Genomic DNA, 72089 nt, shown 5'->3' with positions numbered 1-72089 from the left:
CGTAACGATCACCACCGCTGGGCCAGCGGTGATGAACGTTACGCCATCCTAATGTGAAATACCCCCCGCCATCTTACGATGGCGGGGGTATCGTGGTGGACGCAAAGTCTGTCCACCGCTTTTCCGCCGGTCGGAAATGATTATGATTGCTGGCTGGGCGGGGCTGGGCCACTAATATGGTGGCGGTGCCTAGCAGGCACCTCCCGCCATTTTATGATGTGGCTTGCGGACAGGACTTTCCATGGTGGCGATGCCGCCACGAAAAGGCTGGTGGGGATTGGCTTTGGGGGAGTACACTTGGGGAGTACCCGGGGGGTACACTTGGGGAGTACCCATGCCGATATAATTCAAACTCGTTTCCCTTAAATGTGTGAAAGATTGAACTTGGTGGTGGTGGTGGTAGAGTGGGTGGCTTTCTGTTCTGTTTGCCCTCCATCCTGATCACCAGAGCTGGGTAATCATCCTTAATGTAGGTAAGGTGTCTGAGGTATCAGGAAAGACAACAGCATTAAAACGAGAAAGAAAGGGCAGATGGGTTGGTTGAGCATGGCCTTCTGTTTAGAGATTAAAAGGATTTCCGAAATGGGCCAGGTTTCATGTGAAATCAAGATCTGATTCAAGGCAAATCTGAAAATTCTAAACTGTAATCTTAATCGCCCCAATAAATATTGGCGTTTCATAAATGAGTTACGACAATTTAAGGTAACAGCTATTTGTCTGGATGAGGTCCACATTGCCTTTAAAGATAGTGCCAATCCACAAAGGCAAGAAATAGTACATAAAAGAGTACTGCTGTAGTACTATTTATCCAATACAAACGGCTTACATGAAACAGATACTCAGGGGCCTATGGGACGACCAACCTTCAGTCTGCGGTCCCAACCGCCTCATTGTGATGCGACCAAACACTGTTCGGTCGCTTTCTGACATTTCCCTATGGGAGCATGTGTTACGGCCATAAACTGGCCATAGTACATGCTCCCATAGGGAAATGGGAGGTGGTATTAATCTCTGCACCCAGTGACAGGCACCACTAGGTGCCAGCCACAAGGTGCAAGGCTTAACAAGGGGGCACCATAGGTGCCCCCATGGCCCCTAACCAGTGGCCCCAAGGGAAAGGGGGCCCTGCTAGGGGCCCCAAACAGGCTTAACAAAAGGGTTTCCATGTCAGAAAAGCCGACATGTAAACCCTGTCGGAAACAGTGCATCGTAATCCAGACGGCATAAACGGTTGTCCATTTGAATTACACACTGGTTCTGACTGGCCGATGGGCAAAGGGCCTGTCGGAAGATAGGCGGGATGACCGGCCAGTTTCAATTCCGACCGGCTGAATCAAAATCAGCCAGTCAGAATTGAAACCGGTGATGTCGGTAGTAAGGACTCCGATCTCAGGTCGGAGGCCTTACAGCCAACATCGTAATAGGCCGCTCAGTGTTCAATCTCCTCCTCTATCTCTCCATTTAATATATATTTTTGGTAATGTTGCATTTGTAAATATATATATTTGTATTTGACATGCCCAATCTCCTTGAGAGACAATACTTTCCTTGCTCATTGGAACAAATGTAACCTCAACCCCAATAGATGGTGGGGGGTTGAATTTCATCTGCTGCGTGAGGACATAAGTAGCCTACCAGAATATTTAAGGAAACGATTTGTGAGTAGCTGTTGTTGATCACATTTGTCCATAATATGCTGTGCTTATAAAAATTATGCTGACACTGAATTGGGGTTTCCATGGCTCTCTCTCCTCCCCTATTTGAAGATTTCTATGCAGACTCTAATGTGGCTGATTTTTTTCCCAATCCTATATTGAGCAAATCAACTCAAAAGTATTGGAGCGCTTTACATGACCACTAGTTACATTACACAAGGTCACATTAATATTTATTTTCTTAGGCACGGGTAGATTAAGGGCCATATTTCATATTGATCAAAAATTAATGCAACATAAAGCAGCAAGCCACTTTGCTGCCCTGCATGACAGGACAGGAATGCAGCATATTTACCATTATACAGCACATTCCTGTACGTTCCTAGCAATGGCGCACCTTTGGCTGCCTAACACCAGCTCAGGAGCCCCCTACGTCATGTTATAAGGATGCCTGTGTTTCAGCCAGGATTGCTTTTGTGCAGAAAGAGAAACCTTCCTGCACAAAACCAATCCTCAGAGGCATTTTCCACTTTCTAAGGCCGTGATTACGAGTTGGCCTGAAAATTTCTACCCGTGCGTAAATCCCTGTTTATGTATGGGTTGTAATTACAGATTGGTTATATTTAATGCATCCGATAGTTAATGGATGCATTAAATACCTCAGCTGTTAGATTTTGTCAGGTTAAACCTGCTGATATTTAACAGGGGAAATTGTATGGTATTTACCATACCATGCAGATTTTGGTGCATCAAATACCCAAATCTATATGTTATTTCCCACAAACTTGTGATAGGTGTTATTTATTGCACACAATAAATAGCGTACCCCGTGGTATTATTATTTACTATTTGCAATAAATAACACGTAAACTCATTACAAACAGGAATCAAGGAGGTGAAATAAAAAGAATTCTCCTTGTGGCAGTTAAGGTGGTAAGGCGTACAATTCTAATGCATACCCGGGTCTACCAATGTCAGTGAATCTGAGAATGGGTCAGATTCCATGAATGGGTGCATGGGGACACCCACGCTCCACTCATGGCACACTTCACTGCCGCAGAGTAATGCAAAGTAGCGATTTGCTCTGCTTCGAGTTACTCTAGATCTATCAAGACATTCAGCAACATGCAAGGCATCCTTGCATGGCTTCCTGAATCTTATTTTAGTTTTGCGTCTCCTTGCGTGGCACAAAGACAATGGAAAACCCTGATAAATATGCCCTTAAGTGATTTGCCCAGAATCACAGGATGTTGAGCCGATGCCGAGAATCAAACCTGGTTCCCCAGTTTTAAAGTCGTCAGCTCTGACCGTTACACCACATCCTATGCTTTCTTAAGTTTGACCAGGCTATAAAAAAAGTATTACCAGCATCATTTTCAGAATTCATTGCGTTTGATTGAAATAAGTACTGCCATAGCTTACTTCCTACTAACTCTCGGTGTAGATATAAGAAAGCTGTACACATTTTATAACTTTCAGTCTGCGATTGTAGATGGACATTAGGTTTGCTGCATTGCTAAAATGTAGTACGATTACAACAAAATGCCATCCATGATCCATTAGAAATGGCTATGAGATTTCAAATTTCGTGGGGATGAAAATTGGTACAGGTACACATGTCAATACTCCAGGCTCACTTATTTGGAAGAACTGCAAGAGCTCCTGTTATGGTTGGGAGCATATTTTCCAAGTTAAAATTAAGCATCTGGAAACATTTATGTTTTTTCAGTAATACTTCTGCACAATCACGGAGCATAATGATAACACTGTCATGTTACTTGCAGCGCTAAACAGACCCAGCAATCCTCAAAGGGTCACGAGCCCTTTCAGTGGCTTCAGATGTACTGTAGCAGCAATATAGTTTGTATGAACATAGAAAACTATTAGGGGAGGCTCATTCCCTTCACATGCTTGAGTATTATGCTGTCACTTAGGGCTTATGCATACCCCCTGGGTATGTCGAGCCTGCAGCACGCATGCGCTGCACGCTTTGCGAGGCATGCAGTAATCAGTACGGAGTGGAAGCTCCGTGAAAGCTCCACCCACTCGCCGCCCATCATGTTAATTGGCGTGTGTCTTTGTCGTTCCTAAATGCTGCTTTGCCATTTGTTTTAGGCTTGTTGGTCCCTCCTCATGACGGCCATGTCATCATTTGTATCCTTCAATGGCTACTGGCCCCTTTACTTTATGAGTCTGTGCCTTCTCGCTCGGAGCGTAGAAACAAGCTGCATTTAAATGGGCAGGAAGGCAAGAAGGCGTAGGCGGCCTCCGGTGATGAAGAAAGATGCCCCCGTTACTTCCCTCAAACGTACTGCTTGCTCCTGATTGTTGTGAAGAGTGCTAAGAGAAACAGCCTGCTTCCCTCGTTCTCTCAAAACTGTTACCGGCCTGTAGTAATGGAGAATGTTGGCCCGAACATTGTCTGACGAGACCCGTTTCGTGTGGTAGCAGACTGCTGTAGCCCTCCCTCTCCCAGGTTCCACACATGCGCGAGAGTCATCTATTCCTTTAGCTTCCTGTCAGCGACATCTCCCACTGTTGAGTGACGTCCCTGGGATGCCCTGTGTGATTGAGTTTAGATAAGTACCGTTCTTGCACATCACCCTCTGACAGCCGGTAATTTTCCTGCCTCCCTCCACGGCTACTACGAACCCTCCTACAGTGTTAGAAACTCCGAGCGCCCAGGAACATGCCATCAGCACACCGAGGAATGCCTCCCAACTCTGCCAGCCTAATGTCAATGTGCGAGGGACTCTCCTTTCTAGACCTTGGCCGCCATATCTAATTTTGTTTTGTAAACAAACTTTATTCGTTTTCCCTTGTCAGCATAATCACAAAGAGTCAAAATCAGTTCCCTACGAATCCCAGCCCAATACTTATTACAGGTCTATAATGCAGCATCTCATTAACCAAAATCTACACTATCTACTATACATATCAGCAGTCCACCCTTGCAATATTTGAGTGGAAGTGAAGAATCAAGCAGCAATAAAAGTCCTCACTTCCCTGAGCCATAATTGCGTCTGCTCCCTCTCCCTGACAGCGCGGGCATTCATCCGCCCTGTGTCAAAGTAGAGTTTGATCCTCGCCGCGGTGAGATGGGTTCTGCGTAAAATATAAAAGTGCACCAGTTGGAAGCGGGTGTTCCTGGTGCTCTTCCATGCTCTCTCCACTATCTCAGCCCAAGCCCTATCTGTTATCTCTTTCCCCATGTCTGTCTCCCATTTGCGCTTAAGGATAGGTAGGGGTGCTAACTTTTCTTGCGTCAACCGCTTATACAGGCATGTAACCGCTTTAAACCTTCCTGCAGCAATCACCATATATTGACAGCCCAAGGATGTGCTCAGTTCTGCCAATCCCTCCTTCCAATGTTCAGGGATAGTGGCAGTAAGTGCCGCATGGAGCAAGAAGTCCCCCCCTCTGAAGTCATAACGCTCCTGAAAATCCTGAAAAGGCAGCAGGTTACCATCTTCATACAAATCTCCTATGGTAGTCAGCCCCTTTTCACTCCAGGCTGCCAATTCCCGCCAGGAGCCCCCGTGGGGCAATGCCTCGCACATGGATAATGGTATATCAGGGACATATGGGACCGCGATGCTGGCCCGCTTGAGGCTCCGATTCTAGCACTGCCTCGCTGTTTTTAAATCCTCTGGGAGGGCACCAGCCTGGATTGGAAGGTCCAGGACAATGCGCAAGAGTAATCCCAATGCTTGTGCCCTTTCTTTCGCCTCTTCTGAGCCCCGTAGCTGTGCCGCTATTCATTGCGTAAGCCATTGCAGCTGAGCAGCTATATAATAGGTTTCAAAATTAGGGACTGCCCATCCCCCTTCTGATCTTGGGCGCGTCAAAACAGCCAAAGCCACCCTCCTCCTACCAGTGCCCCACAGGAAGCTTGTGACCATGGAAGTAAGCTGTTTAAAAATTCGCACCAGAATCCAGACCAGCAGGGTCCTAAAATAATATAATAGCCTGGGGAGGGCCACCATTTTAAGTAAAGCCACTCATCCAGCCACGAGAGCGGGAGTGTCCCCCAGAACTCGAAGCTGCTCGCGAGTCCTCTCACTGCTCCACTAATATTTCCGTCCAGCATATCCTCGCGCATATGATTAAATCTTAACCCCCAGGTACGGGAGGCACCTGTAATCCCACTGCACCTCTGCTGTATTCTGCGGCCCATCTTTATCTCCAATTGTAGGGAACAATCGTGACTTTGCCCAATTCACTCTGAGACAGGGTACCCCTCCTAGTTCGTGTAACAGCTACTTCGCCCCCAGGAGCACCTGCCCCGTGTCTTCCAAGAACATGAGCAAGTCATCAGCGTAGAGGACTATATGATGTACCTGCCTGTGTGCTTGTATTCCCCGATAGTATTGCCCTGTCCTGGCCTTCGCCGCTAAAGGTTCCATGGCCAATGCAAATAGGAGTGGGGACAACATGCATCCCTGCCTCATGCCCCGGCCTACATCCCAAGAGTCAGAATTCACTCCTCCCGTCCTAACCCATGGTGTGGAACAACGGTACAGCAAAGCCGTCCATTCTATAAACTTGTCCGCCAGCCCAAATGTAGCCATGACGTGGAACAGATAGCGCCATTCCAGGCCGTCAAACGCTTTTTCTATATCGACAGCAAACACTGTGGCTGTGTCTTAGATAGGAGTCTGCTTCTAGAATCTGCAGTAAGCGCCGAATATTTAAGGCTGTATTCTGAGCAGGGATAAACCCAGCCTGATCCTGATGTATAATGATCGACATGAAAGGTAGTAGGCAGCCGGCTAATATACGACTCAAGATTTTATAGTCGGTATTAAGCATGGAACGCGGGCGATATGCTGATCGGATCCATGCCGGCTTACCAGGTTTAAGAAGAGGTATAATCACTGCCTCCCTCGTCGATGCTGGGAGTTGGCCCAGGCGTTTCGCCTCGTTATAGAGCCCTACCAATCGTGGTGCCAGTATTTCAATGTAGGTTAAATAAAATTCTATCGAGAGGCTGTCCGTCCCTGGTATTTTATTCCGTGCCATTTGCTTAATAGCTGCCCGTACTTCCCCAATCTCAACATTTCTGCCTAACACTTCCGCCTGCTCGTCAACTAATTGTGGGAGTCGGAGATCATGTGTAAACCCAGCCAAGGTATCCTCCATCTGGGATGTCTTGCTCATATATAAGTCCGCATAGTAGTCGCAGAACAGCCCATTTATACCCTATTGCGTATACAAGCACCCTCCCGGTTGTCCCAGATCTCCAGTATCTTCAAGCCCCTGCGCGACAGGTTAGCCAACCAGGTCAGAAGAGCATCAGACCATTCTTCCTCTACGTGGGTGCGTGCAATATAAGTTTTGTGGTCAAAACATCGCAACCGCTCTACCTGGGCGGCCAGCGCCTCCCGTGCCATCTCTATCCCCCCTTGTCCGGCCTCCCAGGGTGATACCTCTTTGCGTCTCGAAGGCGCTTTTCTGCTGCACCCACTTCCGCTAGTAGCCCCCTGCGTACACACACCATCCCTGCAATGCTACAACCCCGAATCATCGTTTTAAAGGCGTCCCATTCCACTAATGATGTTGAGGCTGTGCCCTCATTATCCCTAAAGTATTGGGTTACGGGGGTACCCATCGTGGCACAAAACACTTGGTCCTCCAGTGCCTCTGGGAGCATTCGCCAAGTTGGTATCTTGGCTTGCACCCGTGACCATTGCATCTGGAGTAAAACTGGGTTGTGATCTGACAACTTCCTAGCAAGATACTCACTGCCCTGCACTCCTGCATGCACGTCCAGAGTGCACAGAAACACATATAAGCACACATGGAGGTCATGCAATGCAGAGAAAAATGAGTAATCGCGCTCCCCAGGATGTTGTGCCCTCCAAGTATCCACCAGCCCTCAACGGTTCTCCCAATTCCGAATTGCCTCCGCAATCTTATGGATGGGCGCACTGGGAAGTGGGGGGTGAGATCGGTCCAAGAGCACATCTGAGATACAATTAAAGTCCCCGTCATGCAATACTGGGCCAGTGAAATAGGGCGCTAGTTTCCCGGACAAGTGCGAGAGAAAGTCAGGTTGTTATGTATTGGGAGCATATATGCTCCCCAAGGTTATATCACGCCCGTCAAGTTTTCCAGGCATCACTACATACCTCCCCTCTGGGTCCTACATTGAAATGGTACCCCTGCCTGTACCCAAACCAATGCTTCCCCAGCAAATGCGGAATAGGCTGTATAGAACACCTGGCCGTGGTAGCGCTGATGCAATGCCACCCCTTCCTGCACCTGTTAATGAGCTTCCTGCAGTAGCGCTATGTGGATCATCCTAAGTACCAAGTACATGTGAATCTTCTGTCGGCGCCACATAGAGTGCATGCCCCATACATTCCATGATATACACTTCAAGTCATTGATGTTACCCATCCCAACAGTATCAGTAGTCCCGCAATAAAAACTACGCCAGTGACATATCTGGCCCTAAGAAACCCCAAACTTAAGAAACATCCCCAACCCCCCCTTCCCAGGACAGCTACTGTTGAATTAGTACCCATCCAAACCATAACAAAAAATGCACACTGATTCCTCTGTTAATTACAAAGGTTCTAGGGATCGCAGCTGGCTTGGAACTTAACCAACTATTGCCCATCAGCCCCACCACACGCAGGACAGATAGTCTGGGGAATTCTACAGGTATTAACATCGTAAATGTTCCACTAGTCCTCCTGCCCACAGGTATCGTACCATCCTTGTTCAAATAATGCCATCCACCGTCTGCAGCGTTACCTCTGGGATCCGGTCGCCACTACCATGGGCCGTGTCTGAGTCATTCCCCACTGAGTCTCTAGTGGAGCCCACTTCTTCTGACACTGAGGCCCGATTTTGTGCCAGTGCCGCCACAGCTTGTAACACCTCTGCCCGCTCCCGAGCCGTCTCAGAAAGTGTGGGCTTCTTTTGGGTCGTGTTTCGTAGATGACGTTTGGTCGCGCCAGTTGGTTTGTGGCTTGTCCCTGTGTCGCCCTGGAGTTCTCGCCTCGGGGTGTCTCTTTTCTGTACGTCTCGTGCGTGGTCCCATCCAGTATAATGCGCAAGTGGGCCAGAAACTTCAGGGAGTACTGGAGACCCTCGTCCCGCAGTGCTTATTTAACTGCCGCGTAGGAGGCCCGCCTCCTCTGCACTTCCAAAGTGTAGTCCAGAAACAGAGTAACCCTAGTGTTATCCACAGTGAAGGGGCCATCTGTTCTCGCTTTTTGTAGAAGTAAGTCCCTATCACGGAAATGGAGCAAGCGGACCACAACCGGTCTCGGAGGTCTCCCCAGCGCCAACGGCTTGGCTGGAACCCTATGAACTCTCTCAAGGGTGTAGAAGGCAGTGAGGCCCTCCGGAGCTATAACATTCCTGAACCACGCTTCCAGGAAGGTCACCATATCACCCCCTTCGGCCCCCTCCAGAAGCCCCACCACTCGGACGTTATTTCTCCAATTGCGCCCTTCTGTCTTCAGCCCTGCACCCTGTGTGTTAGGGCTCTTAACTGCTGCGTCACATCTTCCTGCGCCGGCTTTAGCTCTGCAATACTGAGTTCGTTTTTCTTGACCCTCTCAGAGAGCTTTTTGTGTTCATCCCTGAGCAGTCCATGCCCCACTGCAACATTGCACTCCGCCCTCTGTTTCACAGCAGACTCTCTGCGGTGGTGATCCAACCCAAGCTCCCCACGTGGCAGCGGTGCAAGTATATATGGCTATCCAACGGCTCGTCAACGTCAACTTCACTTTCTCAGGTCAGTTCAACTTTGAGGTGCCATGCCCGGCCTCCTCTCTTGCATCCCAACCTCCCATCCGTCAGGGCAGCTATCAAGGACCATCAGCTCCACTCTATCTGCCCCCCTGGTTCCTACCTGCATTAAGGGCGTTGGCGGTTTGCTCTGCCCACTGCAGTCACCTCCGATCAGAGGTCCTCAAGGCACTGGGTCTTGTACAGTCAGTTCGACTAGTGCTCCACAGCTCTCAATTGGGCCTCCTTACGTCGTTGCTCTTGGTGCGGCCGCCATCTTTCCAGCCCACCGTGCACGCCTCTACACCACAGTACTCGGGGTCCACCAAGGTCTGGGTTCCCCTTGAAAAGATGCCTCCCAGTGGCACAGCTTCTCTGCCAGCAACTTCCCCAAGTCTTGGCACCAAGCTGGACAGGAAGTCTCTGCAGCGCACACTGGTCACACTCATCCAATGCACTCTCCTGGGCAATGAGCAGCGTCTTTCCGGGCCCCTCCGGTCTCCCCTCCAGTCAAAACCGCCTGAGGCTGTCCTGCGTTGCGATCCCCACTGGCCGTTTCCGTCGGATCACCTCCTCAGCAATGGTCCGAGCTGCCCCTCGCACGGATCTACCAACCTTCCAGATCTGTCCACCAGCAAGGGGCCACTCGCCAGGGTCTTAGCAGCCCCACACCACCGATCAACCACTAGGCATCCGCTCTCCGCTCACCTCCAGGCTCAGTTGCAACCCCCTTTCCAGCAACATTTAGACGCTGCACTGCTCTCAGGCCACCGGGGGTGCGATAAACTCTGAACAACACTGCAGGGCGCCGGCCTTGTAGTATCCTCCGACGCGGGGTAGCGGAGCAGTCTACCCGCGTCGGAGGTGATGCGCGAGCGCTGACGCATGACATCAGGCGCTCTCTATAAATAAAGGGGCGTGACCCACAAACGGCAGTCGGGACCACGCTGGAACCACACCGAGTGTCCTGGTGTCTGAATGAGCACTGCAGCGCGTTAACCACGAGGCATATGGCCTAGGGGCTATCACACTGGCGACGAGGGGCAGAAACGACCCCATGCTGAGGTGCTGACAGGCCATTTCCTCATGCATAGTGACTGTGCCCTCAACCCTGGCTCCTTGCTGTCTCGCCTTGGTGGAGCTCACCTGCTATGTGCCCCAGGCAGGTTGCAAGACTCCCTACTCTGCTTTGTTCCCCTGGGATGTGCCTGCTGATGGGCGTTTGCCACACACAAGGCTGGCGGAGCCCGCGGAGGTGTGTACTCGGCACCCTGGTGGGCGGAGGTCCCTACGGCGAGGCCTAACACGGGCAGGCCACAGGAGAAGCCCTGACTGTTTCTCCCCTGTCCTCAGCCGGGCGGCTGCCACTGTGCCCAGGAGGTAAGCAGCGCACGTGCTGCGAAGTGTCTTTGCGGCTGCGCCAAGATGGCGTCGATTCCCGCCATTGAGCCGTTTGTGGTCGACGGAGCTTCCTCCTCCCTTGCCCCACGATGGAGAGACTGGACCGATCGCCTCCAGATCTACTTCGAAGGGGCGGGCATAGTCCGAGAAAGGCGCAGAGCCCTACTCCTCCACCTGGGAGGCAAAGACATCCATCGCATTTACAAGACGTTGGTGGAGGCTACACCTAAGACCTACATCACGCTTCTCAATGCCCTGAATGCGCACTTCGAGCTGATGGCGAACAGGGTCTACGAACGGTTCATATTTCGCCAGGCCAAGCAGGAAGCAGAAGAATCGCTTGACGCGTTCCATGGGTGCCTGAATGAACTGGCCAGCACGTGCGGTTTTCGAGACGAACAGGAGGAAATTCGAGGTCAGATTATACAAGGATGCTATTCGTCCAAACTCAGAGTCAACATTCTTCAAGAGGACGGCAAATCCCTTGCGGACATCCTCACTCTGGGCCGGTCAAAAGAACTGTCGCAAGCCAGGGCATCGCACATGGAGGCGGCGCTCCACCGCCCTGTCAAGACGGAGCAGGTCAACACGGTGGACACGACCAACGCGGTAAGGCCCAAATTGCATCAAAACGCAGGAAGAAAGCCGCAAGACAGGAGAAAAGGATGCGGATTCTGCGGAGGCACGCCCCATCGCCTGCAGGACTGCCCGGCAAGAGGGAAAAGATGCAGTGCATGCGGGTGGATGAACCATTTCGCGGCAGTCTGCCGGTCCACAAAGTCACGGAAGGAGGCAGCACAGACGGTGGCTGAAGAGCGAGACGGAGAGGATATGGATGATGACGCAGGTGAATACCCGGTCCACTACGTGTTCGCAGTAGACCAGCCACGACGGAAGAGACGACGACTTCCAAGGTGCAAAGTCAAGATCCACAACCAGGATGTGAGAGCCACCATAGACACGGGGGCATCGATCGAGCTCATGGCGGCCAATGTGTATGAGCAGCTGAATCCAAGCCCCCCACTAAGCGAAGCAAGAATCAGAGTATTCACGTATGGACAGAAGACACCAATCCCGCTCTTAGGGTGTTTCAAGACAGAGATGAGCCACAAAGACATCAGGATCCCCACCACAGTGTACGTGACCCCTGAGGGAAACGGGATGCTGATCAGTGGACAGTCAGCGGAAGAGCTGAGGCTGATATCATTCACCCTGGCGGTGCAAGAGGAAGAATTAGAGGCAATCCTGGAGGAGTTCGAAGACGTATTCAAGGGCATCGGATGCCTCAAAGGAAAAGAAGTATCCCTCCACATCGACCAGTCAGTCCAACCGGTGGTGCTGAGACACAGGCGCATTGCATTCCATTTGCGCAAGAAGGTGGAGGACGAGCTAGAGGCACTGGAGAAGCAGGGGATTATCGAGAAGGTCAGTGGACCCACCCCGTGGGTGTCCCCGATCGTAGTGGCGAGAAAACCGAAACAGCCGGGGCAGGTCCGCATCTGTGTGGATATGCGACTCCCCAATGCCGCGGTGAAAAGGGAGCGTCACCTAACCCCCACCATCGACGACATCCTGGGAGAACTGAACGGTGCAAGATGGTTTTCGAAGATGGATCTTCGATCCGGATATCACCAACTGCCGCTACACCTGGACTCTCGCTACATCACCACCTTCTCAACGCATGTTGGCCTCAGGCGGTACCGACGCCTCAATTTCAAAATCTCAAGCACCGCGGAGGTGTTCCAAAACCCTATCCGGCAGGTCCTCAGCGGGCTACCAGGGGTCTTGAACGTAAGCGACGATCTCTTGGTGTACGCCTCGTCGATAGAAGATCACCATCGGAGACTGCGAGGGGTCCTCCAGAGGATTAAAGAATCCGGACTGACCCTACACAGGGAGAAGTGCCAATTCTTAAAGAAGAAGATCAGTTTCTTTGGGTACACATTCTCCGACTAAGGAGTCGCCCCGGACCCGGACAAGGTCAAAGATGTACAGGACGCTCCGGCACCTTCCAACATCTCAGAAATAAGAAGTTTCCTGGGGATGGTGAACTTCTGCGGGCGGTTTGTCCCGGACTTGTCGAACCTCACGAAGCCCCTCAGGGAACTGACAAAATCCACCACCCCTTGGCAATGGGGACCAGAGCAGGAACTAGCCTGTAAGGATACCAAGGCGGCCTTGTCGGCCGACACCACCCTGTCATACTTTGATCCGGCCCGGTCCACCAATGTCGCAGTGGATGCCAGCCCATATGGGCTAGGGGCAGTGCTCGCGCAGCTGCAGGAAAATGGTGAATGGGCCCCGATAGCATATGCGAGCCGCTCCTTGACGGACACAGAACAGAGGTACTCGTAGATAGAGCGAGAAGCGATTGCCATCCATTGGGCTTGTCGACATTTTCACGTCTATGTGTACGGCAATCCGTTCACTGTGTCCACAGACCACAAACCCCTCATTCCCCTGTTTCAGGGATCAGCATCAAAGCCCCCGCCGCGGATCGAAAAGTGGATCCTTCAACTACAGGAGTACGACTACCGAGTGGAGTACAAGCCAGGCTCCTCGAATCCCGCGGACTATCTCTCGAGACATCCCAGAGTGGCCACTAAAGCGGAAGAAGAGGACGCTGAAGATACGGAAGAATATGTCCGGATGATATCAGAGAGATCCCGGCAATTGCCCATGAGCCTCAAAACGATCGTGGCAGCCACCCAGAGGGACGAATGCCTGCAACTGGCCCTGACGGCAGTCTAGATGAATGACTGGCTCCCCATCCAGTCCACCATGGCCAGACAAACGCTGCAAGCTAAGACCGTCCTGGAGTCACTAATGCGGGTCAAGGATGAACTCTCGGTTGACAACAGCGGATGTCTTCTTCGGGGCCCGCGACTGGTGATCCCATCCCGTCTGGCCCAGCAAGCGGTGGACCTGGCACACCGGGGCCACCAAGGCATGGTGAAGACAAAGAGTCGGCTGAGAGCCAAGGTATGGTTCCCGGGGATGGACCCTATGGTGGAGCAAACGGTCCGAACATGTTCGTGGTGCCAGGCGTCGGGTCAGCCGGATCACCCCACCCCGTCATCACTGAGGAAAACCCCCAACGACCATGGGAGCGGGTGAGTGCAGACTTCGGGCACCTCCCAGATGGACGCTATGCCCTGGTGATCATCGACGACTATACAAAGTACCCGGAGGTCGAGGTGGTGGGAAGCCAGACCGTCGCGGAGGTCATCACAAAGTTCGAGAAGACTATTGCCACGCACGGAATATTCGAAGTGGTAAAGACGGACAACGGACAACCTTCCAAGGGCAAGAGTTTGCGGACTATCTTAAGGAGTGGGGGATCCAACACCGGAAAGTGACCCCGCGCTGGCCTCAGGCCAATGGGGAAGCGGAGAGGTTCATGCGGACCCTCAACAAAGTGGTACGCATTGCGCACACTGATGGGTCGCCGCTCGAGAGGGCCATCTACAGCTTCCTGAGAGAATATCGGCTGACGCCTCATCTCACGACAGAGGCGGCTCCGGGACTGGCGAGCATGGGACGAGTAGTGCGAGACACCATCCCGCATCACCCAAGCTGGATCCCGCCTCAGATTGATGCTGGGAAGGTCCTAGCCAACAGGACCCAGTCCAATGAACAGGCTAGTGCCGACCGGGGAGCCCGGACGTCAGCCATTCAAGTAAGGGACAGAGTCTATCTCAAGGACAGGTATCCCGGGAGCAAATTCCGGGTCCCCTTTGAACACAAACCTTGGCCGAACTGGAACTCTGATCACCGCGAGGAGAGGGACCAAGGAGGTCACCCGGAACATATCGTTCTTCAAAAGGGTGCACCCCGGGACTCCAGACCCGCGTTTGTCGGAACGCCAGGGCGACCGGCCAAGTCAGCTGCCAGCGGAGGAAGGCCCAGAAGGGGATCAAGGGTCCAACCCCACCGAGGACCAGAATCAACCCGACCAGAGTGCAACCTCGCTGGCAGGAACACCAGGCGGAAGGTCGCCAAGCCCTCAGGTGAGGTCCCCAGGGATCGCAGCCTCGCAAGGAGTGGCCCCAACAACACCATCAGTGCAGGGACACTCCGCGCCATCCTCCCAGCTGGCTGATTTCCGGCGCCATCCTCCCAGCTGGCTGATTTCCTGGTGTGACGGACCTGGGACTGGAATTCTAGTGACTGGTAACAGACCTACAAGGTCAATGTTTATTGTTTGTTTTGATAAAGGTTAGAAGAAATGTAGTATCCTCCGACGCGGGGTAGCGGTGCAGTCTACCCGCGTCGGAGGTGATGCGCAAGCGCTGACGCATGACGTCAGGCGCTCTCTATAAATAAAGGGGCGTGACCCGCAAACGGCAGTCGGGACCACGCCGGAACCACACCGAGTGTCCTGGTGTCTGAATGAGCGCTTCAGCGCGTAAACCATGAGGCATATGGCCTAGGGGCCATCACAGGCCTCACCACATCCGCCCCCTCAATGCAAGTGCACACTCCGGCGGGCCCCCACCACCATCAAGCAGAAGTCCACGTTGCTGCCGGCTCAGGGACTCCAGGCGCAGTTATCGTCGTCTCCTCAATGGTGTTGCCCGCTGCCGATCTGCCGGTCGCAACCTCTCTTGGCTATTCGCTGTGACGGCGTACTGCATGTAGCAGCGGAGCCCCGGTCCAGACTTGGAAGGCTGTTTCCGTTTTCAGTAAGGGGCCCAGCTCTTCTTCTTGCTCTCCACCGCTGCTGCCGCCATTTTGAGGTCTCCCGATCTCCTGGGACGGCTCCTCCAATGCAGTCAAGAGATGGCAGCAGCTGCAATCTAAATATTGCCAGGGGTGCCCCTCGTATGTCCAGCTCCTGGAGGGTCACCGATGGCGTTCTGAGCAGCCCTGGATGTCTAATAAGGCAGAATAAATGCGAGAATGATGCAGAGTTGTGTGGTCACACGTCCACCATCGGCTCTGGCCAAGCTGCGCCCCCCCGCGCCATATCGTCATAGGCTCTTAAAGTGACGTGTGGCGAGGGCAATGGTGCTCGGCAGCATGCCATAGGCCGCGGAAGCCTCGCTGGGTTTTTCACAATGGCACTGACTCTCCAGATCACTCCTAAAACAGAAACCATTTGAGTTAAAGCTTTTCATGCACAGCTGTGAGCAGAGCCTGGACAGCTTGCAGAGTGAAAATCCGAAACACTTGGAAGCAGCAGCGTCATCGTCTCACTCGCACCCCCTCACCTGCCACTTCTCTTCCAAAGAGTACAACAGGTCCCTGATAAGAACATGTGGTTCAGTGCCAACCTTAAGGCTCATAAAGACAGGAGCAGTGAAGAAGCAGTTGATGTTGACACTTGTGCAGTATGGTGATCTTCTTGCAGCTCTGCGTAATTCACACCTATTCGGTTCACAGTTTGACATGGAATCCTGCAGGCGCCACTTAAGGTTACTAGGGAATGGTGAGAACAAATTTATTCACTTAAAAGGAGCGCCAAAAACTGCCGCTCCAACTGACATGACAACTGACATAGAGCACTAATAACCTTTTGACAGCTAGTGGAAGAAAATCCACCCCCCGTCGTCCCCGCCCCTGGAAAACCTACAGTATACAATTGCTACAAATGATAACATTTCAAAGTTAGAACATTCTACCTCTATGGGAAGAACTTGTTAGGTCAGATAAAGTATTTGCAATGCAATAGGTTTTTGAAACATAAATAAAAGGCATTGTCATTTACAATGCCAGTAGCTAAACCTCACGTAAATGTGAGACCTATTGCATTGCAAATGCTTGCTTTTAAACTTACAGTGGATGTTGTTGGCGTTCCACTCTCCTTTTGGGGTCGTTTACGCATTTATTTTGCCCTCTCATCCTGTCATCCCTTTTATCCTCCTTTGTCAAATGATTTTTTCAAAACAATTGTTATTTCCTTTAATTTTCAAGTTTTTTACCTGTTGTCGCTTTCTTTTATAGCATGAAATTCTATGACCTATACAGCAGACGCCAGAAGGTCCAATATACTCTCGCAACAGGTACAATTTTGGACCAATACATATATCTTTTTCAAATCACATCATAGATGTTGCAAACTCCATGTACCCACTCTATTTTTCACTGAGTTCCTTGGGTCATATTTAGTAAATCTTCTCTTCACGTGGCATCTAATGAGTATCATCTCACTCCTTGGTGACACTTATCTAAAATCACTGATATCTGTCTTTGTAATACTTACAAACTCAATTATCCATCGACCTGCTATCGTTTGGACACTTTACGCTCTATCATTCAAATCAATACAATCTATTACTGAGCACCCATGGTGATGGTTACCATACTATCAGTTCACTTGTGTTCCTATACAAAATATGTACTTTCGTACAATTATCATTTGTTAATATCCTTTTTCAGCCTTGATAAAGTCTTCGGAGGAAACACACCTATTTGTTCATATGCAAAGAAGATGTATCTCAACTGAACTGCTACATGATTGTGCAGAAAAAAAATCTCTATGTTTCAATTCAACATATGAAGACTACTTTATTAAGCTACGCAATTCCTAAAATAGACTGTTTGTGTGTGCTGCGGCTTTTTCTATTGAATTTTGTCAATCAGGTTTCCTATTGATTTGGCTACTGTACCCCAGGTAGCGGGGTTCTATACCAAGCAAGCACCACCAAAGAAACAAAAATAGTTTTCTATGTTTGTGCAGACTATATTGCTGCTACAGTACCTTTGCTAACATATATGTACGGGGTTTGTTGGCATAGCCACTTTTGTTTTGCTTTGTTTATGATATTATACTTTATGCCTCTCACCACTACACTAGATTAGTATAGGTTCCAGATTTATTTAAGTGGAAAAGACACATTAGACATCATGGTCAACTTTGATGATAATAGGGACGCATTGTTAGAAGACTGGTTCCACAGAACCAACAGTACCATACACACAACTTTAGTTGATGAACAATGACGGTATCAAGACAAAATTTGAGAAATTGGAAAAACTGAAAAAGCAAGAACTATCTAGCTGGTGGAATTACACCATCCTTCAAAAGCATATAGAGAACAGACAAATGTATAGGGGTCTACGGGTAGTGATCTTCCCATCCTTTCAGGATCTTGATCCAGATCTCCTCAACGAGTGGGTACAACTACTGATGAACTCATCCTGCGGGATGATGGATATTTTGATCAGGGATGCAATTCTAAAAAGAGACAAAATACTCAGAGAAATCAATGATCTGGAGAAGGAAATCAGGGATGCTAACATGCCTGAGGTTGCTGAAAGAAACTATAAAATACAGAAAGAGGTCTTACACAAATATCAATTGTATATCAAAGAAAAGAAAAAACGTGAACTACGCAGAGATGACAATGACTATAAAAATGGCAGGGTATTTACCTATGAGCGAAACTTTGACAACATCAGACCAAACACTATTGAGAACAGCAACGAGAGTAGAGATAAAAATCATCTGGGAGCTACTACTATATCAAGTGAGTCTGACACATCAAGTGCCTCAAACATCTCCAGCCATGTATCATCGAGCTCTGCGGACTCACAAACCACCGCTTCTCTAAAACAAGTCTGCTTTTTTATTAGAACTAGAAAGGTACTGCAGGGGAAACCAGGAGACCTTTCAGAGGGCAGATACATACACAAAGAAACTGAGAAGGGGACCAAACAGATATAGGAGAAAAACAAAAAGAGAGGGAAGGAGTGACCACGAGATCCTACTCAAGGAATCAGAAAAAATGACTTCTGGATTAGAGACATGGGATACATTTACTGTATGTAATGATGTGACAGTTGTTACCTTATCCGATTACAGTCTTGACAAACATCAAATACATTTACTAAGCAAAGTTCTTGGCTTTGTTCTGACTTCATTGCCATACTTCACAGACATACACATCAATCTCTTCAAATGTATTCACAAGTTAAAACTACACAAGTTCTTTATTAAAAAATGGTTTCCTCCAACTCCGATAATGTCAGATACTAATAACTGTGATATGACTATCAGGGACCTGAGAGACATACAGTTACTACTGTCCCTTGATGATACAACAATACCACCCCTCCATGCTCACAGATCTTGGAAGATTTAGGCATCAATCGGAATTTGGATACAGATAGTGGTTTAAAAATAAAATCCACGTTTAAGCCTTGCATTCCCTCTGACAACCTCATTGATATTTTCTATAGAGAAACAACCAAAAAACTATTTAGATTGGAGGACAAACATACTATGGGAAACAAACATGTTAAACACAATATCAGTAAGGAAGAGCAACAAGCAATCATCACACTGTCACGGACATGTGAGATCACGATTAAGGAGGCCGATAAAGAAGGAAACGTTGTGTACATGAATGCATGCATTTATATCACAGAAATCGACCAACAGCTAGCAGATGAAACGGCATATCAGAAAATGTCAGAGCCACCAACCTACTCATAGAACAAATGTTAAAGTATCGGAGAGAACAGTGCTTGTTAACAGTTATGGAATTCAAATATCTGTTTAATCCTACAACTAGAATCCCCAGCATTTACATTCTCCAGAAGATACACAAACAAGACAGTTTCCCACCTGGTTGACCAGTAATATCAGGTATAGGTTCTCCTACTGAGAAATTGTAGGAAATCATTGACCTATACTTACAACGCTTTGTGCAAAATTTGCCTTCATACATAAGAGACACAAAGGATCTTTTAAGCAAATTGTCAGACTTCGAGTGGACAGAAAGGAACTTTTTGGTTTCTTTAGATGCATGCTCCTTATACACCTCCTTATATACGCATTCCAAAGAGGAAGGAACTCACAGCAATACAAATTTTTCTCAACACAGAGATGCCACCTTTGCTGAACATTCAGGTGCCGATTACGATCCGGTAAAAATATTCCCCGTACGACTCGTATCCGGTCTTTTTACCGTACGAATCGTACAAGTGCCGTACAAACTGGCAATCACGATTCGCATGGGAAAAAGTCCATACGAATCGCATTGGGAATTGTCCCCCACACGTCCTCGGGTCGGAAAATGTGTCCGACACCTCCTCGGACGATTTACCGTACGAATGTGAAAAGTGAAGTCCGACCGAGGAATTACGATCCAACCCGTGCGTCCGACCGTACAACCGTATGGTAAAAACACCGTCCGCACCGAACTCCTATAGCAACCATGGAGATGTCCAAACAGGTGCCCGGTACGCGCCGTATACCCCCCCCCAGCCCCCGCATGTACGCGCCGTACCCCCCCAGCCCCCGCATGTACGCGCCGTACCCCCCCAGCCCCCGTACGTTCGAGTCGACCCCCCCCAGCCCCCGCATGTACGCGCCGAACCCCCGTGTATGTACACCCGAGTACGTGTCGAACCCCCCCGTGTATGTACACCCGAGTACGTGTCGAACTGTACGTGTCGAACCCCCCCGTGTATGTACACCCGAGTACGTGTCGAACCCCCCGTGTATGTACACCCGAGTATGTGTCGAACCCCCCGTGTATGTACACCCGAGTACGAGTCGAACTGTACGTGTCGAACCCCCCGTGTATGTACACCCGAGTACGAGTCGTACTGTACGTGTCGAACCCCCCGTGTATGTACACCCGAGTACGTGTCGAACCCCCCGTGTATGTACACCCGAGTACGAGTCGAACTGTACGTGTCGAACCCCCCGTGTATGTACACCCGAGTACGAGTCGAACTGTACGTGTCGAACCCCCCGTGTATGTACACCCGAGTATGAGTCGAACTGTACGTGTTGAACCCCCCCGTGTATGTACACCCGAGTACGTGTCGAACCCCCCGTGTATGTACACCCGAGTACGAGTCGAACTGTACGTGTCGAACCCCCGTGTATGTACACCCGAGTACGAGTCGAACTGTACGTGTCGAACCCCCCGTGTATGTACACCCGAGTACGTGTCGAACCCCCGTGTATGTACACCCGAGTACGTGTCGAACCCCCGTCTATGTACACCCCAGTAAGTTCGAGTCGAACCCCCACCCCTGTACGTGTCGTACCACCGTCTATGTACACCCCAGTACGTTCGAGTCGAACCCCCACCCCTGTACGTGTCGTACCACCGTCTATGTACACCCCAGTACGTTCGAGTCCAACCCCCACCCCAGTACGTGTCGTACCAACGTCCATGTACACCCCAGTACGTTCGAGTCGAACCCCCACCCCTGTATGTGTCCGACCCCCATGTATGTACACCCCAGTACGTTCGAGTCGAACCCCCACCCCTGTACGTGTCGTACCACCGTCTATGTACACCCCAGTACGTTCGAGTCGAACCCCCACCCCTGTACGTGTCGTACCACCGTCTATGTACACCCCAGTACGTTCGAGTCCAACCCCCACCCCAGTACGTGTCGTAACAACGTCCATGTACACCCCAGTACGTTCGAGTCGAACCCCCACCCCTGTAAGTGTCGTACCACCGTCTATGTACACCCCAGTACGTTCGAGTCCAACCCCCACCCCAGTACGTGTTGTAACAACGTCCATGTACACCCCAGTACGTTCGAGTCGTACCCCCAACACAACCTCCTAAGTACGGAGCGCACCCCAGGCCCCAACATCACAACCTCATGTACGAGTCGTACCAAGCCACACACAAGGACAGCACCGTACAACCAAATGGCCCATGTACACACCGTACACACGCTCAAAACGCACGTACACAACCAGGACAAAACAAAACTACACAAGAATACACTATTCGAATGGCACAAAGCCACTAAACATGGCCAACAAACACTAAAAAAACACATCCACTGACCTGCAACTGCCAAAAACAAACAGAGGCCCAAAACACCACCACTCCTTATAACACACCCACCCAAACTTCAAACACAGCCACACCCACCCATGGACCAATAAAAAGGGCCCACACACACAAACCATGAGCCTTTGCAACAGACTCACTGCTGCCAGACACCACAGAACCATACTACAAGCCTCACCACACCTTACACTTGCAAACCTCCACACAACCACCTCCACAAACACCCCCTCATCACATTCACACACACACACACCTGCACAACCACACCCACACACCCACAACCATCCACACACCCCCCCCTCATCCACACCAACACCCCTCACCATGCCCACTAACAAGAATCCAAAGTTCAGTAACCGAGAGTTGGAGGTCCTTGTTGATGAAATCCTCAGAGTCGAGCCACACCTCTTTGGAACATTGGTCAGACAGACCAGCATTGCAGCAAAAACAGCCATGTGGCAGACCATCGTCGATGCTGTGAATGCTGTTGCGGACACCAGAAGAACCAGGCAGGAATGCCAAGCCAGGTGGTACGATCTGCGGAGGAGGGTCCGAGCCAAGATGCTGGAGGAACACAACCAGGCCAACGCCACCGGAGGAGGGCCCTCCCGCAGACCCGTACAATACCAGCCCTGGGAGGAGAGGGTGATGGCCATACAGCCGGTGGAGGCAGTCGAAGGATTAGGAGGACTCCGAGACCCGGGTGAGTACACGAACAACGCACCTCACATGGGGGGGACCTCATCCACAACCAAAATCACTAACAGGCACGCAACCACCCCAACCGATCACATGACTCAACCACACTCCATGAACACGCACATGCCACTGCTGCCACCATGCCCCATGCACCCAGCTGGACAATGTCAAGTCACAGGCCACAGAAGACACCAACACATGACACGATAACCCGGATGGCGGGAGTGTGGGCCCCAAAAATCACATAGTGCAACTCAGAAGCAGACAACAATGCCCTCTGCCCATATGGCCTAGGTCACAGCCAGACAAACAGTGTGTCCCCACACAGGAAAGACTCGCCAGCAAATGGCGGACGCCTTGCATCAACACATGGGGGTGAAGGCACTTTTTGCACATGACAGCAGCTAATGAACAGCCAACACTGTGAAAGAGTGGCAGCACACACAACCACAGCAGCAGCGCACACACAGACACCACACCCAATGGGTGCCTGGAGATCAGAAACAAACTCACAGCAACAAGCCAAGGGCCATTCAAAGGACTGGAAAAAGTGTGTGTCTAGGAAGCTGGGCTGAGGTGACAGAGGGTGACACACAGTGGGAGGGAGAGGGGGACAGAGAGCGGGAGGGAGAGGGGGACAGAGAGGGAGGGAGAGGGGGACAGAGAGGGAGGGAGACACAGGGACACGGACAGAGGGAGGAGGCTGACACACAGAGGGAGGGAGAGGGGGACAGAGAGGGAGGGAGAGGGGGACAGAGAGGGAGGGAGAGGGGGACAGAGAGGGAGGTAGAGGGGGACAGAGAGGGAGGGAGACACAGGGACACGGACAGAGGGAGGAGGCTGACACACAGAGGGAGGGAGAGGGGGACAGAGAGGGAGGGAGAGGGGGGCAGAGAGGGAGGGAGACACAGGGACACGGACAGAGGGAGGAGGCTGACACACAGAGGGAGGGAGAGGGGGACAGAGAGGGAGGGAGAGGGGGACAGAGAGGGAGGGAGAGGGGGACAGAGAGGGAGGGAGAGGGGGACAGAGAGGGAGGGAGACACAGGGAGAGCAAATCAGCCGCGTGGTGTGTGGGAATGTCTGCTCGTCAGCAGGTAGACTGCGTGCATGTAGCCAAGGGTGGCCAGTGCCAGAACCCCCCCTCTTCACCATGGCAAAACACAGGGCCATGTCACAACCTGTTCACGAGCACAACGACAGCTACCTGCATTATATAAGTGTGTGGATCCACTCCATGTGCACATGTACAGTGCCAGACGGAAGGCGCCAATGCATGGCTCGCCACACCTGCCCACTCCACTGCTGACTGCAGTCACACTTGACGCAGCACGTAAGACTGTGCCACACATATTTAAAGGGGCCAAAGTGGTGTCCAAGGGACACACCCATGCACAAGTGCACTGTGAGTGGAATGCAAGACAGATCCTAATTCCAAGAGGAAAAGTGCCAACTTTGACACTGATGAAACATGGATGTTGCATGGACCAAAATTAACATTGTCTCTCTCACACACAGGTCAACGTCGTGGTTCACCCCCCAACACTGGGGGGGAAGACTCACAGGACCCGGATCTGCGGGAGCCCGATCCCACCGGCAGCGACCACTCTCACCACTCTGTGGACGACCCCGACCGACCTGGCCCCTCTGGTGTCCAACCACCTGCAGCACCTGCGTCAGGTACAACTGTGCCAACCACCACCCCCACTCCTGCCACATCCCAGGAGACACCCAGGATCCCTGCCCCAACACCACAATGCAGCCAGGCTGGCCAGGAGGGACACGGTGTCCCGGGCACCCAGGAGGAGGCAGGCGACAACGCCAATGCCACCCCTCAGGGGTCCTGGAGACCCGATGTACCCACAAGGGCAGGCCAGGTGCAAGTGGGCAGGGGTGGTGGGAGTGGAGGACGGCGGAGGCGCGAGCCTGACCAGTTGGCTGGGGAACCGGTATTTGTCCATGTCCGAAACATCATGGACACATACCGGCAGGACACCACGGGTATGGCCCAGGTTGTGTCCACCCTCAATGAGATCAAGGGGACCCTCGATGAGATAAAGACCCAGCAGGCCCAGCAACATGCGGAGCAACATGCCTGTCTACTGCGACACCAACGGAGGATGGAGGACAGACAGGCTGAGCAAGTGACGGCGTTCCAGGGGATTCACGATACACTCCGTCGGATGGCCGACAACATGGCCGACCCTCCCTGTGCCAGAAGGCGGAGAACATCACCACCCACAGGGAGGGATCAGGAGGAGGAGGAGGAAACATCCGATGGAGCATCCCAGACGTCGTCACGGCCTGCTGCTGAGGGTCCCCGCAGGAGGCCGGGTCGTCCACGGAAAGGACCGTGAGGGTCGGCGCTACATCACCATCTCCCAGGACACCTGGCCTGGCACCTGGCCCACTGGAGCAACAGCATCACAGCATCAAGAGACATTCTCTGCCACATGGCCCTGCTGGTCACTGGCTGACCAATGTTGACAAAGACTGTGGCATGGACTCTGAGGATTTCAAATGGCAAGGACACCAACTCCCCTACTGAACTTTGGATTCCAAAATCCCGGAAAGCCCCTCACTTTGTCCCCCCCCCCCAATAATAAATCACACTATGAAGAGTAGATGCCTGCTGGTTGCATTATTACCTAACATGTGTCTTGTAAAGTCTAAACATGCCTGAGTCATCTTTTGTCTTCAACCATCCACACCCTGGGGCCTGAGTCTGGCACAGGACACACGGGTCACAGTGTATTAGTCAAGACAGACATGGAGCACCATACACACCCGTGATGGGCCCAACCAGCTGAGGGGGTGGCCGCACAACCGTGCTGACAGACACATTGAGTACAGCAACAGTCATGCGCAGAGGTCAGGGATCCAGTCCAGGGTCCGGGGGGGCACCCAGGTATGTGTAGACAGGTGGCAGAACCATGTCCTGCAAGCTTGAGTCCGGTGGATGCAGAGAATGGGGGCCTGGCCAACGTTGGATGCATGGGGATGGCACATGTCACAATACCCACACACTCATGGACATCATGCACAATACACAGTCTCAGCCCACACACACAGCTTGCATCTTGCTACTCGACACATCAACACATAGCCACCATCAGGGAGAACTATGCCAGACATGCTGGATGCACCGTGGCAACACACCAGCATTGACGGAGAAGAGGCACCTTGGAGGCATAGGGACACTTTATTAGTCATGTATTCGGGATTGCAGAGGCAACTTGAAGTACACATGAACACATCTTGTGGAGTAACATGTGGGTCTAACACTGGCACCCCCCTTCTGCAGCACAAATGCGTGTTAGCCATGGAACTGGCACACAATTGTCGGCTAACAGCTAAACACCCACAGCTGTTCACGGAGAGACTGCCATACACCATTGATCAGCTGATGTGGAAGTCCCACACCATGTCAACCCAATGCTAACCGCATGTGTCCGAGGGCAGTGTTACACACATGGATGCCATCATCACAATCCACTATCCCATTACAGATGACTGTCAACAAGTCTGACCATCTATTCAGGTGTACCCAGCTGCATGTCATGTGCACCATGGTGATGCGACATGTCTGCAGAGGAACCAAACATCGACATGGGCAGTGTGCATACATCGTGAACAACTGCCACACCCAATACACCCCTGATGCATCCCTTACCCGAAGGAGACTTCCAAACGTGTCCGTGCCTGTAACGCTGAGTCAGCCCACGATGACGTGTCCATGAGGAATAGCAGTGCCACAACAATGCAAGCAGCAGACGGCATGCGCAAGTACCTGGGGAAGAGAGACACACAAGAAGTCAGCCACAAAAAGCACAGCCACTTGCATGTGCATTTACTCGACACATGTATGGATGACAACATGCTAGGTCACAATTATGACTGGGGAAATACAACCATCACTGCCACCATCACTCCAGTGACACACCCACACACACCTCTGACTCACGTGCCATACATGCAGGTGGAGACACACATCACAACACATGCCACACGGGGACCAATGCGTGCACACTCAGACACTGATACTCACCACTAAGCAAAGAAGTCGCGTATGAGCCCAGTCCAGATGTCCTCTTGCGGCTCCACATCCTCCACATCACTAGCCCCATTGCCAAGCCCTTCGTCCTCCACGGGTGGATGGTCCTCGTCATGTTGATCCAGGATGAGTGGCACAGCTCTCTCAACTGCCATGTTGTGCAGCATGCAGCAGACCATGAAGATTTTGCAGACCTTCGCAGGGGCATATGGGAGCGCGCTGCCGGTCTTGTGGAGGCACCGAAATCGGCTCTTCAGCAGGCCAAACGTCCTCTCTATCACTCGCCTTGTCCGGCCATGGGCGGTGTTGTAGCGGAGCTGTGCCGGCGTGATGGGGCTGCGGAGAGGTGTGAGCAGCCATGGCATGCTGGGATAGCCAGCGTCCCCTACATGGGAAGCACATTGACATCGTTAGAAGTGGTGCAGCGGTCGTGCTGGTAGGCTATGCAAAATACAGGACAGACAGACTGTACCCACCAACAACACATGCTCTTTCGTTGCGCAGCTGCATCATCATTTCAGGCATCCTGCTACGCCTCATGATGTGGCAAGAAAATGTAGGGCAGCCATTACCTTCAGCTGGGGTGTCAGTGCCGTAGGATACCTGTGCTGCGGTTGCAGGTGTGGTGCCAGTCTCGCCGTCAACTCCAGAATCAACGGTTGGGGGAAGCGGTAGAGCCGGATGCTGTCATTCTCCCGCATGTCAGCCAAGTCCGGAATTGCTCGGGCAAGAGGCGGCGCTCTGCAGTAATTTGGAAGTGACAAGGAAGAGTGAGTGCACTACGACAACAATTCATATGTACTGCGCACATGTTAATCTGTCAATACACATATGCTACATAGGGAGTCAGGTATGTGCTACATGCCCAGGACACGTATGGATGCAAGGTGACACTCCTACCAAGACCCAGCTACACACGGAGATTGAGAACCTCCCCATGCCATGCCATGGGAATAGCTGTGTCCCAGTGCAAGTGAACAGCCAGACGCAAGACAGGAGTGACATACGCCCACACATCAGCAGAAGTAGGATGCCGATTGCAGAGACTGGTAGCGGAACACTAGAGCCATAGGTCACATGACATCACACTAGGACAGCCCACACACCTTGCCATGAAGGTGCACATGTCATGACTCACCACACATTCATTGTGAGGATGCAGACATGTCCTTGTCACGCTACTCCGTGTCCCATGCATACATGTGCACCTCACATCCGATACCACATGTGGCATGGTGTGCGGAACAGTGTGCAATGTCAATCTACACACAGACACATGTTGGTTGCTGCAACGGCTGCAGCTTTTGAGGGTGCTCCAACATCAACCTGATGGGAAGCCCCCACACATACATGACATAGTCACATTGTGCACCGTGGGTAGTGACAAGTCAGGTGTGGTAAGCCCTGTACCGGGCATCAGGGGACACTTCCGTGTGTTGGTGTCCGTGCCATGCCAGTGACGCTCACCCCAAGTGTGCAGTACGACATGCACACATGTCAAAGGAGTCAAGGGCATGCCTGGCACACATTGCACCATCACACAGTACATCTGTAGACATCTCATCATACATCTGGTGCCTTCACGACTCAGGAGTAATGTTCCACATCACAGGCCGTCACACCTGTGCCCCACACATGTAGTAATGCACAGACGATGCCTCGATGTCAATTAATGGACAAGTATGTCCATTCATGGACAAGTATGTCCATCCATGGACAAGTATGTCCATCCATGGACAAGTATGTCCGCCCTATCCCTACCTGTGTGCCGCCTGTCACCACTGTGATGTGTAAAAACCACTGTACTGCTGCGAAGAGGGCCTGTGTACGTTACCATTTCACTATGGGAGTGCTGCCGTATGTGTACCCATCGTGATGGCGAGCGTACAGGCATGTGTACGGCCCGTACCACTACGAGTACGCATACGCAAGAACACCCATAGTGGTAGGGCCGTACACACGCCTGTACGCTCCCTATCACTATGGGTGTCCTCGCGTATGCGTACTCGTAGTGGTACGGGCCGTACACACGCCTGTACGCTCCCTATCACTATGGGTGTCCTTGCGTATGCGTACTCGTAGTGGTACGGGCCATACACACGCCTGTACACTCCCTATCACTATGGGTGTCCTCGCGTATGCGTACTCGTAGTGGTACGGGCCGTACACACGCCTGTACGCTCCCTAACACTATGGGTGTCCTCGCGTATGCGTACTCGTAGTGGTACGGGCCGTACACACGCCTGTACGCTCCCTATCACTATGGGTGTCCTCGCGTATGCGTACTTGTAGTGGTACGGGCCGTACACACGCCTGTACGCTCCCTATCACAACGTGTACGCATACGCGAGGACACCCATAGTGATAGGGAGCGTACAGGCGTGTGTACGGCCCGTACCACTACGAGTACGCATACGCGAGGACACCCATAGTGATAGGGAGCGTACAGGCGTGTGTACGGCCCTACCACTATGAGTGTTCTTGCGTATGCGTACTCGTAGTGGTACGGGCCGTACACATGCCTGTACGCTCCCTATCACTATGGGTGTCCTCGCGTATGCGTACTCGTAGTGGTACGGGCCGTACACACGCCTGTACGCTCCCTATCACTATGGGTGTCCTCGCGTATGCGTACTCGTAGTGGTACGGGCAGTACACACGCCTGTACGCTCCCTATCACAATGTGTACGCATACGCGAGGACACCCATAGTGATAGGGAGCGTACAGGTGTGTGTACGGCCCGTACCACTACGAGTACGCATACGCGAGGACACCCATAGTGATAGGGAGGGTACAGGCGTGTGTACGGCCCGTACCACTACGAGTACGCATACGCGAGGACACCCATAGTGATAGTGAACGTAGGCACGTGTGTACGGGCCGTTGCAATGCATGTGGGGTGCCCTAGGGCCCCGGAACGCACCGTACGTAATGTAATGTAATGTAATGTAATGTAATGTAAAAAGTTCTTATAGAGCGCAACTTACACCGGACGGTTTCTTGGCGCTAAGCACTTACTTGAGAAAAGGCAGAGAAAGAGAGAAGAGTGCTTATGTATAAATAAAGTGAAAGAGATGGGTTTTGAGAAGGGACCTAAAGTGGGGGTGAGAAGGAGAGAGTCTGATATCCAACGGGAGTGAATTCCAGAAGGAGGGAGCTAGAAAAGAGAATCTGAGGCCACCGTGTTTTTTGCGCCTAAACCTAGGCGTCTGGAGGAGCGCATGATGAGAAGAGCGAAGGTGCCTAGAGGGAACATAGGGATGCAAGAGAGAAGAAATGAAAGAAGGACCAATACCGGCCAAAGATTTATGAATCAGACAGCCAAGTTTAAACTTGCAACGCTCCGATACAGGGAGCCAGTGCAAGGCTTTGAGCAGAGGGTGGACATGAGAGTGTTTGGGGCAGTGTGTGAAGCTCCTAATTACATAGGGGACACATGAGGGACAAGTATTAAGGCCTACATGCATGCTGGTTGTCATGGGGACCAAGTTCAAAATTTGAATTTGTTCTGGAAGGTGCACAGCAGAAGTCAGTTGGAATTAATCTACTTTGTTACAATGTGTTTGTGGGGCTGACATCATGCAGGAGAATGAAACCGATAGAGTACACACAGACTGCTAGGTTTGAAGGGATTGGTGGAAACATAGGATGCAAATGTGAGTGACCAATCACTCTGTACTCCTGTGCATGAGACAGGGCAGAAAGGCAGATATAAGGCAGCCAGGTCCCATGAGGGAGAACTTGCCTGCACATCTTTGAATTCGTCGACCCAGCTGCTGCTACTGATTCCCTGGAACCATGTCAAGGGCTGTGGAGAGGACACAGCCATTCACCCTGGAGGAGAACCTGGCATTGCTGGATGTGATCCTCCCACAGTACCCCCTTCTGTATGGGCGACCAGGGTATCAGGTGAGTGCATAGGCCACTGGCACAGACTGTCCCTTTGTTGTGACTGTGACTTCTGGCATTGTGTCCTGGTGTGACACACATGGTATGTACTGTAGGGGGGGTCCCAGGGGGGGATGCCTGATGTCTCCCAGCCAGAGCATGCTGTGGTGCATGTCTGCTCTCCTCACTTGCATTGTGTTTACTGTGACATTCACTGCATGTGGCATTACACATTGTGCCTGTCTAATCCTCCAGGGTATGGAGCTACTACAGTCCTCCTGTGATTCTGTGGTTACCCCAGTGTGACAGGTGACTGTACCTACAGATATGTGTTTGTCCACTGTACCTATGCTGAGAGTGTCCACATGATGTGTTCATCCCCTGGACATCTGTGTGTGTAAGTCCAATGTCATTTGTGTGGGTGCATATGTGTAGTGGACCACCCCAGATGCATGAGGCCTGGATATGCCCTGCACATCCCATGTGAGCAGGGAGCAGTGCTGTGTGTCTGACGTGCAGAGCCAGCCCCACACCTGTGAGCCCCCCCGATCTAGTGGCACATGTGCAGTGAGGTTTGTATCTGCATTTGGCAATGGCAGGTGAATGTCCTGTGCCTGTGTGTGTCTGTGTACTCTGCTGAGGTGGCGTCAGTGGCCTGTGGCATGTGACTGCTTTGAGGTGCTGGCCAGACACAGGAGGTGTGTGTGCAGAGTCCTCCCAGCAGTGCCCTGAGACAGGAGGGGTGTGTGCAGAGTCCTCCCAGCAGTGCCCTGAGACAGGAGGGGTGTGTGCAGAGTCCTCCCAGCAGTGCCCTGAGACAGGAGGTGTGTGTGCAGAGTCCTCCCAGCAGTGCCCTGAGACAGGAGGGGTGTGTGCAGAGTCCTCCCAGCAGTGCCCAGACACAGGAGGGGTGGGTGTGATGCACAGTGTGAGCCTTGATCATTGATTGTGACATTGCCATCATTCCACCTGTGTACCTACAATGGCACGTACTGCTTTTTCCCTCCCCAGAGGATCATGTCCCTATGTCAAAGGTGCAATGCGTTGGCTGCATGACATGCCTTGTTGTAACCAGCTAATTTGTTCTCATATGTCTCTCTGTGACATGTGGCTGGTGTATTGATGTGGTGTCACTTGTTCTTCCTCACAGGTAGGCGCCACTGCCAAGGAGCAGATCTGGCTGACCGCCGTCAGTGCCGTGAGGGGTGTGGATGGTCGGAGGCGGAGCCTGTCCCAGGTGAGGAAACGCTGGCAGGATATCCGGTGCTGGACGCGGAGGATCGCACGGGTCCTGCTGGGGGACTCACCTGTGAGCCACAAGAACCGCGGGCGCCGCCGTCTGAGCCACCTCCACAGGCGTGTGCTGCCGGTGGTCTTTCCAGACTTGGAGAGGCGCTTACAGGAGATGCAGCAGCCGGAAGGGGGTAGGTACATGTGTGTTTGTTGTGTGTCACCGGAATTTGTAAGGGCACAGTAGCATGAATTCACTGCCAGGGTTTAAAGCTGCTGTGCAGATCCAGTTTGCCCCAGTATAGCGCTGCGCTCCTGCCACCCTTCCCCTCCTTGCAATGTGTTCCCTGGTCTGTGTGTAGTCACTCCTTCACAAGGTAATGTAGGCTGGCGCTTTGTCCACGAGAACTATGCCTGTAGCATCATGTGTGGGGGTGGTGTGTAACAGGTTTTGGGACCTTGCCTGTGCTCTGTCCAGTTCACTGCATTGGGTTCCATGTCAGTTGGCACTGATGCTGAGTCCAGACATGGGAGTTAGTCTCTCAAGTGTCATGCCTTACAGCGCGCATGTCCTATGTAGTGGCCTGTGACATGATGTGCATGAGTGTGCGATACGCATAGTGCAGGGATGGTGGCGTGTGTTGCAGTCATTACCATTCAGGAACATGGAGTTGTGTGGGCACTACTGTCCCCTGGGGCACCTTTTCCTCGGTGTTGTATGTGTCATCACAAAACATGGACACTCTCAGTGTCTACAGAGTAGGTTGTGCTCTGTGCCATTGTCCCCTGGCACCATGTATATAGACGTGAAATTTAGTACAGGTGTCCACTGTGCAGCCTGACCTGAATGTCCTTCTTCATACTCACAGTTGCCAGTGCCTGTGTGTCTTGTTATACTCATCTGAGGATGGGCACTGGTACCTCATTATTTGTACAGGCGCACCTTGGGTGTTTGGCGTCCAATCTTGCATTTTGCCTGCCCCTGTGTTTATCACCCAGACTATGAGATGTTGGTGCCACCTGTGTCTCAACAATTTGCCTCGTGTAGGGGGTGGTTGGGGCGGGCAAAGCCTATATGTCAAATCCTGATTTCTACTTGTGTGTGATGTTTGTCTGGACATACACTCAAGGTGCAGTGACCCAGTCATGTTGGGCATGTTTTCAGCATTACCTATGCAGCATGTGTCTCAAGTTCATGGATATGGTCCCTGGTCATCCCTATTTTCGCCAACGCTGTGTGGTGCAGATGCAGTGCTGGATTGTCCCCAGGGCCTGGGTGCTATGTCAGACTCCGTTTCCTGTCATTTGCTATTGTCTCATGCTCTCCATGGTATTTCAGTGGCATGGTGGCTCAACCAACTGTGTGTTTCATGCCCTACATCGGTACCTTGTTTAGCAGATGTTAGGGATCTTCCTTTTCAGGCTATGCAATGTAACCTATGTAGATTGGACTCATGTGACAGATGTGTACAGGTGTCTGATTAATTTCTGTCTCTCCACCCTGCCCACAGCATCGTCGGGGGACACAGAGGGAGACATGGACACAGACCAGGCGGAGGGACCGAGCACCAGTGCCAGCCGTGACATCGTGGCTGGCACATCGAGTGGGACAGAGGCGGAGGAGAGTGCGGCTGAGGACCTGTCGACTGGCACGTCAGAATACGAAGCTGACAGGTCCGAGGAGGATGTCTCCGAGTGGGCGGAGGCTGCACCAGCAGCTGACAGCGGAACAACACCTCGCACCGCCCCCTCCGTTCCCATCAGCCGCCTCCCACTTGCTCGTGTCCCTTCCCAGCGTGCCCGGTCACCGCATGTCTCCTTCATGCCAGGCACCGCACCCCCTGCCCCTGTCTCCACTGCTGCCACCAATGCCGAGTCTGTGGACATCCAGCGGCAGCTGCAGGTTGGTCAGGCTGCGATCCTTAATGTCCTCCATGCCCACGACCAGACCCTCAACAACATCGAGGCATACTTGGAGGGCATTCATTCATCGCAGGCTGACCAACGCAGCTTGCTGAGGTCGATAGACTCGACACTGACTGCAGCAGTGGGTCTCCTGCAGCGCGACCTCCCACCACCTACCCCTGCCCCATCCACACTTCCCACTCCAATGCCTGTCCCATGTACACCCAGACGTCGGCATGCACCCACCACAACAGACACAGGCACCACACCAGCAGGGAAGGTCCACCGCACTCCTCCTGACACGCACACACAGGGTGAGGTAGGCACACCCACTGGGTCGGGGGGCAAACGTGTGACACGCAGCCAGAGTGGGAGTCCGCATTCCATCCAGTCCACTCCCTCCAAATCCCCTCCCCTCAGCTCTCCTGGCCACCTCTCCCCCAAAGACTCCTTCATGGCCGCTCTGTCCCTGAGCCCCACAGTGACACCACCCCGCAAGCGGTCAAGGAAGTCCCCGGTCAGGGTGGTTGCGTCCCCCCCCTGTCCACACCCTCCCCCGGTGGTGCTGCGACCCATCCCTCTGACCCCCCCCTCCTTGGGGCCTGTGGTTCCTTCAGATGCAGGGGAATCCCTGGAGGACCTTGCAAAGGTGTGTAGTGCCATCCTGGCCTCCGCCTTTGGCCCTGCCCCACCCCCTGTGGTGGAGTCCTCCATCCCTGCACCCACAACGCCTCCCCTTTGCCCTGATGTCCCTGCGGTGCCTGGTGCTTCCCCCCCCATGATGCCCTCACCCCTGTGGCAGACGACGACATGTAACTGTGCAGGCAAGCTAGGGGACACGCATCCCACTGTGTCCCCCATCCAGCTGAGACTTATTGACTGCCCTATGGGCTTTGTGAATATTGAACTGCCTGCGATCCACGGACATTGTGATCATGCTGAATAAAGCTATACTTTTTTTTTCATTCTGACACTACTGCTGTGCTGGTATTGGTGTTGGTGGGGCTGCTACATGGTTTTGGGTGGTGTTTATGTGTTGGGTGTGTCGGAAATGTAGTAGTGTGCTGCTCATTGGGGGGACCCTGGGATCTGTGTGCCATCACAAGGTGTTAGCTAACTTTCTTTGTTCATGTAAGCAGTTACTGCATGGTGCAATTGTCCCAGGGTGTATTCCTCCCTCTGTGTACCCTGATATCTTCCCTGCAGGGTGTTCCCAATATTTAGCGCAGAGCTGTGTCTACATGAGCTGTGTGTGTGACGGAGCACTTCTACTTTGGCCATGCATGCAGGGCCATGTCTCCACCTGCAACATTCGTGGCATCCTTGGTGATCACTGTACTTGTGTATGGAGTCTGTTGACATGAGTTCATGGGGACATGTTCCCTTGTAGGCAGTATGCATGTGTGTACTTCCAGTCTCACACACATGTGTTACACCCCTCCTGTCTCAGGGCACTGCTGGGAGGACTCCACACCCACCCCTCCTGTCTCAGGGCACTGCTGGGAGGACTCTGCACCCACCCCTCCTGTCTCAGGGCACTGCTGGGAGGACTCTGCACACACACCTCCTGTCTCAGGGCACTGCTGGGAGTGTTAGGCACACACCCCTCCTGTCTCAGGGCACTGCTGGGAGGACTCAGCACCAACCCCTCCTGTCTCAGGGCACTGCTGGGAGGACTCCACACCCACCCCTCCTGTCTCAGGGCACTGCTGGGAGGACTCAGCACCCACCCCTCCTGTCTCAGGGCACTGCTGGGAGGACTCTGCACACACACCTCCTGTCTCAGGGCACTGCTGGGAGTGTTAGGCACACAGCCCTCCTGTCTCAGGGCACTGCTGGGAGGACTCTGCACCCACCCCTCCTGTCTCAGGGCACTGCTGGGAGGACTCAGCACCCACCCCTCCTGTCTCAGGGCACTGCTGGGAGTGTTAGGCACACACCCGTCCTGTCTCAGGGCACTGCTGGGAGGACTCTGCACCCACCCCTCCTGTCTCAGGGCACTGCTGGGAGGACTCAGCACCCACCCCTCCTGTCTCAGGGCATTGCTGGGAGGACTCTGCACCCACCCCTCCTGTCTCAGGGCACTGCTGGGAGGACTCAGCACCCACCCCTCCTGTCTCAGGGCACTGCTGGGAGGACTCTGCACACACACCTCCTGTCTCAGGGCACTGCTGGGAGGACTCAGCACCCACCCCTCCTGTCTCAGGGCACTGCTGGGAGGACTCTGCACACACACCTCCTGTCTCAGGGAACTGCTGGGAGGACTCTGCATCCACCCCTCCTGTCTCAGGGCACTGCTGGGAGGACTCAGCACCCACCCCTCCTGTCTCAGGGCACTGCTGGGAGGACTCTGCACCAACCCCTCCTGTCTCAGGGCACTGCTGGGAGTGTTAGGCACACACCCCTCCTGTCTCAGGGCACTGCTGGGAGGACTCTGCACCCACTCCTCCTGTCTCAGGGCACTGCTGGGAGGACTCAGCACCCACCCCTCCTGTCTCAGGGCACTGCTGGGAGGACTCTGCACCCACCCCTCCTGTCTCAGGGCACTGCTGGGAGTGTTAGGCACACACCCCTCCTGTCTCAGGGCACTGCTGGGAGGACTCAGCACCCACCCCTCCTGTCTCAGGGCACTGCTGGGAGGACTCTGCACCCACACCTCCTGTCTCAGGGCACTGCTGGGAGGACTCAGCACCCACCCCTCCTGTCTCAGGGCACTGCTGGGAGGACTCTGCACACACACCTCCTGTCTCAGGGCACTGCTGGGAGGACTCAGCACCCACCCCTCCTGTCTCAGGGCACTGCTGGGAGGACTCTGCACACACACCTCCTGTCTCAGGGCACTGCTGAGAGGACTCTGCACCCACCCCTCCTGTCTCAGGGCACTGCTGGGAGGACTCTGCACCCACCCCTCCTGTCTCAGGGCACTGCTGGGAGGACTCAGCACCCACCCCTCCTGTCTCAGGGCACTGCTGGGAGGACTCTGCACCCACCCCTCCTGTCTCAGGGCACTGCTGGGAGGACTCAGCACCCACCCCTCCTGTCTCAGGGCACTGCTGGGAGGACTCTGCACACACACCTCCTATTTCTGGATATGTACGCTTGGAACATACACGGTGGGGGTACGGTCCATGCATTTGAGTTGAGGGTACGAGTCGTACTTACACTGGTGGGGTGGGGGTACGCTCCATGCATTCGAGGTGAGGGTACGAGTCGTACTTACACTGGTGGGGTGGGGGTACGCTCCATGCATACGCGGGTGAGGGTACGAGTCGTACTTACACTGGTGGGGTGGGGGTAGGCTCCATGCCTACGTGGGTGGGGGTACGTGTCGTACTTACACTGGTGGGGGTGGGGGTACGGTCCCTACGTCCGCGGGTGAGGGTACGAGTCGTACTTACACTGTTGGGGTGGGGGTACGCTCCATGCATACGAGGTGAGGGTACGAGTCGTACTTACACTGGTGGGGTGGGGGTACGCTCCATGCATACGGGTTGAGGGTACGAGTCGTACTTACAATGGTGGGGTGGGGGTAGGCTTCATGCCTACGGGGGTGGGGGTACGTGTCGTACTTACACTGGTGGGGGTGGGGGTACGCTCCATACGTCCGCGGGTGAGGGTACGAGTCGTACTTACACTGTTGGGGTGGGGGTACGCTCCATGCATACGCGGGTGAGTGTACGAGTCGTACTTACACTGGTGGGGTGGGGGTAGGCTCCATGCCTACGGGGGTGGGGGTACGTGTCGTACTTACACTGGTGGGGGTGGGGGTATGGTCCGTACGTCCGCGGGTGAGGGTACGAGTCGTACTTACACTGTTGGGGTGGGGGTACGCTCCATGCATACGGGGTGAGGGTACGAGTCGTACTTACACTGGTGGGGTGGGGGTACGCTCCATGCATACGGGGTGAGGGTACGAGTCGTACTTACACTGGTGGGGTGGGGGTAGGCTCCATGCCTGGGGGTGGGGGTACGTGTCGTACTTACACTGGTGGGGGTGGGGGTACGGTCCGTACGTCCGCGGGTGAGGGTACGTGTCGTACTTACACTGGTGGGGGTGGGGGTGGGGGTACGGTCCGTATGTCCGCGGGTGAGGGTACGAGTCGTACTTACACTGGTGGGGTGGGGGTAGGCTCCATGCCTGGGGGTGGGGGTACGTGTCGTACTTACACTGGTGGGGGTGGGGGTACGGTCCGTACGTCCGCGGGTGAGGGTACGAGTCGTACTTACACTGGTGGGGTGGGGGTACGCTCCATACGTACGCGGGTGGGGGTAGGGTCCGTACATATCCGTCCCCACGCTATGTGATGCTTGTGCGGGCCGTACCCATGCCTTTGGCTCGTGGGTACGATCCGTCCCGCCATTGTTGGGGTGAGGTGGGTGTGGGCGTGGTACGTCTCGTACCCACGCTCTTCAGGCGTGGGTACGGGACGTACCGGTCTGGTTGTGTTGCCAGTTCGCGTGGTGACGGACTTCCGTTGTGGCAGTCGCTGGCTTAGCTGGACACGCCCCCACCCCCTCGTAGTGACCAGGGCATGGGAGTCAGGTATGTCCTGGGCATGTGTGCTGTGTGACTTTGGTGGGGGTTTTGTGGCCTGCCCTGGTCCTGCCACCCCCACCCCACCCCACTTTACCCCCTCCCTTAGTTATTCTGACCTTCTGCGGCATCTGCGTCCGAACCTGTAGAGGAGGTCGACTGCTATGAGGGCCGGGATGACACGTAGGTTCGGGTCCATGTCTGTCCGTCGCGTACGGGTCCTCCTTGTTCGCGTCGTCCTGTCTGTCCGTCGCGTACTGGTCCTCCTTGATCGCGTCGTCCTGTCTGTCCGTCGCGTACTGGTACTCCTTGTTCGCGTCGTCCTGTCGCGTACTGGTCCTCCTTGTTCGCGTCGTCCTGTCTGTCCGTCACGTACTGGTGGTCCTTGTTCACGTCGTCCTGATTTCCCGGCAGTTTTTGGCAGCCGGAAAATATTCACCGTGCGGGATGACGTCGGTGCGAATCGTAATTCCTGGTTCGTGAATGGCAGGCTGCGAGCGTCCCGACGTCACGTCGGCGCTTTCCCGGATCGCTTTTGTAGGTTTATTTTGTTCGGTCGGGCTTTTATACGATTCGTACGGAAATGGTGTTCCCGTGCGAATCGTAATTCCTTGTTTGTAAATTTTGACGACCGGGTACGCGTCCGACGGAGAATATGCTCTGTCCGACGGTTCGTACCCGGTTTTTCCAGGATCGTAATCGGCACCTCAGAGATGATCATTGACCTTATTTCGATTGTCCTAGAAAACAATATTTTCACTCACAATGGTGAGTGGTTTCGACAAAAGCAAGGGGTTGTCACGGGGGGCAAATTTTCCCCATTTTTTGCTAATCTCTATGTGGGATTTTTTTAGATCAAACATTTATGGAACCTCTGCCTACCTGATCTGATTTAACACATAGTCTACTGGGGTCGACATATAGATGATGTCCTGATGTTCTGGTCCGGTAACATACAGGATTTGACAAGATTTACACAACATCTTAACAACAATGATTATAAAATCAGATTTACACATCAACTTAGTATCACCAACATAGACTATCTTGATGTTACTAAGTCAGCTCTAAATTATTCTGCCTGTAATTCTATATTGCACGCTGCCAGCTCACATCCAGCATCACAGATCATAGCAATACCATTCGGGGAAATGTTGAGGGCCAGACAGAACTGCAGCTCAGTCTCCACATACATCAACTTATTAGAGACCATGGAAATAAGATTTCTGGATCAATCATACCCTCAGAGCATACTTCAGAAGGCTAAGGACAAAATCAATAGAGTAGAAAGAGACACCCTTCTACTTAGCACTATGCCACACAGAGTATGGAAATGCAGGAACTTAGCACTTATCACCCCATACAATATACTTGCACCCCAGGTATACAAAGCCATTAACAAGCATTGGCACTTTCTGTGAGCTGAAAAGACCTTGAGCGATGCCATTACTGACCGGTCTACCATAACTTACACTATGGGGCGCACATTGAGGGATGCCCTATGCCACAGCTACACCAATAAACCAGAGAAATTGCCAACTAAGCTACCGGAACAAATCAAGGGCTTCTACAAATGTGGACAATGCAATGTATGCAGATGTGCTCTAAACAAGACAACTTTATTATATAACACCAAAAGAACATATCAGGTCACCAACTTCATCAATTGCAATACGAAATTTGTGGTATTTTGTGTTAGATGAGAGTGTGGTGTAATTTATGTTGGTAGTACCATTAGACCCCTTAGAGAACGCATCCAACAACACATTCGGGCAATAAAAATGACAACAGAGATTACGCATTAGCAATACACTAAAACACCACTCGTGGTTTCAAAGAAGCACTTCAGATCAGATTTCATGGCATTGATGTGGCAGTTGCATGTCCGAGGGGTGGTAACAGGGTCCACGCCCTTAGATATCTCGAGAGTACATGGATTAATACATTTTGTGCGGAGGAGGTAGGGTTTCAATGTAGATAGAGGCTTCCATGTATTTCTGAAATAACACCTTTTACACTGCACAATATCAACATCATGTCTATTGCTGTCAGAATGTAACATGATGTACCATGAGGATTTGTAAAAATAACAGGAACTAAGAGCCCAAGAGAACTTGTTTCTACCAAAATACTATGTATACATACATGGTGTACTTACAATAATTGTAGCTTGCATATGAAGATTCTCATTTCTAGTAATTTTAACATCTTGATATGTGTTCTAATTGTTCGAAACTTATTTTATCTTCATACACATGTATGTTGTTTTCCATATTGTATCACAGATGGGAGTTGGGACTCTACTACAGACATACCAACATCATTTTTCGACATGGCTGCAACCTTTCCATGTCTCTTCTTTACTTTTCTCTGTTCAGTCCTATTTCTGTCTATTGACCCCTGACATTCGCATTAATGGAGCACACAGCATTTGCCAGTGTTCACTCCACCCGCTACAGACTTTAGGAGACCACGTTACACGTACTAGGCAAGTCCTGCATTGTGTTTGGCACTCCATGCTCAGAACGTCTGGTATGCAATGGGTCTAGTTGCCGCTCAGACTTTAACTTTTATTTTTCTCTTTTTCTCCCATGTATTAATATAGGCTTATCAAGGTCTTTCATCATTTCCTTAATTTTGGAATGAGTCTGTTCTGGATGGTAATATTAAAGTTAGCCTTTCAGGTAACTTTACTTCAGCGCACTTTAGCTGTAGTTATGTTTTTTCACATTGTAACAAGAGTGTTTTTAAGACTCGGGCCTCCTAAAGGCATTTGCTCTGTCCAAATCGGATTAGGAACGTGTCTTTCCGACCGACTCAGGAAGGTTTCCGACCCACCGAGTATGATGCGAGTTAGGCGTTATGAATATCCCAATCCGAACTCAACGGTATTTGAAATGACCAAGCCGTACAGAGCAGAATCGTTATGTTATGAAAAAGTTATAGAGCGCACGCACACCCGAAGGTTTCATGGCGCTAATTGTCTCAGGTAGACGCGACGGACAAACTAATTGTATGCAAGTGCAAACAGCTGTGTTTTCAGAGTCTTTCTGAAGCTCAGTAGATTTTCCTGCATTTGGATGTCTAGAGGAAGCGAGTTCCAGAGGCCAGGTCCGAGGTAGGAGAATCTACGCCCTCCCTGGCGTTTCCTTTTAATGGCCGGGGTGGCTAGGAGCATAAGGTTACCAGACCATAGAGGGCGACGAGGTATGTATTTCATGATCAGGTTGCTAAGAAACTTAGGGCTCTTACAATGCAGGGCTTTGAAAAGAAGGCAGCCGGTCTTAAAAGCTGCACGTTGGGCAATAGGGAGTCAATGTAGTTTAGCCAAAAGGGGGCTGGCAGAGTGCCATTTGGGTTGCTTAAGTATAAGTCTGGCTGCCTGGTTCTGTACCATTTGGAAGCGTTTGAGCAAGAACGTGGGCAAGCCGAAGTAGATTGAATTGCTGAAGTCGAGACGCGATAGTACGAGGGCGATCACTGCCTGGGTGAGAGCCGAAGGGGTAAGCAGGTGAGCGATTTTTTTAAGTTTCCTCAGCTGAAAAACACATGAGGAGACTACCGACCCCACCTGTCCCTTGAGTGAAAGGTCGGCGTTCAGAGTCACTCCAAGGCTTTTTACAGAGGGGGAGGGAGAGGGAGGTGGGCCAAGGTCAGCAGGCCAGAAGTGAGGGCCCCACATGGTTGCGCTGGTACCTGGCAAGATTAGCTCAGTCTTGCCAGGATTAAGTTTTAGCTGGTTGAAATTCATCCAGCGCTGAATATGAAGCATGGTGGCTTGGAATTCAGAGGCTGAGTTAGGCCCATCTAGTGTGAAAATAAGTTGAATGTCATCTGCGTAATTAAAAGTAGTGACCTTCATGTATTTTAAGGAGCTGATGAGGGGTCTGAGATAAAGATTGAATAGTAGGGGGGAGAGTGAAGAACCCTGGGGGACTCCGCAGGAAGAAACCATCCTGGGGGCAGTGAAGGTGCCTAGACGGACTGCCTGCGTTCTGTCTTGAAGAAAAGATTTAATCCAGTTGTAAGCGGAGCCTTGTATACCTGCCTGTTCGACACGGGATAATAGGATGTGATGATTCACTGTGTCGAACGCGGCCGACAGATCAAGGAGGATGAGGGCCTGATGATTGCCTTTATCCGCATTAGCTCGCAGGGTGTCTAGTACACTGAGGATGACCGTCTCGGTGGAATGTGCAGGACGGAACCCGGCTTGAGTGGGTTCCAAGTAGTCGGATTGTTCAATAAAATTAGAAAGAGACTTAATGACGTGGGCCTCGAGGATCTTTGCCAAGAAGGGAAGCAAGGAAATAGAGCGATAGTTGGAGTGATTCAGAGGGTCGGCCCCAGGTTTTTTTAAAAGTGGGACCACTATCGCATTCTTAAAGGCAGAGGGAACCTTACCCTGGGTTAGGGATTCATTTAGAAGAGGGAGTACAGCATGAGGAAGGACGGATAAGACCTCTTTCAGGATATGAGGGGGACAGCAGTCGTTAGGTGACCCAGATTTGACTCGGACCAGTAATTCTGAGAAGATTTGGGGGCATAAGACTGGAAAATGATCCAAGGTCACAGGATTAGTCGTGACCAGATCCGTGTGGTCTGTGCCACACATAGCGGGGATGCTGGCCTTAATCATGGAAATCTTATCCAGAAAGAATGAGTTCAAAGAGCTGCAAAACTCCTGAGTAGGTGGCTGGTCAGGGTGAATTCTGTCAGAATTACATAAATCGTTGACGATGGAGAAAGATCTCTTTCGATTGATTTTGGGCGTTAAGAATTCTAGCTGAAAAGTATGCGGCCTTAGCTTCACGTAAATTCTTTTTGTAGTCGTTGCGAGCAGGGGAAAACAGAAGTTTATCCTTCAAATTGTAATGTGATCTCCATTTCCTTTCTTTTTGTCTTAGCTCAAGCTTCTGTTTTTTTAGCTCAGTGGAGAACCACTTATGAGCGTCAGAGGGACGGGAACGAGTGAATTTCGTGAGAGGGGCATAAGAATCGCAGGCTTTGAGTAGCCAGTCGGAAATAGCCGTATTCATGGCATCAACGTCTGAGTTGAAGGGAGGGCTGGACCTGGCTACGGCATTGAGAAATGCGTGTTAATCCATAGAGCTCCATTTCCTAGCAATGCCACCGCCTTTGGAGGCAGCCTTGGGATTAGTGATCACAGTGAGCATGAAGTCAATAAGGTGGTGATCGGACCAGATGCAGGGTGAAACAGTGAGCGCTGAGAGGGTGAGATTTGAGGACCATATTTGGTCCAAGATGTGTCCTTTAGCATGGGTAGGGGAGGAAACATTTTGAGTAAAATTTAGACTGACTAACAGTTCTGATAGTTCAGCAGCATGAGGCCCGCCTCGAGCGTCATTGAACCAATAATTCAGATCGCCTATTAGCATAATGCTGGCATAGTTGGTGAATAAATTAGCCATTTGTTCACTAAGAGCTGCGGGGAAGTTGGGCATAGCAAGAGGGGGTCGATATAATAACACCAGGACGATAGAGCCGCTAGTGGTCTCTAACTTGATCACTAAGTTCTTCACCTCAGGGAGGATCAAAGAGCTAAGGGCGGTGAAGACGTGGTTCTTATGAATGATGGCGGTCACTCCACCACCGGCCTTGCCCTGGGGTCGATTATCAGCAAGAATATAGTATTCCGAGGGGAGGGCTGCTAAAATGTCTGGCGCGGAGTCCTGGGTAAGCCAGGTCTCCGTGAGCAGAAGAATATCCGGTTTCTCGGAGCTAATAAGCAGAAAGATGTCCGTTTGGTGTTTGACCAAAGAACGAGTATTGAGGTAGAGTAAACGTAGCGCGGTAGGTATTGTGGGTGCAGAGGAAGCACCGGTGAGGGGTTGGGGGCTACAAGCAGGGGGAGTGCCATGGTCCGGGGGTTGAGCATAAATATTGTGATCCCTGAGACGGTTGAGAGTAAATTGGTTAAGGGATGAGCAGCGGTTTACTAGCAAGCGCAGGTAATGCGAAGAGTACATGGTGATTTTACCAGCGCCTGTGGCCCTGGGACCCGTCAGGGCGCGGCCGGGCGCAGACGGGCTTGCCACGCTGCCACGGGCATTTAAATCAGAGCCCCACCCTCTTTCTCCTCCTCCTTACAGCCAATTGGATAGGGCCCGGGGAGGGGAGTGTCAGGGGAGACGAGCGAGTGAGATTGGCAGGACGCCTTTAGCGTTACGAGGCGGCGATTCTAATGAGCTTACTGGTGAGTTTCAATATATTTTTAACACAGTTTTGAACAGTTTTAAAAACACAGTTTTAAAAACAAGTGCAAGTCCTGACTAAATACAAGCAACTATCCGCGCGTGAGCAAGATGACAATTCCCCGCTCCCGTGCTGCCACGGGCATTTAAATCAGAGCCCCACTCTCTTTCTCCTCCTCCTTACAGCCAATTGGATAGGGCCCAGGGAGGGGAGTGTCAGGGGAGACGAGCGAGTGAGATTGGCAGGACGCCTTTAGCGTTACGAGGCGGCGATTCTAATGAGCTTACTGGTGAGTTTCAATCAATTTTTAAACACAGTTTTGAACAGTTTTAAAGACAAGTGCACGTCTCTATGGGCCGCGTTTCCAAACGACAGAGTACGATGCTGGATTTGGACAGCCTTACCAAATCGTGCCGTCTGACTCGAATCAGCAGTTGGAATCAGAATTTGGGGACCCGTAGTGGGCCTCCCTGCATCCGGAACCATTCCAATCGGGCCTGTGGTGGTGCCCATGGATCCCCCCTCTACCAGCCATTCACATTGTAGCAGGCACCAGGGTGTGCCCGCCACAGGGTGCATGATTTTCCCCAGCCACCCCTTTCTTCACTGGGAGCCTATACATTCAGTCGGAACAGAAGTTCCCATTGAAGTCAATGGGAGTCCAACCAAATAGTATCTGGAAGCATCCGGATGCATCATACTCGGTCAGTTGGACTCTCCCGATCCGATTTGGTCGGAAACCACTCCCAAACCCATTTGGTCGGGAAGGTTTCCAAACCACATCAGAATTGGGCCCTTAGCCTTTACTCCACGGGATATGTTACATTCTTTGCCTTTTCCTCTAGTTTTCTATGGAAATATATATACACGGCATTTTAATGAATTCCACAACAGACGATTGGATGATCTAAAATATTATGTTGTGGACTCCATCCCCCCACTAAGGAGGGGAGGAAATCGGGAGGCCTTACTCAGGAGGCTTGAAACAAGGTATATAGTGGAGTTAGATAGTAAAACACCGTCTGGTCTTAACTCCAGTGAGGACTTTTACACTTGTTTATAATTGTTCTTAAAATGCATCATTTCTTAAATACTGCTTTTACTTATATATATATATATATTCACTGAAAAAACCATAGGTTTCACACACGTTATAGTTAGGAATTAGCATTTAAAAAACCTTGCAAATTCACTATAACTCGCGCGCCCGCAATCCACTGCTGATGACGTCACATATTACATCACTCATGACATGGTCAGTGACATCACTCATGACATCACTGATGACATCTCAAATGACATCACTGATGACGTCATCCAGTGAGTATGTGTTTCTCAAGAATTTCAATATGTTTTATATATATAGGGAAAGTCCTGTTGAAGAATGAGTGGGTGTACAAGTGTGTAAATGGATGATTTTCTGTGGTGCATAACATGATTCTTTAAGTAAGTCATTAAATGTATCTTACTGGAGACTAGTGACTAAACTGTGTAAATGTGTTTACGTGTCTGTATGTTGGTGTATAAGTGGCTGCATGGTTTTGAGAACAGCTATATGAGTCTCTATATGGGTAATTGATTGGTTGTCTGAGTATCTGTATGGGTTCGTGAGTGTTTGTGTGGGTAGGGTGTGTGTCACTCTATGCATAGATGTGTGAGTGGGTGATTCTATGGGTGAATGGTTTTAGGAGTGCATCTGTGATGGACTGTATGGTTGAGTGAGTGTATGTATGGGTGTGTTAGGGATTGAATATATATTTCAGTAGTACATTTGTGACTAACTACATATGTGAAAGGCAGTATATGTGCGTGTAAGAGTATATAAGTGAGTAGATATGAGAGTGCGTGATTGTGAAAGTAACTGTATGGATGAGTGTGTGCTTGTATCAATGATTCTATAAGAGTGTAAGAATGTGATACTATTTTTATGAGTAAGTGAACTTGAGTGTGTTTTACTGCATAGGTGAGAAAATGGGAGTGTGATTATTTGCATGACTGAGTTGGTGTAACAGTAGCTCTATGGATACTTGTTAGTGTGTGAGTGTCTATATAAGTGTTTAAATGTATATTATAGTTTTGTATGGAGTGACTGTAAGTATGAGTGACTGTACAGGTGAGCAAGTGGAGGTATATGAAGACCAAAGAGTTAATAAGTGGGTATGTAATGATTGGTACTGCAGTATATATGGTTTTGAGAATGGAACTCTTAAATTTTTACTCGGTGTATCAAAGGTTATATTATGGTGTGAGAAGATGTGGTAATTTTTCTCATGGATGACGTCATCAGTGATGTCATCAGTGATGTCATTTGAGATGTCATCAGTGATGTCATGAGTGATGTCACTGACCATGTCATGAGTGATGTAATATGTGACGTCATCAGCAGTGGATTGCGGGCGCGCGAGTTATAGTTAGCTGAACTAACTATAACAGGGGAATTTCATTGGTTTTTTACGAGTAAAATGACCAGCTAACTATAACATGTGTGAAACCTATGGTTTTTTAAGTGAATTTGCAAGGTTTTTTAAATGCTAATTCCTAACTATAACGTGTGTGAAACCTGTGGTTTTTTCAGTGAATTTGCAAGGTTTTTTAAATGCTAATTCCTAACTGTAACGTGTGTGAAGCCTATGGTTTTTTCATTGAATTTCAAAGGTTTTTTAAATGCTAATTTTTTATTTTTTTATTATATTTTTTATATATTTGTTTTTCAAAAATTTCCCTACGTATACATTTATAAATTATCTGTATCCTTTAATTTTAATTTCTATAAATTCTTAGGGTGCGCGCTCGGAGCGCGCACCTAGTACGTTTGCGTACATTTTTCATGTATGCAGGTGTACGTTATCTACGTACGCATACATACGTTTTAGTGCGCGCTCGCAGCGTGCACCCAGTACGCATGCATGCGTCGTACGTGCTCCACGCGGTACACTTCCGTATACGCGTAGAGTACGTGCGCTGACGTTCGCGCATACGCGCGTGCTGCGTATGCGCGTTACGGATGCGCATAATACGTATGCGCATGCGCGCGCATGCGCGCGTACGCGTTCGCGCATGCGTAATTGCACCGTGCGCGCTCGGAGCTTGCTCAGTGCGCGCACCTCGGGTTATGTGAATAATAAAACAACACTTTTAATTGGTTTTCATTACTTTCAGTTTCAGATTGTTTTAACACCACACCCAATCCCCTCACGGCAAGTCATGTGATCAAGAAACATCACTTTTCATTGGTTCAAAGTACTTTCAGTTCCAGATTCTTCCAAAATCACACCCACCCCCCTCATTGTTAGTTCTGATTCCCTTGGAGAAGGAGCTACTCTGTTTTTGTGAGACAATGGCAGAGCACCAGCCACCTTCTGAGAGTGAACAGGACACTCTTGAGAGACAGAGGCAGAGGAAGCAGAAGGACTCCTTTATATGGCAGTTTTTCACTTTTCCTGAGGGACAAAAGAAGGTGAATGCACCAAAGGTCACCTGCATACCGTGTCAGCGCACTTTGTCACGTGGGAATGCTAATAAGAAGTACTCTTTTAGTATTCACACTATGATAAGGCATGTTGAGGCAATGCATCCTGTGACTTTTCGTTAAGCTTCTGGAGCAAACCCTCCACCTGCTCAGCCGACGACATCTGCAGCAGCTCAGCCGAGCACATCTTCGGCAGCTCAGGCGAGCACTTCTTCTGCAATGGTGTCTTCACCTTCTTCCACACCTCTGGATATTCGTCCTTGTTTTGGGAGGATGAGCACACACTGCATGGATTGTGGTACTCCTATTACTGTGGGTGAGAGCAGTATTGATCTCATTCAAAGAAAATTTGAGGAGCATCCCTGCGAATGGCCATAATTTTTTTTTTTTCGTTTTTCTCTTCCTTTGTCCCTACATTAACTCAAGGGCTCTTTTTAGAGCCACCTAAAATCAAAACACAAAAACTTTTTTTTTTAATCTATTTCTCTGGTTTTTTTTTTGGGTGCGTGCACCCTGCACGCACCCAATGGGGTTTTTTAAAAAAAAAAAATCCTTTTTTTCACCTTTAGTAAACCTTCAGGGACTCCCTGACAAAGAGAGGGGAGTGGCAAAGTAATTAAAAAGGAGATGGTGTACATTTCACACATGAAGGGAAGAGAGTCTTCCTATTAGACTTTAAACTCTGCATCAGTACTTACCTTTAGGTACCCTAAACCTATCAAAAAAGATAACAGCTCATTTTAGTGCTGCATTTGAATTGGCTGTATTTACAAGGAGAGGAAAAGACACACAGAGTGGCTTATCCTCTCCTTGTAAATATAGAAGAGCACCCTGCGCCACTAGTACGTCAAGAAAAGTGACGTAGTGGTGGTGCAGGTGGCTTGTAAATCTGCCCCAGAGAAGTTAAGGAAGTTAAAGGTAAAACAGAGAAACATAGAGTGACAGATACAGAGACAGAAAGCAAACAACTGAGAAGGAGTAAGGCAGTTAAAAAGACTAAGACATATGAATACAGAGAAAGAAACATGGATGAAAAATTAGTGATGGAGGTAGTAAAGGTAGGGGACTAGTAGAGAAGGAGTAAGGGAGTTACAAAAGAGTAGTAAAGCAGAAAGAGAGAGTGATAAGAGAAATGAGAAAAGCAGAGTAAGGAGAGGTGAAGAAAAGGAAGCATGAAACAGAAGCAGTGACACATACAGATATGTTAAAATTACCTGACCATCAAAGTAAATTATTTAGAAAGAAATGTTTTTATTTAATTGCAAAGAAAACTGAATAACATCTTCTAAATTTTCTTTCTAGTTCTGAAAAAAAGAAAAAAAGTATTAATATTCAACAATGCACTTTATTAAACAGTACATGTTTTTTCATATTTAGCAAAGCAATGTTTTGCCCTTTTTTTGCTGTTTTCAGAATGTTTTGATTTTCACTGAAAATAGTGAAATCAATTGTATTCATCATTTAACAGCGGGCAAAAAAAAAACCAATCTGAAAGATTGTTTAAAAAAGCCCCAAATGTATCCTCACTAAAACATACCTTAATAGAAATGTCAAAAATACCTTTTAAGAACAATAACAATTTTCAAAAAATAACGTCTGTAAACCTTGTTGCAAAAGAACATTTTCCAAAATAATATCTGTCAAAGAAGTCCACAATTGTTTGTTTTACCTTTCCTTAAGGCCAAATGGTAAGTTTAAAATCCCTTTTGAGTGAAATATCCAATTTTAATCCTTTTAAATTTTAATAATGCTTACTTCCGATGATGATGTTAGTATTTAAAATTTGGGTTTCAGAAAAATTAAGTAAGAATTGGGTAAATCATAAGGCAAACGTTGCTTGAAAATCAATTGAGAATCATTACACAGTGTCCATCCTTTTTCACATTTAAGATAAACTGTGTAATGACCAGAAGTTATAGAAGGACCATCATGAAAAATTATTGCAACTGTAACAAAAGTTTTCCCAGATATGGATAGTTGGTTGCCAACAAACTTCTTTAGTAAAGTTTCCAATTTTGTTCCATCAGCTCTACAACGTTGTACCATTAAAATTACATACTGTCCATATTTCTTTAAAAATAACGTTGACAACATTTCAGATTTACATTTAGAACATTCCATGTTGTGATTAGCATCTTTAACTAATTTACTAAAAGTCACTGTTTTACTTTCTGGTAATGGTAAATATATGAACCTTTCAGAATCTACATTACTACTGCTTGTGTTCATACAGTTATCACAACAATGTTCCCATGTATAAGAGACACCAAACAAATTTTCTACTTCTACTCCTTCATCTTCCAGTACCATCAGGATATACATCAAGAATTCCTGTGCATCTTGCTGGACATTTTGTGTAAACTGTGTACATCCAGAACATACATCTAAAAGATTTCTAACATCAGAAGCACTTTCTATTTTAGTTTTATCATTACTCAGCTTCTCATAAAGGAGACTCAGCAAAGAACAGAATCTTTTTTCATGATTTAGTATTATCTGCTCTTGCAAAGTTTCAAGATAAAATACAACATTGAGCACTACATTTGCGTAGCAGTTGACACCAGAGCTATTTTCAAAATGACAACCAACAACCTCTTCCACACTGTCCTTTTTCTTTTTGCTTGCAGTCACATCACTGTCTTTTTGTTTTCTCTTCTGTACATCCTCATTACAGATATTCTCAAATCTCCTTTTCCGACAAACAACACGTTTTTCAAACACAGGATACTGACCTAAATGAGGAGCATAGCTTTTTCTTAATCTATTATACTCCTTTACACAGTTTGCATCAGCACTTACTTTTGAGCCATCAAAGTCTATCATGAATAAACCAGATAATTTTTTCAAGCGTGACAAAGCAACATATGCCATACCTTCTTTGAACACAGTAGACCCAATGTTTACAAAAGCACTATCAACAGTTAATCCTTGAGACTTGTGAATAGTTACAGCATATGCTAGAGAAATCGGAAACTGCTTCCTACGTACATATAAGTCTTTCACTAGCAAAAAACGAACTGAACAACGACTAATCACTTTAACCTCTTCAATCTGATCAAATTTTATTTTTAAGAATTCAATTCCATCTTTTTTCTGGTACTTTACAAAACCCACAACTTTACCCATAGCTCCATTCACTAAACCTTTTTCTACATCCAAATTGCGTCTTAAAATTACTCTACAGTTCATACACACATAAAGATTCTTTTTCAAACCAGCTGTTTTTGAAATGTTTTTCTCTAGAGAATCCAATTTAGTAGCCAATTTGCCTGTCAATATAATAGTTATTCGTTCATGTTGAATTTTATTCACAGCTTCCAGTTTTATGATCTCTTCATTTTCCAATTGCAAAAGTTCTTGATTGAATACAGAGCATTCATGTAGTGTTGGCATTAAGCAGATTACAGTATTTTTTTCAGCAATTTTCTTGTATATTTTCTCAGGAACTATTTCTTCTGTTGTAAACAAATTACTCAGCAATCGACTCTGTAATGCTTTTCTGCCATGTTCTGTGAGTAGTCCAATTCTTATATCTTTCAGAATACTTGCATAGTCCTCATCATTGGCTTGCCTCATATTGGTAATGAGTTCCTTATACTCAAAATATGTCCAAATATTTACATTGCCTATACTTCCTAACGACTTTTTCGTGTCTTCATGTGTACGAGTATGGAATACCGGTTGTCCTTTAACTGGAGTAAGTTGCAAAAGATCCCCAAAAACTATGACGTGTTTTCCTCCAAATAACACGTCATACTCTGTCTTCAGAACTTGCTGCATTCTTAAATGCACAAAGGCAAGCATTAAGTTTGATACCATGCTTACCTCATCAATAATGAGTACTTTCAATTTCTTCAATACTCTTGAAACTTCCAAGCATGCTTCTCCTGCTAGTTTGTGGTACTGTATTTTGTTCTCATGCTCTACTGGTAACATTAGCAAACGATGTAAGGTAACTCCTTTTATGTTATTCGCTGCTAACCCAGTTGGAGCAGTAACAACACAAGACAAAATGAAATCCATTTTCTTCTGTAGGTAGCTTCTAATTACATTAATTAAGAAACTTTTTCCAGTTCCAGCTTGTCCACTCACATACATCCTGATTGGTTCAAATGATGTGCATGAGCACTCTTTCTTTTCATGTAGTAATCCGTGATCAATTTTTTTCCTGACTTCTTCATAAATTTGTTTTTGTTCTTCATTCAGTTGCTGCTCCAAATATGTTAAGTCTACTAATTCTTCCTGAGCTTGATGCATAGCTGTTTCCACTTCATTCATGCCTATTGCTGCTTCATTTTCTACGATTGGTTGTTGTTGGAGGGCGGACCCCGAGGAGTCGGTGAGACCACCAAGGGGGGCCCTCTCACTGCACGAAGTAGCCGAGCGCTGCCGAGAAGTCCCCTGTGAGATCCTTCTCCTATTACGTACTAGCACAGTAACACCACCACACAGGACTCAAGGAGGTTGTCTGGTGACAAGCAATTCTTTATCAGCAATAAAAAGGTTACGAGGTCAATATTTACACGAAGGGATCGAGGGATCCACCAAAAGTCTCAGTGTCTCTTTGGAAGGGTAGGGGTAGCGGGACAGTCTTTGGCAGGAGTGCGGTACGAGGGTACCTGGGGCCCAGTTCTTATCCTCAAGCTGGAGGACCTCCGGATCTTGGATGGGTCGAGCCGCGACGGCGTCAGCAGGGCTCTGGCGTACAGTTCGTGGAGAGCCGCGATTCAATCAGCAGGGCTCTCAAGATGGTTTCTGCTCAGCTCGAGCCGCGACGTCGTCAGCAGGGCTCCGAGGAAGGTTTCAGCGAGGTTGGGCCGCGACAGCGTCAGCAGGGCTCCGATGTTCCAGGTGGTTCAGAAAGGGTGCACAAGAAGGAGCCGCGACGCAGTCAGCAGGGCTCGTGATGGTTCCGACAAGAGTTCTTCTCCGTAGGGTCAGCCGCGATTCAATCAGCAGGGCTCTCGACTCCGGGATACAACTGCCGAGCTGTGGTGGGGTCGCCCCAGATATAGGTCTGGAGCCCTTTGATGTCCGGACCTATGCGCCCGAGGGGGCGGAGTGGCCGGGTGGAGGTGGCCAGACGCCCAGCAGGAGAGGCGCCAGGCCCATGGGAGTTGCAGGGCGATCACACCTCGAGAGGGGAGGACAGTTGGGGGTCCCATCGATACTGTCCTCCGCCGGGGGCGATGAATGGTTCCTGCGGCACCCCCTGGCTAGTTCGTGGTGCCTCGATGTCGGGGCTTCGCTGGGGTCGAGGCCGGGTTGAGCGGGGTCGCGCCGGCTGGTGCACGGCGTGACGTGGAGGCCAACAAGATGGCGGAGCCACGAGGAGTATGCGACCACGTGCAGCTCCGGTGAAGGGCCTTGGTGCAGTTCAGACGGGTGGCCCGTGACGGCCGGGGCGGGGAACGGGCACAATCCAGGGGGTTAAGGACCACGCCACGAGGCCGGGTCCAACAGGCGTCCCCCCCAGCCGAAGGCATGGAGAGTCACCCATCTCCTTGGGGATTCTCCTCGTCAAGGCGGAAGAAGCGGGACAGGCCGTCGGCGTTGGCGTGGTCATTGCCGGGCCGGTGTTCGACGTCAAAGTCCATCCCTTGTAGCGAGATGGACCATCGCAGCAGCTTGGGGTTCTCGCCCCGCATTCGCATTAACCATTGCAAGGGCCGGTGGTCGGTCTGGACCCGGAAGTGGGCGCCAAAGAGGTAGGGCCGGAGCTTCTTGAGGGCCCACACCACAGCGAAGGCCTCGCGCTCAATAGTGCTCCAGCGTTGCTCTCGGGGCAGTAGTCGTCGGCTGATGAAGGCCACTGGTCGGTCGAGCCCCTTTTCGTCGGCTTGGGATAGGACGGCCCCGATCCCATACTCAGAGGCGTCCGTCTGTACTACGAACTCCTTCTGGTAGTCCGGGGCCTGCAGCACCGGAGCAGTACACATGGCTGTTTTTAGGGTGTCGAAGGCTGTTTGGCAGCGGGGTGTCCAGTGTACCTTCTTGGGCTGCTTTTTGGACGTTAACTCTGTGAGGGGGCCAACAATGCTCCCATAGTCCCGGATAAACCGCCGGTAGTATCCGGTGAGGCCCAGGAAGGCCCGGACAGCGGTCTGGGTAGTGGGGGGTTCCCAGGTCTTGATGGCCTCTATCTTCGCTTGGAGGGGGGCCACCTGCCCGCTCCCCACTTGATGGCCCAGGTAGGTCACGGATCCGTGGCCGATTTGGCATTTGCTGGCCTTGATTGTGAGCCCGGCCTGCTGGAGGGCGGCCAGGACGGCCTTCAGGTGACGGAGGTGCTCGGCCCAGTGGTTGCTGTACACGGCAATGTCATCTAAGTAGGCCGCGCTGAAGGCCTCAAGCCCGGCCAAAACCTTGTTCACCAGTCTCTGGAAGGTGGCCGGGGCGTTCTTCATTCCGAAGGGCATCACCCGAAAGTGGTAATGCCCATCCGGAGTCGAAAAGGCGGATCTTTCTTGTGCGCCGGGGGTGAGCTGGATTTGCCAGTACCCGGCGGTGAGGTCCAGCGTGCTCAAGTAGCGAGCGGCCCCTAGGCGGTCGATGAGTTCGTCGGCCCGGGGTATCGGATGTGCGTCTGTCTTGGTTACTGCATTCAGGGCTCGGTAGTCCACGCAGAATCGCAACTCCGGGGGGTGACCGGGAGCTGCGGCCTTGGGCACCAGGATGACAGGGCTGGCCCACGGGCTGTCGGAAGGCTCGATGACCCCCAGGGCCAGCATCTTCGCTACTTCGGCCTGGATGCAGGCCCGCACTCGGTCAGGCACCCGGTAGGCTCTGTGTCGTATGGGGGGGCTCTCCCCGGTGTCGACGTCGTGGACGCACCAGTGGGTCACCCCCGGGGTGAGAGAGAAGAGGGCTGCGTAGTCCCGCAGTAATTGCTGGCAGTCGTTGCGCTGTTCCGGGGTCAGGGACGAGGCGAGTTGGACCCCTTCGATCGATCCATCGTGAATGTCGGATTGCAAGAGGTCGGGCAAGGGCTCGGAGTCGTCCTCGCCCCCCTCGTCGGTCGCCAGCAGCAGGCTCAGTTCGGTCCGGGCGAAGTGGGGTTTTAGCCTGTTAGCATGTAGGACCCGGAGGGGGTTCCGGGGGGACTCCAGATCGACCAGGTATGTGACGGGACTTTTCTTCTCCACCACCTTGAAGGGCCCGGTCCACTTGTCCTGGAGGGCGCCGGGTTCGACCGGGGCCATGACCCATACTTTCTGACCTGGCTCGAATTCTACAGTAGAGGTGTTGCGATCGTACCACCGCTTCATGTCCTCCTGGCTGGCCTCGAGGTTGGCTTCGGCCATGGCTCGGAACTTGCGGGTCTGGTTTCGGAGGGTCAGGAGGTATCGGTAGACGTCCGGAGGGGCACCTCGGGGTTTCATCTCCCAGCCCTCCTTGACCAGGCTGAGCGGTCCGCGGACCGGGTGTCCATACAATAGTTCAAACGGGCTGAACCCCAGGGACTTCTGCGGGACCTCCCGATAGGCAAACAGGAGGCAGGGCAGCAGGACATCCCATTTCCGCCTGAGGGGTTCTTCCAGGCCCTGGATCATCCCTTTTAATGTTCGGTTGAACCGCTCAACCAGTCCGTTCCCCTGAGGGTGATAGGGGGTCGTGAACTTGTATGTGACCCCGCACTGTTGCCACAGGGACCGCATGTACCTGGAGATAAAGTTCGTGCCGCGGTCGCTCACCACTTCGCTGGGGAATCCTACTCGGGAGAAGATCCCCATCAAGGCCCGGCCTACCACAGGGGCCGTTATAGTTCTTAGCGGGACCGCCTCCGGGTACCTGGTGGCGTGGTCCACGAGGACCAGGATGAAGCGGTGGCCCAGGGCGGTTTGGGGGTCAAGGGGTCCCACAATATCGATTCCGACCCGTTCGAACGGGGTGCTGACGGCGGGAAAGGGCTGGAGGGGGGCCTTGACCCGACCCCCCGTCTTTCCGCTGGCTTGGCAGGTCTGGCAGGACCGGCAGTGGTTGTCCACATCTCTCCGCATCCGGGGCCAGTAGAAGTGGGTCACCAGACGACTGTACGTTTTGTCTTGCCCCAAGTGTCCGGCGAGGGGCACATCATGGGCCAGGTTGAGAAGGAACTCCCGGAAGCGGAGGGGGACCACCAACACGCGGCTGGCCCCGAGTTCTGCTACTTTCTGTTCACTGTACAACAGGCCCTCGGCCCAGTAGATCCAGTGGGTGCCGGTCTGGTCACCGTTGGCTTGCGCGGTCGCCTGTTGTCGGACCCCTTCGAGAGAGGGACAGGACTGTTGCTCTTGCTGGAACTGCTCTCGGGTGGGGCCCCCTTCGTGTTGCCATTGCGTCCGCTCTGGTAGGACGCTCGGAGAAGCCACCTCTTCGGGGGAGGATTCGCTGGGCCCAGGGTCGGTGTCCGCCTCCTCCTCGCTGCTGGTGGGAGGGGGTGTGAGCCCCTCGGGTTGGGTGGTCCCGGAGGTCGAGGATGAGCGGGGGGCCTGGGCGGTCATGGACCGGGTGATGGCGCAGGCCCAATCAGCCAGTCCCAACATTCGGAGGTGCTCTCGTCGCTCTACTTGAGCCCAGGGGGAACTTTCCAAGTCGTTCCCCAGGAGACAGTCGACCGGGGCGTCGTCGCGCACTGTCACCTTCAGCAGGCCCGTCACCCCTCCCCACTCGAAGGGGACCAGGGCCATCTGGCATAGGCTTTCACTGTTGTCGGCCGTCCGTACGGGGCACAGCACATTCGGTAGAATCTGTTCAGGGGTCACCAGGTGGCAGCGGACAGCGGTGATGCTAGCGCCCGTGTCGCGAAGGGCTTCGGCCCGTTGCCCGTTGACCGTGACCTGCTGCCGGTACTTCTGGGTGTTGGTTGGGATGGGGGCGCAGGGTACCATCTCTCGGCTACCCAGGCAGACCAGGGACATGGCTGCCGGCTCCCACTCAGTGTTCTCTCGGTCGAGGGCCTCCTCTTCCTCTGCTCCTCCCCCCAAGGCGGCGGCTGTCAGCTGCCGGGGCGGGGGCCCGCCGGCCCCGTTTCTTCGGTTCAGAGGGCAGGCCGGATCGCTGGCAAAGTGTCCGGTTTGTTGGCAGCCATAGCAGGTCACTGGTGGCCGTGGTCCGGGTCGGGCCGGGCCCACCCTTCGGGCTAGGCTCGGGGAGAGATGTGGCTGCGGTGGCCCTCGAGGGGGGCTCCTGGGGGCCCCGGCGAGAGGGTCTCGGTTCCTGTTCGGCCCTCCCCCCCCACCGCGCTGGCGTGGGGGTCCGTTGGGGTTCCTCTGGTACTCCCCCATTGAGCTCCGGGGGACCCGGGAGTTGACCCATCGATCGGCCTCGACGGCAAGTTTTCGCGGGTCGGTCATTTTGCTGTCGAGGAGGTGCTGTCTCAGTTCCACGAAGCAATTGTTGGAAAGATGTTCCCACACGATGAGGTCGACCAGCTGCCCGTAGGTGGTTACTTTGCTTCCTTTGATCCACCCTTCTAGGGCCCGACTGAAAAAGTCCACATATTCCACCCATGTGGTACCCGGGATTTTCTTGCAGTCTCTGAACCGCTGGCGGTACATTTCCGCTGTTAGCCCGTAGCGGGTGAGCAGGGCCTCCTTCATGTGATCGTAGGAGGTCATCACCTCCTCCGGTAGCTGGAGCAGCGTGTCCCGTCCTTCACTCAGGAATCGCCCCCACAGGCCTGCACCCCAGTCTTTTCGGGGCACCCAATGGGAGGTCATGGCCACCTCGTAGGCCTTAAACCATTGTTGGATGTCGTCATTCTTGTAGTACTCCTTGACGACCTCTTTCGGGATATGTACCTTGGCCTCGGAAGGCGGTAGAGTGTCTCTAGTACTGGGGGTGTCGGTCCCTCCGTTCTTGGCCTTGATCTCGAGTTCCTTGAGACTGCGCTCGTGCTCAAGAGTTAGTTTCTTTTCCTCCAACTCCCGGTGTCGTCTCTTCTCTTCTATCTCTTCTTGAAGGCGTAGCTGCTCGAGGGCCAGTTTCTTTTCTGCCAGCTGGAGTTCGCCGTCCAGCCGCAGTCGGGCGAGCTCTAGCTCGTGGCTCCGGACCTTTTCCCGCTCTCGTATTTCTTCTTCGGAGAGTCCGGTTTCTAGGCTCTTTCTTCCTCCGGTTGCCGGAGTCAGTGCGGTTGCTGTGGTCTCCGTCAGGGGCAAGGGCCCTTCTTCCTGGGAGGGGCCTGCCCCGGCCTCCAACCATGCCCTCAGAGCTTTCTGCATCTCTTCTTTGGTACCTAGGCTGGTGGTTGCAATGCCTTTGTCTTTGCAGAACTGTTTTAGTTCTTTGTGCGTATATTCTTCCAGTCGTTCGGGCTGGAACTCCATTGTCGCGTTGTTTTCCTGGCTGCTCATGATGCTATTCGTTTGGATGAGTAGCTAGTGGGTACTGGCTGGTACGTACTGCGTTCGGCTCGGATCCCGTCGCTGGCCACCAAATGTTGGAGGGCGGACCCCGAGGAGTCGGTGAGACCACCAAGGGGGGCCCTCTCACTGCACGAAGTAGCCGAGCGCTGCCGAGAAGTCCCCTGTGAGATCCTTCTCCTATTACGTACTAGCACAGTAACACCACCACACAGGACTCAAGGAGGTTGTCTGGTGACAAGCAATTCTTTATCAGCAATAAAAAGGTTACGAGGTCAATATTTACACGAAGGGATCGAGGGATCCACCAAAAGTCTCAGTGTCTCTTTGGAAGGGTAGGGGTAGCGGGACAGTCTTTGGCAGGAGTGCGGTACGAGGGTACCTGGGGCCCAGTTCTTATCCTCAAGCTGGAGGACCTCCGGATCTTGGATGGGTCGAGCCGCGACGGCGTCAGCAGGGCTCTGGCGTACAGTTCGTGGAGAGCCGCGATTCAATCAGCAGGGCTCTCAAGATGGTTTCTGCTCAGCTCGAGCCGCGACGTCGTCAGCAGGGCTCCGAGGAAGGTTTCAGCGAGGTTGGGCCGCGACAGCGTCAGCAGGGCTCCGATGTTCCAGGTGGTTCAGAAAGGGTGCACAAGAAGGAGCCGCGACGCAGTCAGCAGGGCTCGTGATGGTTCCGACAAGAGTTCTTCTCCGTAGGGTCAGCCGCGATTCAATCAGCAGGGCTCTCGACTCCGGGATACAACTGCCGAGCTGTGGTGGGGTCGCCCCAGATATAGGTCTGGAGCCCTTTGATGTCCGGACCTATGCGCCCGAGGGGGCGGAGTGGCCGGGTGGAGGTGGCCAGATGCCCAGCAGGAGAGGCGCCAGGCCCATGGGAGTTGCAGGGCGATCACACCTCGAGAGGGGAGGACAGTTGGGGGTCCCATCGATACTGTCCTCCGCCGGGGGCGATGAATGGTTCCTGCGGCACCCCCTGGCTAGTTCGTGGTGCCTCGATGTCGGGGCTTCGCTGGGGTCGAGGCCGGGTTGAGCGGGGTCGCGCCGGCTGGTGCACGGCGTGACGTGGAGGCCAACAAGATGGCGGAGCCACGAGGAGTATGCGACCACGTGCAGCTCCGGTGAAGGGCCTTGGTGCAGTTCAGACGGGTGGCCCGTGACGGCCGGGGCGGGGAACGGGCACAATCCAGGGGGTTAAGGACCACGCCACGAGGCCGGGTCCAACAGTTGTCCTAGAGGATCTTGACTGAATGTCCCAGAACTTTGACTGTCTTGAGAACTGTCTCTAGCTACCTCAGCTGCAATTGTTGCTTCTTGTTCAATTTCTTCATTTAACATTTGAACATAAGTTGTGAAAGTACTGCATTCTATGCTGTCTTTGCTAGCACTGAAGGAATCTTCATAACTCTGGAATTCTCCAAGTAGTTCGTCCTCTGAACGCCATGGTTTAAACAGCTGCAAAAGTGCCAAGTAGTAAAATTCCTTTTTGTCAGGAGTGTCGCAACTCAGCTTCCGGTGATTTATCAAACTTCCTTTTGTTTGCTTCACCAAACATCCCTCCTCACCACTGACTTTATATTTTCCATTGTTGATATCTTCTGTGGCATTCCATTTAAAAATGAAGTTCTGCAGCACTTCATAAAGACACATGTTCTCAAGGTGATGACTTCTTTGTGGGTAATATGTGTCCAACATGTTTGTTCTTAAAATGTCTGTACTTTCTGGTTCGAACTCTGCTAAATACTCAATTTCTCAAATAGATTTCAGTACCCGATTTCGCATTCCTGCAAGGCCTAAACTTACCCAAATTATTCTTCTGGATTTCGAGTACAGGCTTGCAGATGATAACCTATCTGAGCATTCGTAGGATCCAATTTCTCGATGCGATAACATCTTTAAACTGAAACTGTATATCTTCTTGCTGACAGTCTTCTCGTGAGAAATCTCTTCCCACATTTCCTTCAATTCCGTTTTCTCAGATTTAGTGATGTAAGACGTGACATACCGAGCAACAGCAATAGAATTGTCAGCCACATACTGTATATCCATGTTAGCATTCCACATGGATAAAATGACTGGGTTGTAGTCATTTATATATTTTGACTCTTCTTTTCTTCTTAGGTTGTAGGTATTCTTAGGCGATTTTCTTGTAATAGTATGTCGCACAGCTGACATAAAACTGTTTACTCTTCCTTTTGAAAGAACAGGTCGTGGAAATCCAAATCGACATTTTGTGTAGAATTTATCTTTACTCTTGTACTTTCGTCGACAGTATTTTCCACACCGATGACTTTGGAAACGTAAAACTTTCTCTTTTAAGTTTTTCTCTTCTGTGCTTTTAGGTATAGCACATGTTGCATATCCTTCAATGAAAGATAAAACTGCTTCATCAGCATCTGTTCCAAATTTTGGGGCATCCTTGATCCACAACAGCATATGAATATGTGGAGCACCTCTTGCTTGGTACTCTTTCCTCCAAAAGAAATCCACAACTTCTCCAAGAGGTGGATTTTTTTTATTGCAGATGAAGGACATCATAGCCTCAAATCTGTGATTGAAATATCTGCAAACATTAACCGGATCTAATGAGCACAATTCTCCTGCTGTCTTGTATTGGGTGTTTTCAATGTTTGAATTTGCCTCTCGCAGAAAATCCAGTAAATCATCCCAAGTGTACTCAGCACAGCTCAGGGTAAGGAACCATGTAGGAGTTCCTAAATTCCGTAACATACACTTCAATTCTCCATGGCGTCGGTACCAATATTCATTAGTTCCACGCTGACAAGCCATCAGATTGATCAATTGAGATTCCAAATGATCATCTCGCTGTTGCACTTTGTTCATAAAATCCTTTGCAGACACATTATGTAGATGTACTCCAGTTTTTAAAATGTGATTTACTGCATAAGATAGTGCAGACAAGTCACTTTCAAATAAAAGATGGAACAAATAAGGAATACTTTGACGAAATCTTGGATCTTCTGCATATAATCTTGTACTCCGATACTCCGTAGCAGGAATCTGTACTGGACGTTCATCATATCGTCCACCTTCTCCTTAGGAAACAGTTGGGGAAAACAACGAGCTTCCAAGCTCTCCTCCCATACACTCACAGGAGTTCCTTTTGCTTTCTTCATCTGAAACAGATCAATAGCATTTCCCATAACTTCTTTAGAATGAATTTTAGGATGTATGCTGAAATGTTCATAAATTTCTTCTTCTTTAGACTAATCCACTTTTTCAATTTGCCCAGTTGGTATTCCTGTGTCTTCTAGTATTTCTTCTTCATCTTCATCCATATAAATGGCTTCATACCTTTTTTTTTTTTTTTCAAATACAAATTTGCTCTTTGTACTTTTCGTACATCCACCAGCTCCTGCCAAATGTTCTTATTCTTCGTAGGTACACCATTAACCAGAATAACTAATGGTTCAGTTTCCAAAGTATCTGCATCAATTGTTTCCATATTTTTTTTCAAATCCAATGGCAAATAGACAACTCTTCCTTTTAAACCTCTTTGTAAATCCGAAGGTGGTAATTTACCAGTTTTTGGCTCCATACGCACTATGGTCTGAAACGGATGGACACATTGAATAAGTATAGACTCATACGTATTTAAATCCGAAAGCTCTGGAGGAATTTCAACCAATTCTAATTTATTATGTACAGCTCTTGCTGGCATTCTATTTTCTTCTAACTTGTTATAACAGTATTTACAAACACGCTGATCTTCACCCAATTCAAAACAATTTTCCAGAAATATATATGTTGCAAAATCTTTCCACTTATAATTATCTTCATTTTCACTTTTTTTATACAGATCAACATTCCTTGTTTGAATTTTGTAATGGCTTCTCCGGCAACATATACAAGTAATATTTGGTCTTTCATTAGAGATAATAGCAAATTTTGTCATTTCATCATCAAAATTTTTACTAACAGTAAGTTCTACATTCTCTTCTACATTTTCATCAATAACTGTGTCATTTTCTGCACTTTCTTGTTCTGGACCAAAGTAACAAAACTGAATCTCATCAGTAACCTTCACTACATCTGATACAGATCCACGGAACAGGGCATTATTCAACTCATTCAACTTTAGTGCTGGACTTTTAGTAAAATACAATGTTCTCACAAACTTTCTCATTTCAGTATGATGAACAGCGAGCATCCTAAAATGGTGAAAAACACTTTGACACACTTTCCTAGATAGACAAGCCAGAGAATGTCCTTGCAAACCAGTATTCTCTCTCACTCTGCATGGATCTAGTCTTTGAAGCACCTTAATTTTCTGTTTAACACTCTTCTTACTATATTCCTTAGAAAGTCACGTAATTTATCAATAGATTCCTGACGCACAATACAAATACTACTACAATTCCAAGTGTACACTGGGGCTCTAGGACGTCTCACCATAACCTCATCAGCCATCACTTCTTCCTCATTTCTTGGAACCATTTTCTCCTTTTCCATCACACAACCATCCTTAACTTCATATGCTCTTCCATTGGTGTCAACTGCATGCAACAAACTATTACTTTGAAGATAACTCTCTTCATTAAAAAATGGTTCAGTACTTGAACTATGCTTCCATTCTCCTAAGAACACTTTACAAAAGTTATTTTTTTTTACTTCTCTTTTCCTTTTGCTTTGTGACTTCATTGCATTGACTAATTTATCTAATCTACGCATCCTGTTCAAAATTAAAATGAATAGTTTTTTTTATTTCTAATGCCTTGGTAACAATATTTTCTATTAATTTATTTTTCTTATAAAATTTGGTTTTTTTCTTATACTTTTTCACATCCTTTAGCAAATTTAACATCACTCTTCTCTGAAACATTTTTCGACGAATGTTTTTAAAATCTATTTTCCGTGTTAAGTTACTCTTTCTTACTTCTGAGTCTACATTAGCATTTTCTTTTTGCTGTTGACTCTGTTGTTGTTTTGTACTTGAAACACTGTTTGAATTTATGTTTCGATCATTTTTTTTTTTTGGAAGATATTTTTTAAAAATTCTTTAGTTTGCTTACCAGAAGACTGTTTCTGTTTTCCAACACACGCTTCGCCTCCTATTTTTTTTTTACCAGTCGTCTTCAAATATAATTGTTGTTTCTTTTCTTTTCTCTTTCTTGACTTTATAGGCATCTTTATATGTTTTCAGTGTTGCTCAGCAATACCTGGAAAAAACTAAAAAAAAATACCTTTATGTAATTTTAATTCATGACAATTTTTTTTTCAACTTTTCAAATCCTATCACATGAGCTGATCCTTTCCTACGAGTCCAAGTCTTACAAAACAAGAGAAACATGAATTAAATCTCTGACAACAATTCCTGTGTGCACACAGACTCATGGTGTGATTCTAGGCAGAAATCGATATTTGCTTGGCAATTTGAAAGCACATTTACTTCTGTTGAGGAGCAAATGATAATTACTGTGACAGCCTCACACATTTCCCTTATATTTTAGAGAGGCAAAAAAGAGCACATGTCCTAATAGCTACTTGAGACCATCAGCATGTGTTACAGGGTGAGTGATTAGAGAAGAGCAAAGGAAATGAGCCTTGGTGACGTTGAATGTGTTTGCGTTACACACTGCGATCTGAAATACAACACAGAGCTGAGTATTATGCATGGGAGTGTAGGAGAAGCTGCTGCATGTGTGCAAACAGTGTGTTTCTGGAGACTGTGTATTGTCAGTTACAAGAGAGATCTGCATGGAGACTTTTACAAGTGCATGAAGACTGCAGATATGTGTGTAAGAGTACATGTTTGGTAAAGGTTAATTGGAGTTTTGTACATGTAGGAACTACCTCACCCATTGCAGGAGTGGAAGGACAATCTACCCTGTTAATTTGAAATGTGTTACCATTTGCCTCTCATTTTTCTGATAGTGATTTCTGCTGAGTACTAACCAACACATTTGAACAAAACAAGCTGGCCCTTTCCTGAAAGTGCAAGTTTTACAGAATAACAGCATCACAAATAAAATTTCTGACAACAATTCCTCTGTCCACTCAGACTCATGCTGTGATTCTAGGCAGAAAACGATATTTCCTTTGGCAATTTGAAAGCACATTTACTACTGTGGATGGAGCAAGTGATAATTACTGAGACAGCCTGACACATTTCCCTTATATTTTAGAGAGGCAAAAAAGAGCACATGTCCTAATAGCTACTTGAGACCATCAGCATGTGTTACAGGGTGAGTGATTAGAGTAGAGCAAAGGAAATGAGCCTTGGTGACGTTCATTCTGTTTGCGTTACACACTGCTATTTGAAACACAACACAGAGCTGAGTATTATGCATGGGACTGTAGGAGAAGCTGCTGCATGTGTGCAAAGAGTGTGTTTCTGGAGACTGTGCATTGTCAGTTGCAAGAGAGATCTGCGTGGAGACGTTTACAAGTGCATGAAGACTGCAGATATGTGTGTAAGAGTACATCTTTGGTAAAGGTTAATTAGAGTTTTTTACATGTAGGAACTACCTCACCCATTGCAGGAGTGTAAGGACAATCTACCCTGTTGATTTGAAATGTGTTACCATTTGCCTCTCATTTTTCTGATAGTGATTTCTGCTGAGTGCTAACCAGCACATTTGAACAAAAGAAGCTGGCCCTTTCCTGAAAGTACAAGTTTTACAGAACAACAGCAACACAAATAAAATCTCTGACAACAATTCCTCTGTCCACACAGACTCATGCTGTGATTCTAGGCAGAAAACGATAGCTGAGTACTAACCAACACATTTGAACAAAACAAGCTGGCCCTTTCCTGAAAGTGCAAGTTTTACAGAACAACAGCAACACAAATAAAATCTCTGACAACAATTCCTCTGTCCACACAGACTCATGCTGTGATTCTAGGCAGAAAACGATATTTCATTTGGCAATTTGAAAGCACATTTAGTACTGTGGATGGAGCAAGTGATAATTACTGAGACAGCCTGACACATTTCCCTTATATTTTAGAGAGGCAAAAAAGTGCACATGTCCTAATAGCTACTTGAGACCATCAGCATGTGTTACAGGGTGAGTGATTAGAGTAGAGCAAAGGAAATGAGCCTTGATGACGTTGAATGTGTTTGCGTTACACACTGCTATCTGAAATACAACACAGAGCTGAGTATTATGCATGGGAGTATAGGAGAAGCTGCTGCATGTGTGCAAACAGTGTGTTTCTGGTGACTGTGTATTGTCAGTTGCAAGAGAAATCTGCATGGAGACTTTTACAAGTGCATGAAGACTGCAGATATGTGTGTAAGAGTACATCTTTGGTGAAGGTCAATTAGAGTTTTTTACATGTAGGAACTACCTCACAGATTACAAGATTGAAAGAAAAATCTACCCTGTTGATTTCTAATGTGTTAACATTTGCCTCTCATTTGTGAGATAGTGATTTCTGCTGAGTGCTAACCATCACATTTGAACAAAACAAGCTAGCCCTTTCCTGAAAGTGCAAGTTTTACAGAACAACAGCAACACAAATATAATCTCTGATGGCAATTCCTCTGTCCACTCAGACTCATGCTGTGATTCTAGGCAGAAAACGATATTTCCTTTGGCAATTTGAAAGCACATTTAGTACTGTGGATGGAGCAAGTGATAGTTACTGAGACAGCCTGACACATTTCCCTTATATTTTAGAGAGGCAAAAAAGAGCACATGTTCTAACAGCTACTTGAGACCATCAGCATGTGTTACAGGGTGAGTGATTAGAGTAGAGCAAAGGAAATGAGCCTTGGTGACGTACATTCTGTTTGTGTTACACACTGCTATCTGAAACACAACACAGAGCTGAGTATTATGCATGGGAGTGTAGGAGAAGCTGCTGCATGTGTGCAAACAGTGTGTTTCTGGAGACTGTGTATTGTCAGTTGCAAGAGAGATCTGCATGGAGACTTTTACAAGTGCATGAAGACTGCAGATATGTGTGTAAGAGTACATCTTTGGTAAAGGTTAATTAGAGTTTTGTACATGTAGGAACTACCTCACCCATTGCAGGAGTGGAAGGACAATCTACCCTGTTGATTTGAAATGTTTTACCATTTGCCTCTCATTTTTCTGATAGTGATTTCTGCTGAGTGCTAACCAGCACATTTGAACAAAAGAAGCTGGCCCTTTCCTGAAAGTACAAGTTTTACAGAACAACAGCAACACAAATAAAATCTCTGACAACAATTCCTCTGTCCACACAGACTCATGCTGTGATTCTAGGCAGAAAACGATAGCTGAGTACTAACCAACACATTTGACCAAAACAAGCTGGCCCTTTCCTGAAAGTGCAAGTTTTACAGAACAACAGCAACACAAATAAAATCTCTGACAACAATTCCTCTGTCCACACAGACTCATGCTGTGATTCTAGGCAGAAAACGATAGTTCATTTGGCAATTTGAAAGCACATTTAGTACTGTGGATGGAGCAAGTGATAATTACTGAGACAGCCTCACACATTTCCCTTATATTTTAGAGAGGCAAAAAAGAGCACATGTCCTAATAGCTACTTGAGACCATCAGCATGTGTTACAGGGTGAGTGATTAGAGTAGAGCAAAGGAAATGAGCCTTGGTGACGTTCATTCTGTGTGCGTTACACACTGCTATTTGAAACACAACACAGAGCTGAGTATTATGCATGGGACTGTAGGAGAAGCTGCTGCATGTGTGCAAAGAGTGTGTTTCTGGAGACTGTGCATTGTCAGTTGCAAGAGAGATCTGCATGGAGACTTTTACAAGTGCATGAAGACTGCAGATATGTGTGTAAGAGTACATCTTTGGTAAAGGTCAATTAGAGTTTTTTACATGTAGGAACTACCTCACAGATTACAAGATTGAAAGGAAAATCTACACTGTTGATTTCTAATGTGTTAACATTTGCCTCTCATTTGTGAGATAGTGATTTCTGCTGAGTGCTAACCATCACATTTGAACAAAACAAGCTGGCCCTTTCCTGAAAGTGCAAGTTTTACAGAACAACAGCAACACAAATAAAATCTCTGACAACAATTCCTCTGTCCACTCAAACTCATGCTGTGATTCTAGGCGGAAAACGATATTTCCTTTGGCAATTTGAAAGCACATTTAGTACTGTGGATGGAGCAAGTGATAGTTACTGAGACAGCCTGACACATTTCCCTTATATTTTAGAGAGGCAAAAAAGAGCACATGTCCTAACAGCTACTTGAGACCATCAGCATGTGTTACAAAAAACAAGCTGCCCCTTTCCTACAAGTGCAAGGGTAATAGAGCAAGACCAACACGAATTAAATCTCTGATAACAATTCCTGTGTGCACACTGTGTCATGGTGTGATTCTAGGCAGAAAACAGTATTTCTGGGTGATAGCAGTACACCTTAACTTATAGTGAAGACATACTCCATAATATCTAACATGTTCAAGGCACTTAAATATCTTCCTTAACATAAAATGTAAAACACCACTTTTAAAGTGGTAGGAAAATGTACCATGCAATTTTCAAATGTGTTTGCATTTGCCTCTTTTTTGTGAGTAACTAATTTCTGCTGAATGCTAACCATCACACTTTAAGCAAACAAACTGCCACTTTTCTACGAGTGCAAGGCTAACAGAACAACAGCAACACAAATTAAATCTCTGACAACAAATCCTGTGTGCAGACACACTCATGATGTGATTCTAGGCACAAAACAGTATTCCCAGTGATACCACTACACCTTAACTTACAGTGAAAACATACTCCATAATATCTTACTAGTTCAAGACAGTTAAATTTCTCCTAAATCACAAAATGTAAAACACAACTTTAAAACAAGAATGACAATTCTATTATTTATATCAAATTCACCACATACTTCCCCTCTCAAACTCATAACTCACCATTAAAATTAATTAGTTGAGAAAGAAATGTGGCACTCAAACAGCAGATTATCAGAGCCAGAATCTCAGAGCTGTACACCTCTCTCCTCTCTCCACAACCAGTAAATGGCAATTTTTCCCTCTCTTTTTTCCCACATATACATGTTAATGTAAAATCACAGTCCTTCCCACATTTTTTCAAATGGAATCACACATTTCTAAAGGTTGCAACTTTCAACCCCTTTCCAAATCTTCCCTTCCCCCAACATGACTTCTGCCTGCTACCATAGCAACAGCTCATGGAACACAGGTGTGAGCAGAGAGGTCAGAAGTTCAGCACACAATGTTTCAAATCCAAAGAGCAAGAGTGCTTGACTTTTCAAACCTAACAGCAAATCCAAAGTAATGTTCAGTGAGAACACATTTTTCTGTACCAATCCAAAACATGCTTTTAAAAATGTAAATATACCGCCTAGTTTTAACTGTAAAATGGTTTGAATCTGCCAATGAGTTCTTTTTATTAAAAAAAACATATGTATGCCTCCATTTTTCAACTGTCTTTCTTTTCATATTGCCATTCTACTGAAAGACACCTCCTGAGTGCATCCTGTTCTCCTTGGAAGATGTTTACAGTGTGGATTGTAGGTCATAGCTATGTCTTCTGGAGTGAAAAGTATGCAGAAAAAAGAGGTATTTTCAAAGACCTTGCTTTGCCAAATGTAGACATTAAATGGATTGGTCAGAGAGGGTTAAAGTGGCACTAATTAATGCCTTTGGTGAAAACCTTTCTACATCTCCCACAGCCTAACCTTATTATTGTGCACTGTGGTGGAAATGACCTAGGCACTTTAACTGGGGTAGGTCTGGAAATGCTTATTAAGGACACCTTTCTGCAATTGATGTCACTTTTTCCACAAACTGCCTTTGTATATTCTAATATATGCCAAAGGCAAAAGTGGAACTGGTCCAACCATTATTGTCCACAGATTGACAAAGCAAGAAAGCACGTCAATAAGTCTGTTTCTGCTTTCCTCAGAGACTATGGTATGGGTTCTATATACCACAACAACTTGCGTTACAACATGCAAGACATTTATAGAGGAGACGGTGTACATTTCAATGATGAAGGGAACAGAGTCTTCCTCTTGAACTTTAGACTCTGCATCGGTACTTACTTGTAGGTACCGAAAAACACTCAATAAACACAAGGACTATGGCCAAGAGTAGTGCCACGATATGCGGACAAATAGAGCAGCATACCTGAATAAAGAGCATAGGAAAACTTCCATGTTCAGCTCGGGGTAGTCCATCACCAACACACGTCAGTGTAAAGCAGCGTTGGTTGTCCGCGCCTCGGACATGTGTCGACGCCAATACAGCCATGTCCACTGTCGACATGTGACCAGATGTACAACGTGCAATGATGCGGAGGGACACGTGCAATGTGGCACATCGAGTCATGGTTGCAGGTACCTTGTCACTCGTCCATGAACACTGCGTAAGCCACTATCTCTAATGAGTGATGGTTGGCCACAATATTTGACATGTCGTCAATGTAATCTATCAGCTGACCTGGACATATGTGCTGACTCCAACCACTATACCCAATGTGCACCAAAGCAAAATTGGGAAGTGGGTCAATTTGCTCACTGCATACTACGACACTTGCAATCTCCCAGGCCCTGTTCCCAACATGAATGCCAAACATCCATGCATGCGAAAAACGAGCATCACCATGACACTCCTGGTGGTGGGCCAACAGGGGGCGCACACATCCGTCATAATCCATGTCAGCTACCCACACGTTGGAGAGTCACACGTCCATGCACCACTCGGATAGGCATGCGCAACATTGCAACACAGGTTGAACGCAGGTGACATCCGCAATGCGGAAGCTCAGCCGGTAAGTAATCGCAACGGTGCTGATGACATCATCCACGTGAAAATCTGATGCACCCCCTCACACTCTAATATAACCTTTGATACATCCACTCTAAAATATAGTGTATCATTTTCAAAACCATCGACACACCAATACCTGTTACTACATATGCACTAACTGATTCCTAGGTTTAGACACACATCTACTCATTCACCCATTCAGTCCCTCATACATGCAGTCACTCATGAATACAACACTATCATATGCACTCATACATCTATACAGACACTCAAACACTGCCACTCACCCATTGAGTTATTCACGCACCTAGTCAGTCATGCAAAGAATCAATCACACTCCCATTTACTCACCTATACAGTTATACACACACCACCTTACATATTTATACCGATACTAATGCATACTTAGTCTCTTATGTAATCACTGATACAAGTACACACTCATCCATACAGCCACTCTCACAATCACTAACTCTCATGTATAGTTATTTATATACTTCAACTCTCACATACACTGTATTTTACATATGAAGTTACTTGCTCATGTGCCACTGAGACATCCATTCAGTTACCAACGGACTCATACATACACTCACCCACCCATACAGATGTTTCCACATGCACTTTTGAACCCATACAATTAGTGAATCAACCACTCACACATCTATGCACAGAGTCAGACACCTCTCACCTACCCACACACTCACTCACTCTCCCATACAAATACTCAGGCAACCAATCAGACACACTTATATTGCTACTGAGCAACCCATGCAGCAGGTTACACAACAACAGACATACTGGTACAGACATTCACACAGTTTAGTCACTAACCCATGCATTCAGTAAGACACATGTAATCACACATTTATACAGTCAGTCACGCACTTTCTAAATCCTTTATACAGACACTTATACACCCACTCATCCTTCAATACAGCTTGGCATATATATAAAACAAATTTAAACTTTACAGAAACACACAGTCACTGGATGATGTCATCAGTGATGTCATCAGTGATGTAATTTGAGATGTCATCAGTGATGTCACTGACCATGTAATGAATGATGTAATATGTGACATCATCAGTAGTGCTTTGCTGGTGCGCTAGTTATAGTTAGCTGAACTAACTATAACAGGGGAATTTCTATGGTTTTGTATGAGTGAAATGTCCAACCAACTATAACATGTCTGAAACCTTTGGTTTTTTCATTGAATTTCTAAGGTTTATTAAATGCTAATTTCTAACTATAACATGTCTGAAACCTATGTTTTTTTCAGTGAATTTCTAAGGTTTTTTAAATGCTAAATTCTAACTATAACATGTCTGAAACCTATGGTATTTTCAGTGAATTTATATAGATATATATATATTTTTTCACTGAAAAAACCATAGGTTTTACAGTCGTTATAGTTAGGAATTAGCATTTAAAAAACCTTAGAAATTCACAAAACAAAACATAGGTCTCAGGGACGTTATTGTTAGTTGGACATTTGACTCATATAAAACCGGAGAAATGCGTCAGTTATAGTTAGTTAAACTAACTATAACTCGCGCGCCCACAATGCACTGCTGATGACGTCCCATATTAGCAATTATATTTTCTCAAAATCATGTCGGGTGCGGTCTCCTTGCACACTAGGTGCGCGATTGCCATGTGACCCTTAAAAAAAGCACTTCATTAGTTCATAACATTTCCCATTGTAACAGTTGGAAAATGCCACCCATTATAGTCAATCTCTGTACTGCATTTGATGAGACACACCTCTTCTGCTTAGAGAGCTTTTTTCTAAACTTTTTGAAATGTACACATATCTTACACTACACACAACATGCAACCATCATCTTCATCAATATTCATGGTCTGTAAATTAGCCTTCCACCTGTAATATCCATACACCTACAAGTTACATAACCAAAGTTTTCCACACTACCAGAGGTAACATAGTTACATACACTGCCCACAGCACAATGTAATATCATACGGCCCAGGGGCACTATTATGCATAGATAATGAACAGATGGACATAGATAGATAGTGGAAGTGGTTATGAGCACATGCGCTCGACGCCTTTTTATTACCAGGGTCCCATATCCAGTAACGTCTGTGGTGGATGCGTGTGGAGTCAGTGTAAACCATTCCTCAAGGAATAGTTGCTGCTATCATCTACTACAACAGTTATCATTGGATCATACACAGACATTCAATAATAAAAGAATCAATAGCTTGTACTGCAGTAAGGTAGGGACAGTAGATGTGAAGTAATACTGAAAAATATTCTATCGTAAAAGAAACACAACTTATGGTATACTGAGACACAATTAATAGAGCAGAAATAATACACAAAAAGATTTGATCATAAAGGGTCCATCAGTTTTAGTGCACTCAGAAAGCCACATCAAAATCATTCAGGATGTCAAAAACCAGCAAT

This window comes from Triturus cristatus, chromosome 7, assembly GCF_964204655.1.
Source record: "Triturus cristatus chromosome 7, aTriCri1.1, whole genome shotgun sequence".
In the NCBI taxonomy this organism is placed as follows: domain Eukaryota; kingdom Metazoa; phylum Chordata; class Amphibia; order Caudata; family Salamandridae; genus Triturus; species Triturus cristatus.
This window is presented reverse-complemented; position numbering follows the sequence as displayed.